Source organism: Callorhinchus milii, unplaced genomic scaffold, assembly GCF_018977255.1.
Source record: "Callorhinchus milii isolate IMCB2004 unplaced genomic scaffold, IMCB_Cmil_1.0 Scaffold22, whole genome shotgun sequence".
NCBI lineage: Eukaryota > Metazoa > Chordata > Chondrichthyes > Chimaeriformes > Callorhinchidae > Callorhinchus > Callorhinchus milii.
In genome coordinates this window covers 1,570,039-1,642,127 of record NW_024704763.1, presented here as the reverse complement: position 1 = coordinate 1,642,127, position 72,089 = coordinate 1,570,039, and the positions used below count along the sequence as shown (strand labels likewise).

General features: G+C 43.1%; 3 protein-coding genes across 7 annotated transcripts in view; all 3 read right to left on the bottom strand.

Annotated features, from left to right (window-relative positions):
• Positions 1 to 6,878, bottom strand: part of kif23 (kinesin family member 23) — a 26,709-nt gene extending 19,831 nt beyond the window's left edge. For 2 of the 3 annotated variants that reach the window (XM_042342973.1, XM_042342975.1), the window contains exons 1-3: positions 6,728 to 6,878; positions 662 to 725; positions 1 to 122 (exon numbers count right to left, since the gene is read on the bottom strand). The exon at positions 1 to 122 is cut by the window's left edge and continues 7 nt beyond it. In XM_042342973.1, the coding sequence (XP_042198907.1) occupies positions 1 to 122; positions 662 to 725; positions 6,728 to 6,741 (200 nt within the window). In that variant the 5' untranslated portion in view covers positions 6,742 to 6,878. The remainder of the gene's footprint in view (positions 123 to 661; positions 726 to 6,727) is intronic. The other variant, XM_042342974.1, reaches the window with a different exon arrangement.
• A 12,738-nt stretch (positions 6,879 to 19,616) lies between these two features.
• On the bottom strand, positions 19,617 to 26,524 carry LOC103190380 (membrane progestin receptor gamma-B). Of its 2 annotated transcripts, XM_007911133.2 has the most exons (8): positions 26,471 to 26,524; positions 25,217 to 25,344; positions 24,592 to 24,797; positions 23,692 to 23,818; positions 22,558 to 22,602; positions 21,650 to 21,746; positions 21,102 to 21,246; positions 19,617 to 20,634 (listed from the first exon to the last, which is right to left on the bottom strand). In XM_007911133.2, the coding sequence occupies exons 1-8, from the start codon at positions 26,519 to 26,521 to the stop codon at positions 20,369 to 20,371; spliced, it is 1,065 nt and encodes a 354-aa protein (XP_007909324.1). In that variant the 5' UTR covers positions 26,522 to 26,524; the 3' UTR covers positions 19,617 to 20,368. The 2 variants fall into 2 exon arrangements, with proteins under 2 accessions (XP_007909324.1, XP_007909325.1); XM_007911134.2 differs by lacking the exon at positions 22,558 to 22,602 and having other exon boundaries at positions 26,471 to 26,521.
• A 13,357-nt stretch (positions 26,525 to 39,881) lies between these two features.
• On the bottom strand, positions 39,882 to 69,926 carry LOC103190379 (D-glucuronyl C5-epimerase). Of its 2 annotated transcripts, XM_007911130.2 has the most exons (5): positions 69,851 to 69,926; positions 55,482 to 55,609; positions 46,801 to 47,432; positions 42,102 to 42,347; positions 39,882 to 41,506 (listed from the first exon to the last, which is right to left on the bottom strand). In XM_007911130.2, the coding sequence occupies exons 3-5, from the start codon at positions 47,417 to 47,419 to the stop codon at positions 40,482 to 40,484; spliced, it is 1,890 nt and encodes a 629-aa protein (XP_007909321.1). In that variant the 5' UTR covers positions 47,420 to 47,432; positions 55,482 to 55,609; positions 69,851 to 69,926; the 3' UTR covers positions 39,882 to 40,481. The 2 variants fall into 2 exon arrangements, with proteins under 2 accessions (XP_007909321.1, XP_007909322.1); XM_007911131.2 differs by lacking the exon at positions 55,482 to 55,609 and having other exon boundaries at positions 69,851 to 69,905.
• Positions 69,927 to 72,089: the final 2,163 nt, after the last annotated feature.

The following is a 72,089-nucleotide window of genomic DNA, read 5'->3' as shown; positions in this document are numbered from 1 at the left end:
AACTCCCCATTCCTATTGACTTTAATTCCATCAGGAGGATGAAGTTGTATTATGGCCCTGTTGATAACTTCAATACAGCATTCCTTATCACTTGGGTTCAGGGGTCTGACACGGCAATAAACCTGTGGAACCAACGAGAATGTCAAGAATGAATCTTACCATGAAAAACAAACTGCGGTACTACATGAACAAATTTCTATCGCTGCCATGCAAATGAAAGACCTGTGGTCAATGGCAGATTAAATAGCCTCCAAGCCAGGCTTGATCATGGTTAGAAATGATAGCGCTTTGGGATACGACCTGCGTGAGGGGCGCTATATAAATGCAAGTTGTTGATAACCTTCAGCGTTGTATCGATCTACCTTCAAACAACAACCTTAAATCAAATTAAGCTTTTTTCAGTGCCGAAAAATGCCAGGATCGGCATTGTAATTGTTTGAATCCCACTAATAGAAGACAGCGAATACACTATCTTCTGATCGCGGGATTCAAACTGAGTCAAAGTTGATCTCTCTGGTACCTGAAGACCAGCAAGGGCAGTGAGGCGGGGGAGCGCGATAAGAGTTTGTTGGGCCAGCAGGAGTCCACACGCAATTTTCAAAAAAGATTTAATGTGGTGCCAGAGATTTACTGTGAATTGTGTTGCTTTTCTGACACTTACACCAACTGGGTCTGTAAGATTGTTGTTTGATGGCTTCTTCAGTGGTCTCCTTGTTCTGTTACGCCTGTGTAAGAATTTAAAATTGATTAAATGGTCGTAACTATTTCTGGTTTAGGTACCAATTATTGTTATATCCAGATAGAGAAATAAGAACAAAGCATGTAGTCTGAAGTACATGTGCATTATTTTAGTCAAACATAAAATAGAACCTTAGCTTTCCACATTGAGTTTACTTTGCAAAAATATGAATCTTTAGGAAATATCACAAATAATTCCTAAATGCATAATAAAGAATACTCATAGAACCTCTCAGGTAACATCAGCCAAGAACAGAACTTAAACATTTTGTCATTGTAATTGGAAGACAATCATTTTATTTCACAATGGTTGAAGGCAATACCAGTTCTGAAGTTGTCTAAATCTAAACTAGACTAAAGTTTGACCAATTTAACAACACCATTCATAAATCCTAGAAATGCATCATATCCTTGAAAAAACACTCCAGCCAGCCTATTTCATATTAGACACAGAACTCAATTTGTGCTGAAAAACAAAACCATTTTTCATACTTTATATACTTCAAAACACCAGATCCATGGAAGCAACAGTTATTCTTAGGTCACAGCACAATCTGGCACAAACTACAGGACGACTCGACGTGCTGACTTTGCTAAGTCTTTTAAAATAAGACACCAATCTTATCTCACACTTCGAGGGAAAATAGATTATAACAACAGGCACCATCTGTCCTGTATCTTGGAATTTATGATGGTGTAAGAGAACATGCCAATCCACTCAACCCATTCCCTCCCGTTATTACATCAGCTAAACTTACATTCGATTTTGAACAGCTTTAAACAGCATGAGTTTAGCTGATGTATTATGGCACAATATGGCATCAGTAATATTTCTCGCACTACGCCAATCAACAAATCTAATTTTATAACCATCGTAGTGGGGGAAAATGGCAATCACCTTCACTAGTTATGATTAAAAAACACTTGAACTGATTTTCTGAAATGCTAATTCAAGGATCATAAATACAAGATGACACATTCATGCATGAAGGGATAAATGTCTCCGCTCGCCAGGCTGACTGTAATCCAATCACAAGTGGGTAGAGCAGTTACTGATTCTGACTGGAACACTTGCATGGCTGCATTAGAGAATTTTAAAATAATTTAGCACTCCAAAAATTGTGGATTAAAATCACTTATTTTAAAATCAATTGCATGAGAAAATTACATCTATCCTGTATTTCATCAGTTACAGCATTATATTTTATGCTTTTTTAAAAAACATAATGGTGAATTAGGAATGCTAGCTCTCGACAAGTTAAGTGGCTCGTTCATACTAGAATGTTTTGAGTTCGGCCAGAATACTTGTCCTTGAACCATCTTAACCCATCACTACTTCAGTTAAAATATGATAATATTCAGTCTATGTACAGCCTTTAAACTCAAATGAAGTGTGTAGATTAGGTATTCGTACTGTACATCAGAAAATGTTACATTATCTTTCTAGTGCAATATCCCCCCCACTCAGGACAAACGTGTCTCATGAATTAATTATATTAGGACTGTGACCATGATAGATTATATTAACACCTTTCTTACAAATTATAGTCAATTCACTTTGCAGTATATTCTGTGAAGCACTTTGAGATTTCTCGAAGACTGGGTAAGGTGCTATATCAAATGCAAGGATTATTATTATTAAGATACATATATAGTAATACTAATTCTAGGAAATGAAATCTGATTGGGCTTCATTAACTTCTCGATCACTGAAAGTTATGTTTAGCAAATAAAATTAAAACAACCACCCAATAGATTACAAGATCTTAGATACTTTTCTTCTGGATAAATTAATTGAGGGGTTTAGAGTGCATTGTCAATATTATCTAAAAAATGGTGCACAAGTGTCAATGATATTACAAATCAAATGTAAAAGTCCATCTTATGATTAATATTCTAGGAAACAAAAACTAACCAGAAACCTGAACAGACACCAGGATCCACCAACTTCAAAGTAAACATTAAAAAAATCACTTCTAATCAGTAGCCTAGAAAAGGAAACTGAATGAACAATGGAACAGACACCAATGGGCAAAAAATCCTCAGCAATGATTAGAACCATTCACAGTTTAGTTTCTACTTTAGTTTCTTGGATTGTTTGAGTTACAGAGGGGGGGGTGGGGGAAAAGAGAGCGAGAGACAAAACAAAAATCATCAGAATATTTTCAAATTGCTTAAACGTCAATTACAATTAAAATAATTTTGAAAGTAGCAGTGTAACAATTCTTCGCAGTTCACAACATCCCCTCCTTTTTAATTGCTTATTTACAGCATCTCAAATGTACGCAGGGAAAGGGGAGGTTAGAATGTGGAGCTCCTTTTACAGAGAGATTCTGGAATGTGGGAATGCGTTGCCGAAACCGGCTGTTAATGGCGAGTCCATATCAGCATTCAAAGGGCTATTGGATAAACACTTGAGGAATAATGCACAGGGTTATTGAGTAATACAAAGGAATGCGACTGGATAGCTCCAGTGGAGAAGCTGGACTCCTGTGGTGTGTCTTACTGTACATTTTCTATGAGTCAAGTACAGTATTCTCGTGGGATTGTAGCTGAGCTCCATGCGTTCAAGGTTTGCAATTCACCTACTGTTTATGCGACGTGATGGATATCATAAACCTGGAGAAGAATCAATCCACAAAAAAGCAACAGTTTATTAGCACAGATGCTAATCTGAAAATAAAAGGAAGTGTGGTCTTTTGGTCTGAAATATAAAACAATACAACGGAACTGACTGCTCAGGCACTCTAGAACACACTCATATTATGAAAATACACACATACCCATGAACAATGCTGTACAACACAAGTCCATGATGCAATTACAAGTAAAGCCACTCAAACACATGGTATTAAAACTGGAATGTAGCTTCTGTCAAGGCCAGGGTTTTAAAATGTAGACAAATTTCAGCTCTGCATGCATGCAACCTGATCCAGTGCTCAAGCACACATCAGAAAGATGAAACACAATAGTCCTTTCTGCCCATTTGGCCTTTCTGCTAATGATAAACGGCTTCTCCTCTAGCCCGTCTCGTGCAGTGTTCCTCAGGGCTCTGTCCTTGGTCCCCTCCTCTTCAATATCTATATGCTCCCTCTTGGTGACATCATCCACAGACACGAGGTCAACTTCCACATGTATGTGGATGATACCCAATCCTACCTCTCTGCGTCCACCCTTGACTCCAGGACCCACTGCTGTTCTGACAGATGAGAGCAAACTTTCTTCAGTTGAACGTCAACAAGATCGAAGCTCTCCTGATTGGCTCCCGTCAGCGCGTCCTCATCTCAGGCGCTGACAGCATCACCATCCATGGTTGCACACTCCTCTTTGCTAAGTCAGTCTGGAACATTGGGGTCTTGTTTGACTCTCAACTATAGTTTCTACCCCACATCTGTGCCATGACCCGCTTTGCATTCCCCACCTCTGCAACATTGCCCGGCTCTTTCTCACACCGCAGTTCACCGAAACCCTCATACATGCCTTCATTACATCAACAACAAGATTACATTTGTATAGCGCCTTTTACGTCGGGAGGACGTCCCAAGGCGTTGGACAGAGTACAGCATTTCAGACCTGAGCTGGGGTTCGGGGGAAAGGGAGGGGAGGGGGGGTGGTCGATGGCATGGTCGAAGAGGAGGATCTTGAGGTGGACTTGAAGGAGGCGGCGAGGCGGAGTGACTGGGGGGGTGGAATTCCAGAGGTTGGGGGCAGAATGGCTGAAGGCTCTTCCGCCAATGGTGGGGCAAGTAGGTCGGACGACATGGAGCAGGCCAGCTGAGAGGAGGGAATGGGCGGGTTGGTAGGGGGTTAAGAGGTCGCAGAGGTAAGGTGGGGCAAGGCCATGGAGGGCTTTGTATGTGAGGACCAGGATCTTGAACTGGATTCTCTGAAGGATAGGGAGCCAGTGGAGTCGGGCGAGAGTGGGGGAGATGGGGTCACAGAGTTTGGTGCGGGAGTGGGCATTTGCATAGTCGAGCCTGGAGGCGATGATGCCATGAACAAGAGTTTCAGCGGCCTGAGTGGCGAAGTCAAGCGATGTTACGGAGGTGAGGGAAGGCAGAGCAGGTCGTGGCTTGAATGTGGGGGAGAAAAGATAGTCGAGGATTGATCAAGACACCCAGGTTCCTGACTGGCTGGTGAGTTGTATTGTGCAACCATGGAGGTTGATGTTGCCAGAGCCTGAGGTGCTGAGGCGCTGGTGTGAGCCAATCAGGAGGGCCTCAGTCTTGTTCACATTCAACTGTAGGAAATTAGTCCTCATCCAGGATTTGATGTCAAGATTCCGACTATGCAAACTCACTGCTTGTCGGCCTCCCCAACTCCTCCCTCCATAGGCTGCAGATCATCCAGAACTGTGTCCTCTCCCGCACTAAGCTCAGTGACCCTATCACCCCCATCCTTGCCCAACTCCACTGGCTTCCCATCACACAAAGGATACAGTTCAAGATGCTGGTCCTCACCTTCAAAGCCCTCCACGGTCTTGCTCCCCCCGACCACCTAACCCCTACCATCTTGTTCGCTCCCTCCGCTCAGCAGGCTCTGGCCTGCTTCACATTCCCCGCCCTGCTCGCCCCACTATTGGCAGGCGGACCTTCTGCCACTCTGCACCCACCCTCTGGAACTCCATCCCACAGTCCCTCCATCTCACCCCCTCCCTCGCCACCTTGAAGACCCACCTCAAGACCCTCCTCTTCGACCATGCTTTCGATCTCCCTGCTTCCCCCCCCCCTTGCCCTCAACCCTCCCACACCCCGACCCCCAGCTCGGGTCCGAAACTCTGTTTGTCCAGCGCCTTGGGGGGTCCTGCCGACACGAAAGGCACTTTACAAATGTAATTTTGTGGTTGTTGTTGTTGATGATGACACTGCTTTCGTCAGAACAGGCCACCAAAACAGGTGGCGTAGCAGGCCTGTGGTTCTGGTAGCAATGCAAAACCAAAACAGCTCACCGGGGAGGGAGCTGCCACTCTGCGCTGGTTTATTGCTGCCTTTTTTTAATGGAACTCCTCCAGGATTTCAGAAAGCCAAGAGTGTCAGCAATTAATTGTTAGTAAAACACCTTTGGGCGCGAAAGCATCAAGCTGGAAACACGATTATGGTCAGATTATGCTCACAAGTTAAATACCACACCCCACCCCGAAAAAAATATGCTCAGTTTACATAATCACTTTCAAATAAACAAGCAGATGTGTACTGTTTATTCCATGGCCATATTCTTAAATGAAGGGTCTTTATTCACAAATGTCAAAAGGAACCACACATTCTCCAGCTCTTTGCTGCACTGTGTACTCTATCGCTGTGTATTATATATTTTAATCAGCTACAGGATACGATAAAATACCGCCCCCCCCCCTCCCCCTCCAAAAAAAACAATATTACGACACTTTCTTTTAAAAAGAAGGTACAGGTCCCACATGGAGTGGCGTTTCACTCATTGCTCTGGTTCAGAAAGCAAATGTGTGTGTGTGTGTATATATATATACGATTAAGAAACAAAAACCACACAAGGAAGGAAAGACGAGAGGAACCAGGTTCATTTCGATTGGATCGGAGAGAGCCGAGAGGGTGGGGTGGGGGGGGACCCGATCGAGAGGTCTCCGAAACAACGAGGGCTTTTGATGTTCGGGAAAAGAAGAGAACTATTTTTAAAAAAAATAATTTTTTTTTAAAAAAAGAAAGAAAATTGAGCCATAAAAACCCGAAGGAGGGAGTCAATACCCCTCAGCGACACCAGTGTGAAGGTACGGGCAGAGGAGATGCGAACGGTGGGGAGGGAGGGAAGGAGGGAGGGAGGGAGGGGGGGGGAGGGAATGAGGCATAAATCAGCGTCTGGGCCCTGGTTCCTTCACACCAGACGAGACGGTAGCCATGACACCCCAACCCCCCCCACCCCTCCCCCACTATACTCTGACGCCTGTCCCCGGCCCTGAGCGGCCCGAGGACAGCTGAAGACCGCACGAGATAAAAAGCGAGGACTGAACACAACTCACGGTGGCTTCATCATTGCGAGCCGACGAGCTTCTTTAAAGCATTCGTGAGAAGGGGGGGAAAAAAAAGGCAGTCGGTGCCGCGGCTTCTCCTGTCTCTGTCTCTCTCTCTCTCTCCTCGATTCAAATTTCGCGGGCGGGACGAGCCGCGCGTCACACCAACCGCCGTTTTTTTTCTAACCGTCAAATAAAAACCAAACAACCGCGCCCCGGCGCTGCTGATTGGTCGCCTCGCCTGTCACTCTCCCACCGCTCGGCTGCCCTCCGATCAGCTGCCTCCCGCTTGCCCCCGCCCTCCCCGCGCGCTCGACGCCTCTCATTGGTGGTCTCCTCTGTCACTCACTCCCTCCTTCCTCCTCCGCCCCCACCTCCGCCCCCACCTGCCCGCAGCGGCGAGCAGTCCCGCCCTACCAGCCTCCTGATAGGTCCGGCCTGCCCAGCCTGGCGCCCGCTGATTGGGCGAGCCGCCTGTCCATCACAAAAACGCCGTTGGCCATTGCTTTCGTTTAAAAAAAACGGTCAGGGCCGGGCTGGGAGTCTGGCGCATGCGCAGACCCGTCACCGAACCAGACCGCCTCCAAACCGAACCAGAGTCGCTGCTGTCCCGATTTATATCGTATAATTGTTGTTGTTGTTGTTGTTGTCGTATCCCACCCTAAACAAGGACCCTCCGGAGGTGGTTGTGGGGGGGGGAATGCGCGCGCTCCCCCTGGAGGTACGCAGCCGGTTCAGCTGATTCCAGATAGTGTTTGAGAACAGTAATAATAATAATAATAATCGTTGCATTTTACATAGCGCTTTTCACGTCGGAAGGACGTCCCAAAGCGCTTCACAGAACACACTGTAAAGTGAATTGACTGTATATTTGTGGGCGAACGCGGCAGCCAATTGCGCACAGCAATGTCCCACAAACAGTCGCAGATTGAAAATGACCAATTTATTATTGTTTTGGTTTTGGAGGGATTATTATTAGGCTCTGTGTGGAGTAAGGAAACTTGCCCAAGGTTTCGCCCTGACCTGCCTGGACCCCGGCGGGGCCTCGAGACGTCTCAAAGCGCTTCGCGGGATACACCGTAAAGCGTAGTGACTGTGCGCGTGTGCGTTTTGTTTTTGCACGCAGCGGCGAGGTCCCCACACGAGCGGACGGCCGTCAAACTGATGACCCGTGTTTTTATCCGGGGGGGGGGGGCTGTTGGCCAGAGGATCGAAGGCCAATTGTTGTCGCTGCCGCCTGCGCCTTATAGGGAGGGTTTTTTATTTTTAAAATCAGCTATTCAGGTTTCCATTGAATTTCAATCGGCGGGAAAAACGAACCTCAGAACTCCTGCCGAGAGGCTTCCTGCCAGGTACAGGCTGAGGGGAAAGGTGCCAAATCCTTGGAATCATAGAATTATACAGCACAGAAGGAGGCCATTCGGCCATCGTGTCTGTGCCGGGTCTTTGAAAAGAGCTTCCAATTCAACCCCACTCCCCCGCTCTGTCCCCATAGCCCTGCAAACTTGTCCTCTCCAAATAATTATCTACTCCCCAAATAATAATGGTGGAACCCAGCCTGCCTTGCTTATTTACCCCCCCCCCCCCCCCGGTTTTATTACACTTTCCTGATATATTTATCATATTGTTTAACACTGTTTATCGGATTGGCTCCTCCAATATTACACATGTTTGGGTTTAGTACTGTGTGTGAATACTTATCTTTGTTTCCCTCCGATCAACATTTTTTCACAGCTCTGTGTTATCATTTTGATCTTGTACCAGTCCAGAACTGCTTAGGATGGGACTTTCATCTGAGCTCCTGTTTGTGTGCTCTCCAGGTGAATGTTAAAGATCACACAAAACTATTCGAAAAGATAAGGGGATTACTCCCAAAGTCCTGGCCAACATTCCTCCTGGTTAATCAGTGATTCGTATCTTGGTTGAATGTAGGACCTTGGTGAGAGCCCATTGGATGCCGCATTTGTCGACAATTACACTTGTCAGTAATTACCTTTGAAATACTTTTGAGACATTATATGGTTGGAGTCACTATATAAAATATAAGGATGACCGAGGACCTATTTGCTTGTTCAGGGTGGTTGTTACAGATCTCATGGCGCTATTCGAAAAGATATTGTCTCTCCCGGTGCCCTAGCCAACAATCCCCAAAATAAAATTGGTCGCTCACTCCATGGACACTGATGCGCACAACTAGCTGCTGCATTTCGTCCACAAAATACACTTTACACGCGTCAATTCACATAAAATATGTTAATTCACTTGACATAAAAATTTGTCAATTCACTTTACAGTAAATCCTGTGAAGCACTTTGAGATGTCTTGATAACGTGATAAGGTAATATATCAGATGCCAGGATTATTATTATTATGATTGCAGTATATTATTAGTACCCTTAAATTACTGGAGAGTTCCACTTGGTGGCAGTACAATGCCAGAGAGATTTTTTTTGATTCACAAGTGAAACAGATGTAGAATATTTATTGCGTAACATGGGATCAGGCAACCCGATTAGATGGAAAGGTTATGTAAAGCCAGAAATAAATAGAAAATATTTGTTCCGAAAAAAATGGCCGATAAATATGTTAACGACTATCTATTTCATTTTAATGCTTGTTTTAGTGTAATCCAGATCAGGAACCTTTCATCCAAATTCAAATACATCCTCTGCAAAGTCAGTGAAAGTTAAAAGCAAAAATTCAGAGTGACCAACAATGCATTGTTACTGGGAGATTCATCAATTTTTAAAAAATGTAATTCAGTGTTTGCAATGCATTTGGAGTCTTGTAGCTCAGTGGTTAGAGCACTCGCCTCACAAACGAGAGAATCCAGGTTCGATTCCCAGGTGGGGCGAAACCTTGGGTAAGTTTCCTTACTCCACACGCCTCTGTTTACATACCAGTAAGTAGAAATCTGGTTGTTGGTCGATTGGCAAATTTCTTTCCGGGGGGGTCATAATGCCTCAAAAAAATGTGGTCACTCAATCCATGACAGTTTGTGGGACACTGCTGTGCGCAATTGGCTGCCGTGTTTCCACCACTAAATACACAGTCACTCCACTTTACAGTACATTCTGTGAAGCGCTTTGAGATGTCTCAATGACTGTATCAAATGCAAGGATTATTATTATTAATAATAATACCATCACAGAGTGCCACATTGTTCATTTAGACTAAAATCCTTGGGGAGTGCAGGGTGTTGATGAAAACCTGTATGTGCTGACTTTCACATGTGTATCATTTTTACATTCAGTGGTGCAGAATAACAGTGAATAGCAGTGTAAAAATAACAGCCAGTGGATTTATAGCCAAAATGACTGCGACACAGAATTTACATATTTTGCGAGACACGTAGCCTCCAATGCAGAATGATCTGCCATTTTAACACTCAGGAAGAAGACAAACTATGTAGATATCAAAATTAATTAAAATTCACGGATCCTGGTTTACAATCAACACTTGATTTCACTGGATTGCTTATTTTTATATAGAACTGAGCAGTGCACAGCAACACAATAAGAACTATTTACATTTATAAGATGACATTGATTCAAAAGTCCTTGAAGCACTGCATTATAAATATTGATTTGGATAACAATGTTTTTTTTACATCCACCTGAACCACAAGGCAGAGAGGAACATTGTCTTTATAATAGTCATTACATTTGATAATCGCGCCTTTCATATCAAGTGGATGTCTCAAAGCGCTTCACAGGATTTCCTGAAGTGACTGTGATAATTTGTAGGTAAATGCTGCAGCCAATTTGTGTACCCCAATATCTCACAAGCAGCTAATTAATAGCTTGTTCAAAAACAAAGCGATCATCTGGAATTACTATACAATTGTTGCATTTATATGGCATTTAGATATTCATAAGTCATTACACTTTATAGTATATTCTGTGAAGTGCTTTGAGACGTCTCGAAGATGTGACAAGGTGCTATATCAAATGCAAGGATTATTATTTTTATTATAATTTTATCCCATCAAAAATGACTCAAAGTGCTGAACAAAATAAGTCACTTTGAAATGTAGTGACTGGTAAAATCGGAATAAAAACAAATCTGCGGTTTGAAAGCTGCAGGAAAGTTCAGGATTTGAATACGTAGTTAGGTTTCATTGTCTGTGAATTGCTTTATTCATTTTTGCGGTGAGTATTGAGTTCTTTGGCTGAGGGACCGCATCAATTCTAAAAGTAGCATTGGGGTTTGATTGCCGCAAGATAAGACAGCCTTTTATTCACACCTGCTCATTGAACTATCATAGCAGATGTGGTCTGCTTGTATATCATGTATTATCAGAGGAGCTCAGTCCCAGAGGCCTTTTGCTGTCAAAGGACATCTTTGTTATATTCGCACAGCATTCCTGGGCCTCAATTCCATTCTGAAAACCTACACCATCAAAACAACACCAATTGTCACGTCCATACACGAGACACTCCCAAACCTACAGAGCTCCTGTATTTTACCTGGAAAACATATCCAGGATGTTCACTGGGGGCGAAAAAAACGAACTGGGTTTGGGGTTTCTTCTTATATAATGAATAATAATCCTTGCATTTGATGCAACACCTTATCACGTCGTCGAGACGTCTCAAAGCGCTTCACGGGATTTACTGTACAGTGTGGTGACTGTGGGCGAAACACAGCAGCCAGTTTGCACACAGCAGTGTCCCCAAAACAGCCGTGGAGTTAGTGACGAATGTTATCTGGGGGATTGTTGGCCAAAACACCCGGAGAGAGAGAAAAACTCCCCTCTCTTAGTGCCATAGGACCTCTAACGTCCACCTGAACAGGCAGACGGGACTTCAGTTTAACGTCCATTTGAGCGAAGGGAATGAGGGAAGAGTGGGGGGAGGAGGCAAAGCAATCAGCTTCACTGAAGAAAGGTGTGCGGGAGAGGAACTAACAGAATGTCGAAGTGACATGAACCACCATTGTTCTCCACATGTGTCAGTGCTGTTGTCAAGGGAGCAAGAAACAGACAGCCTTCGCTTTGACGTGCCGGGCAAACATAGACATACAGTATAACACAGCGAGGCTATCAACATCCGCCCAGAGACACGACCAAGGTCGTCCGTCAGTCACCTGCCTACCCGCAGGGGAAGGGGTGGTGGGGCGGAAGTAAAATAACTGGCCACAACCCTACTTGGTGGGTGTTTGTGGCAAACTGAGAACTAAAGGCCGTCTTTGTAAATTTAAAGATAATGATGATATTAAATTTAAAGATAGTCATCAAAAGCAAAAGAAAACAGAATGGGAGACGTTAGGGGAATTATTCACACACAGACACACAGGGTAGTGGGGATGTCGACTGGTCTACTAAAAGCAATAGCCGAGTCAGAACCTGTGTAATACGACCACTTACGTTTATGCAGCGACCTTCATGCTGGGCAGCGTCTCGGAGCACTTAACAGTACCTGACACCAAGCCGGAGGGAGGAGGTGCCCATAAGCACGGTCAAAGAGGAACGTGTTCAGTCATGATCTAATAGAGGGGAAGGAGGGGGGCAAGGCGGAGGGATTGGGGGAGAGAATTCCAAGGCTTCGGAGCATAGTGGCTGAAATCACGGCAGTCAATGATGGAGCGGAGGGGACGAGGGTTAAAGCAGGAGGCTAGAGCCAGCTTTTAATAGCTTTTAAGTGGGAATTTAGTCAGAAGATACTGAAGAATGTGGGGAAAAGTCAGGGGAATGGGACTGGAAGGAAGAGCTCTCTCGGAGATCCGTAATAGACACAAACAGGACTGAATGGGCTTTCTTCTGTGCCGTAAACCTCTTAAGGTTCGCTTAATGAACTCTAATGCAGTCTTCGAGGAATGTGTGGGACGGTGGTTTTCTGTGGATTGCAATCCGCAGTCAATCAATGTATTATTTATATGGGAATAGCTTGATGAATGTTTCATACACAGACACACAGATTTGGATTCCCCCATCGCTCGTTTTTTTCGTTTCCCATCGCTTGTCAGCACACCGGCCGATTCCTCACCTGTTATTTCCAGTTTGCATTAAACTCATCACTGCTGAAGTTTGAGACCAGGACGCACTCTTGGCTGAAAGTGAATTGTATCAAAACTATGTCGCCATTCATTATTAATGTCCCCCGCGGCTTCATATACTCTCTGCAACATCACGTCTTTTTAATAAAATAATAATAACCCTTGCATTTGATACAGCGCCTTATCATGTCTTCGAGACGTCTCAAAGCCCTGCACAGAATATACTGTAAAGTGAATTGACTGTATAGTTTCTGGGCGAATCGCAGCAGCCAATTGCACACAGCAGTGTCGCACACACAGTCGTGGATTGAGTGACCAAATTATTATTTTTTTGAAAGGATTATTACCCCCAGAAAAGCAATCTACCAATCGACTAACACCCGGGTTCCTACTTACTGCTGGTAAACAGAGGTGAGTGGAGTAAGGAAACCTGTTCAACGTTTCTCCCTGCCCGGGAATTGAACTCGGGTCCTCTCGCTTGCGAGAGGTGGGGGGGAGTTCTCTAACCACTAAGCTACAGACTCGAAAAAAAATGCCCTGCCACGTAGCAATATAAAAAAAAGTCAGCCATTCTCTGAAAGGCCTCGGCACCGAGAAAGTACTGTATCCAGTTCATATTCATGTCTTTTCAACCCCGCCTCAAGCAGCCCACCTACTGTACTTGTTTACAATGCGACCCTTTCTTCCTAAAACTTGGCACTGAGACGGGCATTTCATAGCGAATACTGGAACCAATTCATTTCCTGCTGTAGAAAATGCCCATTTGAGCAAGTCTCAATTAGTCTATTCAGTCGCAGTAACCATCAGTTAGCCACAGCTGATGTTGAACTGTTTGTATCAGAGGTTATACCCTCGTTTATATAATATATCCTGGTCATAATGGTCAACCACAACCGCAAGTCTCTATTTCAATGATACTAGTGGGCATCCACAAAGTCCTGTTACCCCATTACAAACAACAGTAGGAGACTATGGAGGAGCTGAAACAAGTTGTCAGGGATGCATTTAGCCTTCTCACTCTATCGATGTTACGGAAGATGTTGCATAGAACATGGTGACGGATTATTATCTGCCATGAAAATGATGGCACACACACACACCCTGATCATCTGGACATCGATGATGTGTTCTAGCCTCGGGATTCACACATGGATAGAAATGGCGCAGGGTTTATTCATACAGTTACATTGTTATTGGAATAATAATATTATAATAATGATCCTTGCATGATTATAGCTCATTATACATCGTAGAGCCATCTCAAAGCGATTGATAGGATATACTGTAAAGTGGATTGACTGTACATTTTGTGGGCATTATTGAATCACTTGATTTGGTCACTTACTTGCAGGTGTTGCTCGCTATCGGGTTAGTCTGCATTATTGTCTTACCCGGTTTATAAATAATAATAATAATCCTCAAATAATAATAAGCCTTGCATTTGGCATAAGTGCCTTTAACCTGGAAATGTTGAGACGTCTCAACGACGCAATAAGGCACTGTATCAAATGCAAGAATTATTATTACCATTATTAACATCTCCAAACTCTTCCCTGGGAATGGTTAACTGGTGCGGTAGCTGAGTGCTCGTAAACACAAACCGCGGCAACCATGGTTTGTGCACGTTGGCAAGGAGAGCAGTGAAGGACAAGCGATTCACACAGAATAATAAAGCCTTCAACGTGGATGAAAATTTACACGGTGTTTAAGACTCACGCAAAGTTCTGCACAATCTTAAATCTTAAGGTGATTTAAGGTCTTAAGGTGAATTATGTGGACAAGGTACAGAAGTACTTACTGGGTGTAAATCATAAAAAATAAATTTAAGTCTGTGCATTTGATGTAGCAACTTTCACGTCGAGAGGACATCTCAAAGAGCTTCGCTGGATTTTCCATTAATAATAATAATCCTTATCACTTCGTTGATACGTCTCAAAGCGATTCACAGGATATATTGTAAAGTGAAGCGATGATGTATTTAGTGGGCAAAACACGCAGCCAATTGTTATATAAATATATGAATGCAATTTTCCGTTGTTGTTTTCAACGTCGATGAGACCCGCCCGCTTCTCCATCACAAAGACCATTCCACAACTTCCTTCCATCATGTTAAATTTATTTATTTAAATTTATGTTAAATAGCATTTATTTATTATTTATTTTCCCCACAAACAATGTACATGTCTGTGCTGGTGTTAGTAGCGAACCGCGTAACAAAAATAGACAATCTCAAGCAAATCCCAAACCTATTCAGATCGGATCCAAGAGAGAGGGAGACAAGAGAGAAAAATCACAATCTTGCCCATGGGATTTTGAACTTCATTAATAAGATGCTTGAAGCAGCAAGGCAACCAATCCCAAAGGCAACCAATCCCAAAGGCGTTGCAATTTTTTGGTGCACTTTATCAGGTTACAGTAAATCGCTAGAACGCGTACAAATGATTCTCTTAACAAACCGTTACACAAATATCCCGTGTGATTCCTAAACCCGCAAAGTTCAAAGTATCAAAAAAACTATCAGCTGTTTTTTTTTTACCCGGATTGAAGAAGTGATTCCATATAAAGGTATGACTCAAACTCTCGCACAGCGCACAGCTTTATTTCGCTGTGTAGTAAAGAGGTTCTTTTACACAACGGCAATAAATCTCTCATGTTCGTGTGTTGCCTGTTGGTAATTAGCAAGCGGATCGCATTATGAAATCCCACCAACTTTTAACCCCACAAGTCAAGAAAACCGCTCACGACTGGGCCAGTTTTCCTGTAACTGTCCATTGTTGTGCATCTCGAACCATGTCTTTTCAGAAGGAACTTTCAGGACAACAACAAGACTATGGACAACAGTAATCAACAACACTGACAATTGGCAATCAGTCTCCGGTATCAACTGTCACGAGGCAGAGATATCGGAGAAATCCATGTTGGACGTCCCCCTTAAAATTCAAATACAAACAGGCATTGATTGACCTGATGTTCTGTCATATTTAGCAAAGACACATGTGCCAGAGCAATCACTGCAGCCACCCGTTTTCTGATTTATGATAATAATAAATAACAATAAATTAAAGCAAAAATCTGGTACAGCGCCTTTTGCGTCAGAAGGACATCTCTCTCAAAGCGTTTCATAGTGTTGACCGTAAAATGGCAGACTGGTTTGCTCACGGAAAGATTTATTCCCCCAAATCACAACCTTTTGACCCCTGAAAATTGAAGATGGGAATTGGAATGGACTCCACGAATCCTGGTCTGGTCATATTTGCTGCATTTAAAGAGTTTCTCCTGCCCTCCCCCACACGCAGTAACCTCATGAATAACTGAGCCAATTGTACTTGTCTAATTACATTTTAAGTTTCTAGTCTCATGTTATTTATAATTTAGCGCACAAGCAAAACAATTGTTCGACTCAGTAAGTGAAGCAAACCAGAGGCCACGATAACACTTGGTGCAACGTACAATACCCACCTCCGAGTTGAGAATTACTGAGATTAAGGCGAGAAGCGTGAACCTAAACCCGAAAATTCTCCAGTGACAAAATTACTTTCGTATGAGATTTAACAAGATCACAAGACGGGTTTCGATGATGAAAGCCCTTTTGGCCCATCTGATTTCATCCCAGTGTCCTGGCCTCAACCCCACTTCCCAGACCCGGTTCCACTTGTTAATTACCCTCGGAGTAAAAAAAAACAAGGCTGGCCGTAAGCCTTCATGATTACGTTTTTAAGGCATAATTGGCTAAACTTTTAAGGCATATTCGGTTCAAGTTTCATACAAATACCCCCCCGCCCACCTTGCTAAAAACATGGAGTTTGATATGTAGCCCAGTCTCTCATAATTCCCCACATTTAAGAATCTTGCAAAATTCTTTAAATTTTTCACAATCTTAGGGCAATGACATTGAGGCAAAAACAAGTCTCTTTTGCTCACTGTGTTGAGCTGAACGTACAGTTTCCTGTTTCAGAGTGGCGAGAGCGGCAGGTTAGAGAGGTGATCTCTAAATCAAGGCACTTTATGACGACCTAAAAGTCTCAGATAACACGGGGCAGTGCTACAAATGGGAAGAAAAGTGACGATTCCTCTGCCCAGTTTCACAGCAGCAGCAACAGCAGCAACGGAAACAATTCACAGATCCTTCTTTTTTGTACTTTGTGCAAAACACTCAACCAAGTTTCCTTCACTTTTTTGGGGGGTGGGAGGTGGGGAGGGTGATGGTGGGGTGGGTGGATGGGTGGTGTATTTTGCGGCATTTCATTTGCAGATTTCTTCATAAGAAATACCGTGAAGAGGTAATGCAAGTTTTCTTCAATTTATTTCTATTTTCATAAAATCCTTCCTAGTATAAATGTCGATTTTCAAACCCCGGGGGTTTAACCCTGAGATAAACCGCGGCCCCAGGACCCCACACAAGTCAGAAAAAAAAACGTTTAGCCCTTCATTTCCTGGTAATCTAAAAGAGCAACAAAATTATTCCCCAGATTTTAATTCACCACAAATGGGGTCGTTTTACCATTTGGATCAATTAACCTCCAGTGAATTATTTTTGCTCCTTATAAAGTAATGGCTGCAATAAATAGATTAAGGTGTTTTCTTTTTAACACTCGCGCACACACACACACGCAGACATATACAGAACTCACAGAGTTGTGCGTTGGAAAGCATAAGAAATTTGATTGATCCTGGAGCTCCCAACTTCCACATAAATCTGGGGACATCTGCCAACCCCTCCCTACCCCCCAAATATCAACCTGTCCGAGGAGACAATTAGGCCGTTTTATGCCATTTCAGTTGGAAATCTCACTTCAGCAAACATCAATAGTCATTGATGAAAGAGTTACACTCTGCCTGATTAATGTATAATGATTTTCGTATAATTACTTTAAATGTTCTTGTCAACTGCGTCCTGTCAGTTCTGCAACATAAACACACCATCAGAACTTGATTACCTGTGTAGGATAATTCTACATCTTAAAAGTCACATTTCCTCCTCTTTGGAAGAATGGGTATAACATACACTCTTATTGTTAATAATAATAATAATAATCATCCTTGCATTTAATGTAGAGCCTTTCACATTGGGAGGACATCTCAAAACGCTTCACAGGATATATTATAAAGTCTAGTGACTGCGTATTTTGTAGGTGAACGCGACAGGCAGTGGTGGATTGAGTGATCAAATGATTATTTTACCCTCGGAAAGCGATCCACCAATTGACCAGCAACCGGGTTCCTACTTACTGCTGGGTAAACAGAGTCGTGTGGAGTAGGGAAACTTCCCTAAGGTTTTTGCTCCGTCCGGGAATCGAACCCGGGTCCTCTTGCTTGTGAGGCGAGTGCGCAAACCACTAACCAGGACTCCACGTCTACAGAATAGCCACAAGCTGACCTCTAAACCACGGGGTCAGTTTCAGAAATGCGTTCACCATATCCGTGCTGCCAAATTCAAGACCCTCCCTACAAAATACCAAGGTCAATTAGAAGCATTAATACACACGTCAAGGATTCCAGCAGCCAATTGCAATAAGTGGCAACAACAGTGCATGATACAATAGCCAAAGGATGCAATCATTGGGTAGGACATTAATGAATGACAAATGCAAAGGGGGTGTGTGCTACCTTCCTCCACCCTCATCCCCACAGACTACAATCATCCCGGACCAGTGTCTACTTTGTTCAGCTCAAACCCATGACCTTAAAAATCAAATGGTTTGAAAGCAAAAATGACATTATTTGCACACAAGTCACAGTGCTGAAGCTCACAGGGACAGAACTTGTGGGCATTCTTTGACACGTTGCATTCCTTAGGTTAACACAAGGAATACGTTAAGAAATGCCGCAATCTTTGCCCGCAGTTTCTAACCCCAATAATATATTCCAGTCTGTTCTCTTCCTATCTGAATAATAATTAACAATAATGAATAATAATTAGCAATAATAAATACTAATGCTTGCATTTTAACGTAGCGCCTTTCACGTCCTGCAGGGCGTTTCAAAGTGCTTCATAGGATTTTACAGTAACGTGTAGTGACTGCATATTTTGGAGGCGAACCCAGCAGCGAATTTGATACAGCGACGTCCCTCCAACAGCCATGAAGTGAGAGTGACTTATAATAACTGGTAAGGAAGCTGACTGCTGCAGTCAAGGATTTGCATAGATTAAAATAGCTGTTGGGAGCAGCAGTGCTGACGTTAAAGACCCTGCAGTGATATTGGCAAAGAGCAAAGGGAGTATCTCCCTGTTCCCTCCAGATAAATTGGTCGTTCACATCCCGGCTGTTTGTGGACAACATTACGTTTAACAGTAATTACACGCGAGGCTTTGTAGGCGCTGTGTCAAACACAAGGGTTTTAATAATAATAACCATAATAATCCTTGCATTTGATATAGAGCCTTACCATAGCCTCTATAGCATCCTCAAGACGTCTCAAAGCACTTCACAGAATATAACGTAAAGTGAATTGACTGTACATCTTGTGGGAGAAAGACGGCAGCCAATTGCGCCCAGTGGTGCCCCACAAACAGTGGTGGTCTGTTGTTTGGGGGTTTTGTGACACTGTTGCCAGATCCGAGCACCACTTTCCTATAACCAACTCATCGTTCCTTTTCTTTTTAAAAATGGCCTTTGATTTTTTTTTAAATTTAATAAATAAACAAAAAAAATAAGATGTTTGGGTTCATTTAGAATCGTCGTTAACAGCATTTCTTAAACGAAGAGAAGGAAACAAGAGAGGCAGCGGCCAGGGAGGCAAGGGGAGCGGGGCAAGGCGAGGGGTGGGGGGGGGCAGGATGAGGCAGAGGGCGGGGCAGGGCGAAGCGAGGCAGGTCGGGGATAGGCGGGTGGGGATAGGTGGGTGGGGGGGGGCGCGAGCGAGGCAGCGGGGTCCTTGGCCAAATGAACCATCTCTCACCCGTTACCTTTCAGTTGAGAGGCCAACAGCGAGGGTCAGTGTGGATGGGTTGTGACTGGACTAACCAGGTAATGGGCCCAGTTTGTCTCAGACCCAGATGCTCACTGACCCACCCCCAACCAGAACATCTCCCCTGCCTTCCGCCCTGCTCTCCATTTGGGCCTCATGGAACTCGGGTCCACCTACTCCACTGACCCCCAACAGCTGGGTAGTGGACAGGCAGGCCGGAGCCTCTGTAGCCTGGATTATACTCGTGCCAGAGCACCAGAGGTGAGTGCTTTAACTGCTGGAAGTAACCTTCAGCTCACCCCCAATGGCACAGATATAACCACACTTAAATAAAAAAGGCGCACTACCCCTTTATGAGGCCAATACGACACCGCACCTCAATGAATTGGAGCCTAAGCTGCTTCACTGCCCAATGCATGGACTTGCCATACACCCCGGAAAGGGACAGAGCTTTCAATTTGGGAGATACATTCATTGCAAGAAAGAAAAGTTCTTGTGAAAAGGACCCGTTGGCTTATTTGATCTGATCCATCCACACCTGCCCAACCGTAGTCTCATTGAGGCATTGATCCCTTTCCTAGAAGGGTTCCAGTGTCCTGGCCTCAACCAGGAACCTTTTTCCAGTCATTAACTAATTCATTCATTAATTACCCTTCAAATGGAAGGTGCTGTGTGTCTTCAGAAATCGGGTTGCCTGGTGGGGAGAGGTGGTGTGGTTGGCTTGGTGGGCGTCCATCGCCCAAATCAGTCTTGATTCTCCCGTTCGAATGCCTGTTGTCTCTTCATCTTTGGGGAGTGGTTAGGCCAGTACAGAGCCAGGGAGAAGAGGGCAATGATGATGAGGTTGATGGACAGAGCCATGCTCACCGCCCCCAGCGTCCCCATGAAGGAGGGCAGCGTCGCCTGAGCCGTGAGCCAGGCGTGCCGGGACCTCATGTCGGCCAGGATAGCCTCCATCTGGAAATAGGTGCCGATGATGGCGCATATGTGGAACAGCTGGTGGCTGTGACCTGGAACAGACATGTTTGGGGAGGGGAAAGGTGGTCACAGAGTGTATGCGAGTCACACAGAGCGTGTGTTGCCTTTGGTCACCCTCCCACCTCCTACCCTCCCTACCCTCGGCGCCTCTCTTCACCCCAATCCCTGGAGCTCGGGCGCAAACCTTTGATTGTCCAGTGCCTTGGGACGTCTCCTGGCATGAAAGGTGCTGTGTAATTGGTATTTGTTGTTATAATAATTCTTGCATTCGGTATCGGGCTATAACAACAACAACTTGGATTTATATAGCGCCCTCCACGCTGGACACCATCTCAGAGCGCACTTAATTCACGTCAGGAGGACATCTCAAAGCATTTCACAGGGTTTGCTGGTGTTTGTAGGCAAATGCAGCAGCCAATTGCGCATCTTTAACAACTGGGGAAAGCGATAGAAGCCCCCCAGTTTCTCCACGCTCCCACCCCCCCACACCCACACTTACCGATGTAGTCGAAGCATCCTGGAGCCAGGCGCTCAGGTAAGTGTGTTGCGTAGAGGAAGCTGGTGAGGAACGCAAGGGTGACGTGCTGGTAGTGAAGTGAGAGGGTTTCATTGTGAGTACAGCCAGAACCCGAGCAAAGGAACAGCTACACAGAGAGGGAGAGAGAGAGAAATCAGAGAATCAGTCACTGCCTGTCACCGCGTGCGATAAGCTTTCTAAGTAATAATCCTTACGCACGGCGCCTCATCATGTCTTTGAAATACCTCAAGTGCCTCACAGGAATTACTGTAAGGTGTAGCGATTTGCGCAGAGCGGTGTTCCCACAAACAGCCCGGACTCTGAGGGGGATTGCGTGCGGACGATGGTGAAGTTTGGTCACTGTGCTGTGAGCGAGCAAACCCGCGAGGTAAGCACAGGACAAGGTGTGACTGGTCTTGGGACCACCCTCCCTTCCCCCCCCGTCCCCCGCCCCCCGCACACACACCTCTCCCTTGCCCCTTGCCCCATGGGACCACGTTTCTCGTAGGGGATTCTGACTGAAAACCCACCCTGTAAAAGAGAGGAATGTTGTCGAACAAGTAGGGATAAGCGAAGGCCAGCACTCGCAGCAGTTTGCACAGCTTGGGTTGATCCAGTTCAGGGAACCTGAAACAAGAGAAGGAGCGAAACGAAGGCATCAATCCGTGCAGAACCTCCATCCTCGTCCTGAGAGTTTGGAAACATTACCGGGAGAGAGAACAAATAAAACTTATTTTTTGTTGGAAGCGAACCGGAGAGAGAGAAGGGAAACGGCTCTTTCTCACTCGCTCATTCGCTCACGCGCCTTTGACGTGCCGGCATCTTCCGAGAGAACACGGGCTCGACAGGTCATGCAAAGCAGTGAGGCAAGCTGACAATGTTATATAATCCGTGCATTTGATGTAGCGCCTCATCACATCATTGAGACATCTCAAAGCGCTTCACAGAATATACTGTAGAGTGGATGGACTGTGTATTTTTGCTTTTTTGGAGGGATTTTTACCCCCGGAAAGCGACCCACCAGTTGAGTAAGAACCGGGTTCCTAATTACTACCAGGAAAGCAGAGGCGTGTGGAGTAAGGAAACTTGCCTAAAGTTTAACCCTAAGGTTTTCCGATGTGAAAAGCACCGGTAAACGTCATTTACTGTTGTTGCCGATCGACAAAGCCACTAACACACGCGTGTTATTCACTGTTGAGGACAGCGATCGATGGTTCAGCTCTTGCATGCCCAATGGGTTGAAGATCAAATGATTTTGTGATGAAATGGTGCTACAAAGCTCCAGCCTCAACCAGGGCTGTCGTGCGCGGTGAGCAAGAGCGGGAAGGAAGAGAGCGTTGGTGGCGTGAGGGGTTAACACGACTCAAGCATGGAAGCCGGAGGAAGGAGGTGGGAGCAAAGCAGGCGATGATTGACCCACAAACTGTTTCTCCTTTACCTTTCCATAACCTCGTGGTTATAGCGAACGAAAGGGAAGCCCAGTCTAGTGTTACCCACAGGAGGACAGCGGAGGGAAGGAAACATCAGGTTCACAATTAATAACACACCCACAAAGCAGAGAAAACACCAGCGTTCTGTACAAGCCACAGACGGGCAACGCCGTCTCTCCTCACCACTGTCCTGTACTAGAAAGCATCTCAGCCATCCTTCCAAAAAGATGCTCTCAGTCTCCCCCCCCACCACCCCCCCCACCCCTGACCTGACCCCTGCAGTACCACACGTGGCCACCAGAGGACGCATCCCAGCAGCGCGATGGGTCGGAAGCAGAGAATACAGGTTCTGGCGCAGATTGTGGAGGAAAATCAACATTAATAAATAAGCTTTACGTTTGATACAGCGTGTGATTACACCGCCGAGGCATCTCCCAGCGCCCCACGGGACATACTGTAAAGTGGCTTGTGACTGCGGGCGGGCGAACACAAGTACACGTTCACCCACCAAACGGTACCCTCCGTTTCTGTGTTGGTGCGGTCAGGGGGCAAGGCTGAGGCCGTAGCCGGTTGGCGATGGCTCGGTTGGAGTCTGTCTCTGTTTGTGGTGCTGTGACCGGCACCGCACGGAGTCTAACAATGAGCCTTCCAACCAACCAACACCAGGAGGTTCCCCGTGAAAGAATTGCGAAAAAAACACGGCTTCAAAAATTTAGACCAAATCCAAGAGTTTTCCTCAATCTCAAGTCTTAAGACAAAAAACAAGACCCTTTGGGTTGAGACGAGGCAGGTTCCAAGCCACTGTCTGGAGAAGCCAAGAGCTGAGCAGAGCTGTAAACGTGCCACTTACACAGGCCAAAAAAGAGGCACAAACGAGCTAATGGGTGGGTGGGACCGAGCGAGCAGAGACTGTAATCTAATCCAGGCCTCTCCTCTGACTGCTTTATGAGCTACAAAGACGGTTTTGTAATGGGAGCAACTGAGACCCTGAGATTCAGTTACTGCTTGTAATCACCCACCCTCCCTCCCTCCCGCCCGCCCGCCCGCCCGCCCGGCCATCTGCTTTCCTCCTTTTCAATACATGAAACTCAATGCAATGTTTCAGTGAAGTGAGGGGTTGGGGCTGGACCTGGGGTTCTTACCTGGAGTAGCAGGAGAGAGCAGTGCTCACCACGGTGTTGAAGACGGCCATGGGGACAAAGTAACCATGGAAACTGCCGTCAATCCATTTCTCGGGCATCACGTAGGCTCCATAGACAATGGCGGAACCTGAGAATGATGGGAAGATGTGGGGTCAGGCTGTGTCTAAACCTCTGCTTTCATACAAATGGTCAGTGGGAATCTGGAACTGTCTCTCTCTCCCCCTAAAGCCTGTGGATTATGGCTGATCCATTCACATTTTCAAGACTGAGGTGTAGAGATGTTTGTTAGGTCAGGGGACCAAGGGATATGGGGCAAAGGGCGGGTAATTGGAGTGGAGGTTCAGATCAGCCATGATCTAATAGAATGGCAGAACAAGCTCGAGGAGCTGAATGGCCTCTTCTTATTCCTATGTCTATCATGTTTCTTGTCTCACTCTGTACCTTAACTTTAGCTTCGACCTATAAGATGGCATTGTGATTAGTTTCCCCCCCACTTCACTTCGTAAGTAATAAATGGGATCCACTCTGTAGCCAAGAACAAGCACCTGCCTTCACCCAAGGCAATGACTCAGAATATTTCATAACGGTGGTGGGGGTGGGTGGTAGTTGGATGCCGAGCAGGAGGCTGGGGAACAGAGGAGAGGTCACCTTTGGAAATGGCAGAAACAATAACAAAGACTTGTATTTACATGGTGTGGGGTGGCGGAGTTTGACGCCGAGTTATGGAGAGAAAAGGGGAGGTGTCCCCCGGCACAGTCAAACAGGAAGGACTTCAGGTGCGATCTGAAAGAGTGGGGGTGGGGGGAGGGGGAAGGATTGAGGCAGGGAGCTCCAGAAAGCATGGCCGCCGATGGTGGAGCGAGGGGGTAGTGACAGTGAAAGGAAGGCAGAGACACTCACCCAGACTGTAGATGCTGAGAGCCCCATAGTCAAAGAAGAAGCAGATGTGCCGAGCGCGGGTGGACATGGAGCTGAAGGTGTGAGCACAGCTGGAGGTGAAGGGGTAGATACAGCTGGAGAGCATGAAGACCAGCAGCGGCCATGTGTAGGATTCGTTCCAGAAATCCAGGGTGTAGGACAGTGCCAGCAGGTTCCACAGGAAGTACCTGCGAGAAGATCACGGGTCAAAGCTACAGAGAGGAAACTCACCCAAGACGAGAGGCTTTAAATCAATTAAAAAAAAAATAATCATAATAATAATTTGGCCACTTCAATTCACGAGTGTCTGTGGGACACTGCTGTGTGCAATTGGGCCCCGTTTTTCGCCCACAAATACGCTCCACTTTGCAACAACATATCCTGTGTTGCGCTTTGAGACGTCTCAACGACATGATAAAGCGCTATATCAAATGCAAAGATTATTATCATCATTGTCATTATTATTATCATCAGCCCTTTCAGTCCTTTTACTTACCAACCCCTCTCCTTCCCAGCCTCAAACTCTGCCAACCTCGCCCCGCAAGCCCTCTCCCTCACCCTCCTCCCGCTCTGCCCGCTCCCCAGTCCGTGCCGGTTCTTTGCTCACCACGTGGGCAGGAAGTGAGTCCAGATGTTGACGGTCTCGTTGGTCATCTGGAAGAGGCTGAGAACACAGTCGGCGGCCGAGCTCCGGGGGTGCCTGTAGCCGAAGATGATGCTGTCTTCATGGAAAACCTTGTGCGGGATCACAGGGATGAGTGACCACCATCATCACACAATAACCATATAACAATAATCCTTACATTTGGTGCAGCTCCTTATCAGGTCTTCCAGACGCCTCAAAGCGCTTCACAGAATATACTGTAAAGTGCAGTGACTGTGCATTTTGTGGGTGCAACATGGCAGCCAATTGCGCACAGCAGCGTCCCACACAAACAGTCGTGGATTGAGTGACCACAATTGTTTTCAAGGGATTATTACCCCCAGAAAGCGATCTGCCAATCGACTAAGAACCGGGTTCCTGTTGACCGCTGGTTACACAAGGTGGAGTAAGGAAACTTCCCTAAGGTTTCACCCTGCTCGGGAATCGTACCCGGGTCCTCTCGCTTGCGAGGCGAGTGCTCCAACCACTACACTACGTGACCACACATCACGTGCTGTTAATATATATTCCACAGTCAGTAAAATGCTGGAAATCCTGATTACACCATATTCCTTATTACTGGAGTGTCTAATGTATGGGTTGGGCCAACTGCCCGTGTGCATAGTTTACGACATATGTTAACGATATGTAAACCCGCGCACAGAGGAAAATAACCAGTTGTCCCTCGGACTGAACCCCTTCTCCCCTCCCCCCCCCCCCCCCAGGCACAGACACAAAACATTAGTTGTGCATCAGTTAGCACATCTCGCAAATTTGCCCCCAGTGCAGTGTCTCAGGGAAGGAATGTTTTGACAGTGAAATTGCTCAGCTGTGACGGTGAGCGAGGCAGCGGGGCGGGGAGGAGTGAGAGGGGGCACCCAGGGGGCTTGTTACTAACAGTCAGGGCTCCTGGGATTTGGGAGGGATGCGGGTGGTGGGGGGGGGGGGGGGGGAGGAGGGTAAAGGTCAGATCTCAATGGTGTTAATATGCTGAGATCAGCCTTGTTTCCATCCCACTTCACAAACAGTCAGCAGCTCTGGTTCAAACCCTGAATACAAGTGGAGATCATAGGCAGAGAGAGGGACAGGCAGAGGGCACAACAACAACAACAACAAATGACATTTGTATAGCGCCTTTCACACGGGGTGGACGTCCCAAAGCGTTGATGTGACAGGCGAGAGAGGGTGGGGCAGGTGGGGGTTAGTGGCAGCACTTACTTTAGGCACTTGATTGATGCTGAACAGACGAGGTAGCTTTAAGCTCAGCATCCCGGAGGTCTGTGGGGCAGACGGTCAGTCACTGTGTCTCTGGTTCGGGCTCCGTTGCTCGCTCGCTCGCGCTCTCCCTCCCTCGTCGCCAGTTCCCACTCCCGCCGTTTGCTCTCGGACGCTCGTTGGGGACTGGAGGGAGGAGTGGTTGGGTGGGGAGGGGGGGGGGTGGTTCTGTACTGGGGAATCAACACATCACCCATAACAGCGTAAGTAATAATAATTATAATAATAATCCTCCCCTCCACCCCCTCCAGTTCTGACGAAAGTTCATCGACCTGAAACGTTAACCCACTTTCCTCTCTCTATAGATGCTGCCTGACCTGCTGAGTGTTCCCAGCCACTCGCGCTTTTATTTTGTAGCTGAGGCTGGCTGTTTACCGAGGCTGGATTTCCCTGGCATCGCTCAGTGCGAGGCGATGATTAACTTATTACTGCGCTCACTCAGGCTGACTCCGTGCTCCCTATACACACACACACACACGCAGTGTTTCCAGGCTGCCTGGACTTTAATGAGAATGGAGTGATAACCGGCAGAATTCTTTTTCTTTACAATACAAATGCCGCGCTCTGCCTCGCCCGCTCTCAACCTGACCTCCCAGCGCAGAACCCCGGCCAGTCCACGCACCACACATCGGAATTTCCGAGGAATGTTCCAGAATTTTCCACCCCAGATTAAACGTCGACTCGGGAAGCAAAAAGTTACCCCGAGCCAACGAGCTGCTGACCAGCCTGGCACTGGTTAATGTGACAGTCAGCGAGAGACAGAGAGAGAGTGTCGCTCGCCCCCTCGCTGGGGTCTGTCAGATCATCGAACCTCAAATTCGTTACAGCTCAGAAACTGTTTCTTCAGCCCAATACAGACCCCACAGCCCCCCAGAAGCTAATCCTTAGCCATTACACCCCAAAACTCTGCAACTTCCTCTCTCCGCCTTGCGCCTTCCTTCCCCATCTTCAAGCCACCCCTGAACACCATCTTCTTCGACCTGTGCCAACAGTCAACTGCACCCCCCCGGCTCAGCATCGTGCTCCATCACTGTGAAGTGCCCTGGGACGCCACCCTACACGAGGAAGCGCTATATAAATGCAGGTTGTTGTTATAATCACACTCTCCCTCCCCACACACACACACACACAGTCACTCCACACTTCCCCCTATTCCAGCAAAAAAGAAATCCTGTGAAGGGCTTTGAGACGTCCTTCCTAACGGTGAAAAGATTATTATCAATATTATTAGGATTATTATTACCTAATTCGCCTTTTCCGAAAGACTTAACATCGGTGGAGCGCCTTTCACAATGCAAATGTCAATACTTTGGGAAAAGGGGAATTAGGTAACAAACGGTTTAACAAACGGTTTGTGAAGCGGAGAATTGCAGCCCTCAGTGCACACCCACCCCCCCACCCCACAGACACACACACCACAACAAACACACCACACCCAGACCACAACAAACACACCACACACACACCCTGCAACACCCTATTTCTCTTACCTGCCCTTTAATCTGTTCCTTTAAACTTTGCAAATTTGTAAAAAAAAAGAAGCACACAAAACGCTCCTGTGCTTTATTTACCCGCAGCCCCCGGGGACATCCCCCCCACGGGAAAGGCGTTTCACAAATGTAATTTGTTGTTGTTGAGCCGCAAGGTGAGCGCACAGGTGTGTCAGACGGGTGACTGAGAGAGTGTGGCTTAGAAGCAGTGGCTGGGCTCGGCGCCCGGGACATTTCTACACTGGGTGGGGACAGCGAGGACTGGTAATACTGGTCGCACGGCTCAGTGATGGCACTGCACCTGTTGCCAAGGGGCTGACGGTTCATGTGACAATCAATGAGAGACTGAGAGAGAGCGCGAGAGAGACTAACGGACGGAGCTGGAATCACAATGGGACGCTGCTGTGCGCAACCGGCTGCCGCGTTTCGCCCACAAAACACACAGTCACTTCACTTTACAGTGTATCCTGTGAAGCGCTTTGAGGCGCATCTCAATGACGTGATTAAGCGCTGTATCAAATGCAAGGATTATAATGATTGTTATAATGACTTGCGTGTGCACACACTCACACGCGCATGCACACATGCGCGCACGCACGCACGCACACACACACACGCGCACGCACACACGCACACACACGCATGCATGCACTCTCTCACTCACACACACAGAAAAATCCTGTCTGACGAGCTGCCACCTCTCTGTTGCCAGCTCCGTTGCTGGGCCCTGCTCACCTCCCCACCCACCTGGCTTTGCCGGCTCTGGTGCAGGTGGAGAGCGAGCGGGAAGCAGGTGGAGAGAATATTCCAATTCTCCGGAGAGCGGGATTAACCCCGGCACCTCACGTGGAGAATAACACTTACTGTATTTTTATTTTCTCTCTCTCGGGTCTCACTCATGCGGAAACCCATCGAGAGCGAGAGAGAAGAGGGAAAGCACAGGGTTTGATGATAATATAATAATAATTCTTGCATTTGATACCGCGCCTTATCACGTGCTTGAGGCGTCTCAAAGCGCTTCACAGGATATACTGTCAACTGGATTGATGGTGTATTTTGTGGGTGAAACCTGGCAGCCAGTTACGCACAGCAGCGTCCCCACAAACAGACGTGGATGGAGTTGTGGATTTGAAGATGGGGAGGGAGGGGTGGGGTCCGTGGGGGAATATAGGACTGAATATCCTAGCAATAGGCAGGAAACTAACTGTGACTGAGTCTAACCACCACAGCGCTCGCTCCTTCAGGCAAAACACAGCCAAACAAATGCTGTCATTTTATCAGCTGGTAAAAGGCAAATCTAAGAACCTTAACAACAACAAGATTTCATTTATAGAGCGCCTTTCACGTCGGGAGGACATCCCAAGGCGTTTAACTCCAGCATCTGACCAACTCACAGTCCCAGCGAGGGTCAAGGTTGGAAGTTAAAGGGAGGCTTGGATTTAAATCAGTGTCATGGCTCACTGCAAACCCTCCGTCAGACACCGAGGGGGAAGGACAGCAGGAGAGAGGGAAGGAAGAGAGAAAATAAAGGCGACAACTTGTATTTATGCAGCGCCCTTCACCCGGGGCAGTGTCTCCGAGCGCTTAACAGAAAAGTGTGGTTCGACGCATAGCTGGAAAGTTGGGGTGGGGGGGGGGGGGCGGTGGTTGGGGAAGGTTACCAAAGGCACGGTCGAAGGGTATTTCAAAGAGAGAGAGAGCGAAAGAGAGAAAGAAAGAATGAAAGTGTTGGAGAGACAGCAGACGTTCGTGTTTTCCTCAGCAGTGAGTGACTTACTTACCTGCTCTCTCTCTCTCTCTCTCTCGTCAGGTAAACGCTCTCCTGCTTTCAGGGCGCTGCTGCCAGTGTTATTTAGAAGTGAGTGTGTTTGCGGGTGTCAGTGTGTGCGAGAGACAGAAAGTGTGTGAGTGTGAAGAGTGTGTGTGTGTCACAGAGAGTCTGCATGTGTGTGTGTGTGTGTGTGTGTGTTCGTATGTGAAAAAGCGAGTGTGCGAGAGTGTGTGTCTGTGTGTGTGAGACAGTGTGTGACCGTGAGGGTCTGTGTATCTGTGTGTGAGAGAGCCTGTGTGGGGGTGTGTGTGTGTGTGGGTGTGCAAAAGAATGTGTGTGAGGCTGAGTGTCACTGAGAGATTGGGAAAGAAGGAGTGAGTTGAGGGAGTGTGAGAGTTTGAAAGAGAGCGAGAGAGAGCAGATACAGTTGATTTACAAACTTCCTGCTCTGCCTGCAGTCAGCCTGACACTGCGAGCTGCTGGCGCGGTGCTGATGGGAGGGGAGCAGTCAGTGGGTATTAGTGCAAGAAAGAAAGGGCGAGTGAAAGAGGGTGTGTGTCTGTAAGTTGAGACAAGGCGGAGGGTGGGAATGGAGCGAGGGAGGGGGGAGAAAGAGGGAGGGAGGGAAGGAGAAAGGGGGAGGGAGGGAGGGAGCGCTTTTAATGATCACAGCACCATGAACATGGAGACGAGTTAACCACAAGATCCACTACTTTGAGATTGTGCAATTGTACGGTTGATTATTCTAACCTTCCCGGCTTCGGCCGCTACGAAATAAAATCACCAGCAACAATGGGTTAATAATTAAAACCGGGCCGGCGCTGATTGTCCACAAAGCCGTGTTTTGTTATATAATCGCCCTTGCCATTCAATACAATGTCGCCAAGTGCTTCACAGGGAATCACTGTCAGATTTACTGACTGTATTTTGTCGGGAGACAGTTTCGGGGCAGAAACCCACAAACAGCCCCACAGCCTGTGGGTGACTTTTATCTGGAGTCCCGTAGCTCAGTGGTTAAAGCCTCGCCTCGCGAGTGAGAGGACCCGAGTTAATCCCTGGACGGGGCAAAATGTTGGGCAAGTTTCTTTACTCCACACACACACACACACGCCTCTGGTTAAGCTCTGAGACGCTACCCTGTGTGGAGGGCGCTATACAAGTGCAAGTTGTTGTTGGTGTTGTTATTGGTTACCAAGCAGTAAGGAGGAACCCAGTTTTAGCCCAATTGGCGGATCACTTTTCCGGGGGTAATAATCGCTTACAAAAGATATTTGGTCCCTCCATCCACAGCTGGGCACCACCGGCTTCCGCGTTTCGCCCCCAAAACCAAACAGTCACTCCACTTTACGGTGTATCCTGTGAAGCGCTTTGAGACGTCTCGAGGACGCGATAAGGCGCTGTATCAAACGCAGGGGTTATTATTATTATTTTACTGTTATGTTTCAACGTAATAAAATGCTGAAATACTTTCTTCCCTCTTGGTCTCTTTTAAACTCTCCCTCCCTCCCTCCCTCTCTCTTTTGTAAAATATTCCCACAAGATCAATCAGATTTCTGATTAAAGAGTCGTGTTTTCTTCCTCACTGTAATGTCTGGCAGCCCCCGGCAGGCACACCGCCAGCCCTGATTTGTTTAATCATTGCTATTTTCCAACGATTCTCAGATGCGCGAATCACACGCTAACTGAGACTCGGCAAAAATAGAGACTGAGAGAAGCAGAGTTCAGAGATTTCACCATCGGTTTCATCTTTCTTTTTTTTCTTCCTGAAATTTTCTCGCAAATTTTCCAGAAAACTCTTTCCCAGTCTCCCAGATGCCACCGTCTCTCTTCCCCCTGACTCGGGAACCACCACCAGCAACAAGAACTATATTGATGCGGTGCCTTCAATATAAAGCGATAGATTGCAGGTGTGTGCAAATTAGCTGTCGCATACGCCTGCAGAATGCACAGTCACTACACTTGACAGGAGAACCATAGGCGTTCCCGACAACAACTTGCATTTATAGAACATCCTTCACACAGAGTAACATCTCGCACAGCACAGAAGGTGGACATTCAGGTCATCGTGTCTGTGCTGCTCTTGTAAAGAACGATCCCTTCAGTCCCATTTCCCTATCCTCCCCCTCCCTCCGTAAACCCGTATTTCACTCTTTTTTTTTATCATATGAAGCACTTTGAGACGTCCTCCCAACATGAATGACACTGTATCAAATGCAAGGATTATTATTATTATTATCTTCATCATCGTCCCCTCAACGCTTTGACAATAATCGTTTATTCATTTAAAAGAACTGGGATTAATTAACATCCTCGAGTCCTCCGCTTTCCAGACTTACATTCTGGATTTTAATTAAACCTTCGGTCAAAACAGACCATCAGTTGGGTGACAGGACATTAAAATAATAATAGTAATCCTCGCATTTGATATTAGCGCCTTAACACATCATTAAGACTCTCAAAGCGCTTCACAGAATATACTGTAAGGTGGAGTGACTGTAATTTGTGGGCGAAATGCGGCAGCCACATTGCGGACAGCAGCGTCGCACAAACAGTCATGGATTATGGTTTAGATTCTGCCCGTGTTGACTACATCGTACTGACCGGTGAGCGAGGAAGGAGAGGGCGCTGGGCAGGTCAGCGAGCGAACACTGCTGGAAAGGTTGATGATTCCTGCTCTGTTTCTCCCCGCAACCTGTGACCTATTTCTGTTTGTTGTTCTCTCTGAACAACAGACTCACCTGCAAACCCTTTCTGATGTCACAACGGGCTCTTTAATGACACCCTTTAGCAACGTCACTGCGCCTCACCTTTTTGTATCATAATAATAATAACAACGATAATCCTCGCAGGTGATCAGACTTCTCAGTGAAGTGAACAGATTGTGAATTTGTAGCCAACTACACTTTGAATTACATTAAAACTTTAAATTAAGGATCAAGGTGTCAGTCCGGCTCAGTTCCGTTGCATCCTGTGGTTTGGTTCCAGTGTCGGCCGGGCTCAGTGGCTCAAGCCCCACATCGGGACTTGGAATCACACAGTCTAAGCTGACAGTCCAATGTCACGCTGGGGGTTTGATGCAATGTGGGAGGTGCCGTTCTTCAGATGAGACGTTAAACCGAGGTCCCGTCTGCCTGTTCAGGTGAATGCTTCAGATCCCTCAGCGCTATTCGTAAAGAGAAGGGAGTTTCTCTCTCTCGGTGTCCTGGCCGTCAATCCTCCCAAATAAAATTGGTCACTCGATCCACGGCTGTTTGTGGGACGCTGCCGTGCGCAATTGGCTGTCATGCTTCGCCCACATAAACACACAGTCACTCCACTTTACAGCATATCCTGTGAAGTGCTTTGAGACGTCTCATTGACGTGATAAGGCTCTGTACCAAAAGGATTACTATTATTATTTTAATGCCCTGTCACCCTGAAGCTTTTCAATTGATGGTCTGTTTTGACCGAAGGTTTAATTAAAATCCAGAATGTAAGTCTGGAAAGCGGAGGACTCGAGGATGCTAATTAATCCCAGTTCTTTTAAATGAATAAACGATTATTGTCAAAGCGTTGAGGGGACGATGATGAAGATAATAATAATAATCCTTGTATTTGATACAGTGTCATTCAGGTTGGGAGGACGTCTCAAAGTGTTTCATATGTATGATCACATTTGGTGCGATGGTGTCCGGTGCCAGAATCTCTCACAGTCACTGCCACTGACCTGACATCTGCAAAACATTCAGTGACAACTTTAACTGGGTCCCAGTGTCTTTACGGCTGGAGAGAGAGTTGATGGAGGATTTGACGGACAGTTGTGCGTTTTGAGCGCAGGCGGCCTGTACGTATTCCTTTCTCTGCGGGTGGTGGGTGGGGTGAGGGGAGAGAACCCTCTGCTCTGTATATGTCAGTTTTATGGGGCTGTACGGGGAGGAAAATAGCAGCTTTACTGCTGTTTACAATCGTAATATAATTGTGGCGTTTGATCTGCCTTTGGAGCTTTATTGCCACATAAATTCCTGGTTGCTGCAAAGCAATAAGTGTAGATTTGTGTTTGGTGAGTGTGTTGTGCTTCGAATCACCGACAAAATAATCCGCCCGCACCCCCCACAAACAGCCCGGCCTATACACTGTACCTGCCAATATAGCACCCACGAGACACAGGGCACGTTCTCGCACCCCCCCCCACGGCTGTTTGCGGGACGCTGCCGTGCACAATTGGTTGCTGTGTTTCGCCCACAAAATATACAGTCACTCCATTTTACAGTGTATCCTATGAAGCACTTTGAGATGTTTCAACAACGTGATAAAGTGCTATATTGAATGCAGGACTTATTATTATTATGTCCCAACGCCCTGAAAAACACTTAGAGCCGTTTCCAGATTAAAATGTGCTATAAAGGAGCCAGTTTCATTCAACAAACAGGAATAACTCCTTCAGGTTGGCAGCTCAGCCGCTGGAGCCTCAGAGTCGCTCTGCCCTAAACCCTCTTGGATGTTTCACAATCTTGCTGAAGGCTGGGCACAGAAAAGCCTATTTGCAACCTATGCTGTGTCCACACCCAGTGATGTCAATTAGGTTTAAACGTCACCTTTCAGCTTATGGCCTTGGGACAGACAGCATTTTTCGCAGCTCTACATGTGCTGAGTTGGTTTCTCTTCACATACCTTGGTATGTCTCCCAACGAGATGCCTTCCTACATTCCAACACCCACATCACTGGCCTACCCAACCTCCAATCTCTCTCACTCTCAGCTTCCCTCCCCCACCCCCACTTTCCTTTCCCCTTTCCCCTCCCCCCCCGCTCCCCTATATCACCGGAGAACTCACAGTTCAACATTGACGTTGAACCCAGATCCAACCAAACTCCTCAACGCCATTGGGATTGAACACTGAGTGCTCTGCCCTGTGACCGCATGACTGAGGCGTGTGTGCATGTGCTGGAGCTTCGCCTCTCAAACACACACTCAACAACAACTTGCAATTATATAGCGCCCTTCACACGGTGGGTAGTGTCCTGGAGCGCTTAGGCTTTGTCTCTCAAACACAGGCTCAGGATTCGGCTACATCTGGAAGAGAGAAAAAGGGGACGTGCATCAGTGCGATCGGAATAACAGGCCCTGGTATCGGAAGTGCATTAAGCACAATTATATAAAAAGAACATACAGACACACACACAGAGTGGGTAGTGAGTGGTGTGTTGCTCCTAGACTGGGTCCTGGGTTGCATTAACTGGCTAATCAAGATCATTGTCTGGAGAGCTCATGCTCTGATAACAGCGGATTCAGTCTGATGGTGGTGCGGAGAGAGACAGAGCGAGAGAGAGAGGCAGTGAGTGGGGGAGCCTGTCGGCTGTTCCTGTTTTGAGAGGTTATTCATGTGCCCGACTCTCACACAAAATACACAGTCACTCCGCTTTATATCCCGTGAAGCGCTTTGTGACGTCTCAACAACATGATAAGGCGCTATATCAAATGCAAAGATTATTATATTTTTATAAATGGGATTCCTGCAAGATAACAAGTGCCCAGCAGGCAGCAGCACAGGGCCAGGGATAAAGGCAGCTCTCAGACACACACGTACTGTACGTTTAAAAGCATCGCGTCCCAGCCTGCAATATTCCAGAGCCAGGAATCCCGTCTTACTCCCTTACCCACCGGATAAAACTGGTCATTCATGGCTGTCTGTACACATTTCTATGTGTAAATCAGCTGCCGAGTTGTCCTACAAAACTACGCTCTCACTACACTGGGCAGTCTCTGCAGAGTAAATCCTGTGAAGCGCTACAGACATGAAAGGCACTTTAGCAAACGCACGGATTACAGCACACCCACTCGCTGAGGACCTGTGGTGTGTATCACGAGTATCAGCTGCACCTGAATTCAGCCCAAAGCGAGAGAATAAGCCAGGCTTACAGCGGTCGTTCTGGGTACATTGCTGTTTAGAAACGGAACATTATCCCCACCCGAGAAAGAAACTCCCTCTTTTCCAAATCATTGCATTGATTCTCTCATGCTCACCCCAACAGGCTGGCGGGTGGGTTGGGGGATGGGACAGTGTTGATTGGAACGAACTTCAACTAAAAATCCACATAATGAATTAAGGATTGTACTTTTTGGGAAGGAAGAGAGGGATTGTGCCCACGTGCTACCGAATATTGGAGCCAAACTGGCAAAAAAAAACTTTCATTTACACCACAACCACAAGGGGAACAGCAAGGCTGCCTCTCGGGATGCTGTCAGCGCTTCTAATTTGTACAAAATAGGTCTTGAAGGTTACTGCGTTATCTGGAGCGTTGCAGCTTCTCTTTGCAACAGTAATGTCACGAGCAACAGAAACCCAAGGCCGAAAGGGATGGCCACAATGCTTTCAAACTGATCAAGACCTGCCTTTCATTTAGGATCTTTATGCACTGAACACACACACACACTACAAATTCATAGCCCAAACGTGACATGAGAAGAGGATTTGCTTCCTCCCTAGAGCTGCCGTTTAAAGCCAATAAGTGAGCGGTCTCCAGCGAGAGTGCACACATCCTTCCCAGGAACACAAAAGTATTCAGCTGAAATATCAAATTTATCCCCATGGCAACATTTATAGATTTACATTTTTCTCTCGAGCCCAAATCAGGTGATTTAAACATTGCTGTGCCAGGGACAAAAAGTTATAAAACCTCTCTTTCTCTCCCCCACCCCCTCTCTCACACACACACAAATCCTTCTCCATTGCCAGGACATCTGCCGGCTGGAAACAATGCGAGCATTTTCCTGATGGTCAAAAGAGAGTGAGGAATGCAGACATACTGTCCACGTTTGTACAGACAACGTGTTTTGTTTTTGTGCAGCAACCAGAGTTCCAGCTGCATCCCACAACCCTTGCCCGTTTGTCCTCACCTGAGCCTCTCTCCCCGCACACCCAAGATGCACTCACTCACTATACAGTGTGTATCCTGCGAAGCGCTTTGTAACGTCTCGACGACGTGATAAGACGCTATATCAAATGCAAAGATTAATTATATCGACTGGCAGAATAAAAGCAGAGTACACCGGGCTCCCTTGTCAACCCCCTTTTCCTTGCTATCTTTTTTTTCTTCCACCTCTTTTTCTCCCAACAGAATTAAATCTGAATTCTGGTTCTCTCACCCCCTCTCCCAACACTTATATATATTTTGCTATCGATCAAACACTCAGCATATCCAGCCACGTGTACTGAAAGGCATTAAGTTTGATAACGCAACCTCTGCAATGTGTCAGGTACACACCTAACGTGTCAGATTCCACTTTAACACAGATTTAAAGGGCGAGTGCCTCCAAATGTCACAAGTGGTTCAAATGAAAAAGACTCGAAAGCTCATTTCCAGAAGCCCCCCATGCGCCAACTCACCATCCTCCTTATCATAGCGTCGAGCTAAGGGTTCAATGACCTTTCCAGCAACTTGTTCCAGCCAATAATTACCCTCCGGGTAAAATTATCCAGACTGTGAAAACAAAGCGGTAGCCATATCTATGGAGTTGAGAAAACCGCCGACAAAAATCCTTTGTAATCTCACTTTTAATGTGTGTGTGTGTGTTTGTGGGGGGGGGGAGGGGGGGAGAGAGAGACTGTACATACAAGTAACAGGATGTGAGACAAACAGGAAAAAATCCTTTTTTTATATAGGAAAAGCGTTTTATTGTACAACTTCAGTAAGCAAAGATACTTCAGCACAGCAAAGATTGATCCAATCGATAGTTTCATATAAACATAGTATATAGTCGCTTTATTTTGAAAAAATTCTGAATTCTTGCTGTGTATAAAATGGCAACGCTGTACTGCTGTGCGCACATTGTGCTTAACAGATGCCAAATCAGTACAGCTCCACAAACACTAGCTCGTCCCGTCAACAGGCCACAGTGTTCAGTAAACAGTTTATTGCATATCCAACATATGGTTCAAATCCACGTGTAAAAATACAAGTTAAAATGATAAAAAATACAGTGTAAATGAAAAAATAGCAGCTTTTAGTGGAAGTCTTGCACATTGTCCAGACAGGGTACATTGGCACAAGTCTCCTATTGTGCTTATGCATCATCAGTTTGCATATATACCCACCTGCATCTTACATTCTAACACTTTCGTTGACTAGAACAATCTGTTAGCAATACAGTAAATCAGACAGCTCTGCTCAAACATTGAGCAAGCTGAAGATTTGAATGCTTTGGTATTGACAACACGCAAGCTCAGAGGAGGAAAAAAAGATTTATAGCTACGACAGATTACCCTAAAACCAGGAGAGGAAAATAAAACCCCGAATACACTTCTTTTTTTTCAAAAAAAAACACGACACGGTCACTAGTTTCTCTACACACAAGGAATTGAACCGCGAAAAAGAAAAACAATGTGATTCTGCATAGCAAAGAACATTTAAGCAACAGAGAATTAAAAAAAATGGGATACCAAATATATGGCAAATTACAAAAAAACTCCATTAATATTTCTGACCCATCTAAGCATCAGAAAATGAGCACCTCTCAAATATACATATTGAAATATGTCAGACATCAGCTTTGAAGAAAAATCTATACATTGTTGGGACAATAGATTGGCCAACGTAACCTGCAGTTTGACTTACACATGATGACAGTTCTACAGACATCACAATTTGTTTTAAATAAGTGTTTGATTGAGAACAACCTACCTACGATGATTAGGCAAAATACTGCAGATGCTGGAAATCTGAAATAAAAACAGAAGTCACTGGTAAGACTCAACAAGTCAGGCAGCATCTATAGAGAGAGGTAAGTGGGTTAGCATTTCAGATCAATGACCTTTTGTCACAAGCAGAACTGACCCACACTCCTCTCTCCATAGATGCTGCCGACCTGCTGAATGTTCCCAGTGACTTCTGTTTTTATCTCTACCTACAAATATTCTCTGGTTGATTGTAGCTTAAACCAGCATTAGGATTTGTGGGCAGTGACCCTCACAAGGGCGGGCAGTTTAAAGACTGGGCAACTCTCAGCCAGCAAAGTTGGCGACCATACAGACAGATGATTAAAAAAAAGATTGTCTAGTTTCTTATAATTCTTTACACAGTAAACATTTCTCTCAGTGGTGAACAAACAAAGACAAACATTACTGAATGAACGAAAAGCAAAAAGGCCCAAACCCAGAGAATTAGGCAAAATGATAACAGACGACTTGGAAGTCATTTTATTTCCAAACGGACTCACCTGTGATTGAATCTCGTGGGCATCATTACTTTAGCAAAATGGCTGCTTCAGCTTAGGAGTCATAAGTTTTAAGCAAACATCAGTTTGGAGTGGGGGAGAGGGGCAAAGAGGGAGAAGAACACTTGTGCAAGTGGCTTTAAAGAAAATGCCAGCTGAACATCTTTTTTCCTCTCTGTAATCTTTTACTTCCTAACTTGACAAATGGCAAATAAAGGCAACACCTATAAATATATATATATTTAAAAATCAGGCTTTAATTAGGAGTCATTTGTAATGAACTGATCCCAGTTGATATTGGATGCACCATTTTTGTTGTATGCCAAGATGCTGCCCATGTGAAGGGCACTATATATAAATGCAAGTTTTTGTTATATATAAAACATCCACTATACATGTACTATACATTAAACTTGTGCAGTTACATTTTAGTTAATTTGTTGTTGTTGTTGTGCTTTGCCATGTGCATTAAAACCCAAATCAGCTACAAGCTTTAAAAGGACTCAATTATGGAAAAATATTCTGTGTTCAATGCAGATGACCAACATGAAATTTGATGCAATTCTCAGAACAACATCATTCTTACTTACACAAGAGAACACGTTTACAAACCACCTTGGGGGTCATTCACAATTTCCTTAAAAGTAGAATCTACCACTAATGGTGAGGCAGACAGGGCGGGGGACATGAGGCAGTTCACTGTCTACCTGCGCTCTATGTCCCCCATCGTGCCCGTCCCACCATTGGTGGTTGGGCATTCAGCTTTTCTGCCCTCACTATCTGGAACTAACATACCAGAATCCATCCACATTGTCCCCTCCCTTTCCGCCTCCTCTTCCACCCATCATAATTCCGATCACCAGCTCGGGTGCAAACCCTTGACTGTCCACAACCTTGGGATGTCCTTCCAGCGTGAAAGGTGCGGTAAAAATGCAATTTTGTTGTTGTTTTCATACATAATTACAGGTGCCAAGTTGGCCAGACACAAGGATACAGGCTCTCTGAACAGAAAACAAGTCCGGCTGGTGAAACACCAGGTGTATGGATATTTTTAAATTGTGTTTGAATAGAGAGATCTGATACAAAGATAACAGATATTGATAGCCCCCTCCGTTCACACACAAATAATAAAGGGCAGAAATGAGGAAAAGTATGTAAAATAGGGGGAAGGAATACAATCTTGAAAGAATTCATTTGCCAGTCAGTGTGAGAGAGCTCAATTAACGCGCACACACACTATTAGTCCTCAACACAAACATTAATGACTGTGTCCCCACTTCCATTAATTCAACAGAAAGTAAAAAGCATGTTAAATCAAGAGTAATTCTGTAAGATACCGGTAATACTCATTCCGTTTACAAAATGACATTCTACCTGTAAAATGACAGAGATTAAAGAAAAAAAAGGTACAACCTGCACTCCTTATAAAAGTGTTTAAATTAATGGACCTTCCCTTATATATTATATGTACGTTTCATAAGATTATAATTTGGCTTTCAGCTCTAGTTGTGCTTTGCCCTCCCTCCTTTTAAATACGTCTTCCATCTCTTCATAAACTCTTTAAAGATTGGTGCGTCCTCGATGGTGCTCAGCAGCTGGAGCTGGTTGATGTGGGTGGTGTGGTAATCCCAGCGGGCCAGGTTGGGAGCTGTACCCAGCATGAAATGGCGGAGATCATAGATTGAACCTGAGCCAGTGTCATACAGTGGAAGCATGGCTCTCAAAGACTCCATGCCTCGCTCGTACAGTTTATTTGCTTCTTGTCCCACTTTCTCGCTTGCAGTTTCTCTCAGATCGTACAGACCCAGCAGAGAATATATGAAACCATTTAAAACAAAAGAGCTGGGAGAAGTTGGGTACTCTTCATACCAATCGTATTTATTCATAAACACGGCCTTTACGCCATGGTCCTGTGACTTCAGGGTATAGGGTGCTATGGCCCGCAGGGCTGAATTGAGGTACACCTGCTCCTTTGTAAGCAGGTAGGCCCTTACAAGTGTAGACATAGCTTGACCTTGTGCCATGGCTGAATACCAGCCAGGGTCTAAAGACTTGAAACCTTCTCCTAGCTTCCGGGTCACCATAATTGGCCAGCCCCCCCTTTCATCCTGGTTTCTAACCAGCCAATCACTGGCAGCGAAGAAGGCTGGCATATGTGCTGTTGTTGCTATAATAATGTTGTCAATGTAGCCTTTCCCCTTAGCCACCAGCTTTACCACTTTCTTGGGCATGATTTTAGTCTGCTTTACCGCTTTGGTGTTGGACAAACCAACTCCTTTCTTCAGGTCAGTCACCAGGTCTCTAGTAACAGTGCTCCAGCTAGTCCGCGGGCCGATGCCGTAGTAAATGTCTCCATCTTTGAAGGCGATAAGTTGTGTGTTTGTCACATAGTGAATTGTAAACATCTGATTCTTCTCAGTTGTTTCCAGCATCACTGAAACACTCCCATTTGTCAAGAACTTAATATCAAAGGAAATTATAAAATCTTTCATGTTACCAAGCACCAAAGAAACTCCCTCTGAAGATTCTGAAAAGAAAGGACGAACTTGTAAAAACTTTTTAAGTTTTTTTAAATTTTAATTTGTTTAAACATGCAAGCAATGATGTGAAATAACACTAAAAAATAACGATAGTAAAATATTTACATTTTTCATGGCTATAACCATTTCCCAAACTCAGCAACAAATATTGTTGAAAGATTGGACAGTTTGGAAATTTGTTTGCCAAAAAATTGATTTTAAATTACATTTTTTTAAATTGTATTTGCTAACTTCCCCAATATGATTTTTAAAAATTCATTAGTTAAGACATTCCGCTATAAGATTTTCCTAAAGCTATGGGATCTGGAAATTATTTTTAAATATCGAGACTTCACGATCCAACTCGTTCTCGCTTTACAATATTAGAAGTCACATTGTCTTTCTTTAGTTAGACATCAGATCTAACAAGTAATAGAACACAAGAATTTACTGGGCGAAAGAAGACCAAGGTCCATCTAGTTTGCCTTCCACCATCCTGGCAGTCACTTGACAGGCCGTATCCCAAACTATATACTGTATCCCAAGATATTATTTTCTAACAGAAATCTATCCGATTTGTTCATGATCGGTGAAATAAAATACCTGAGGTGCTGAAATGCTTGACGTTGCTGGATCTGGCTTTGTCAAAGACTGTAGAAACAGTGCTACCCTTGGGCACAATCCAGTCACTTGCTCTGGAGCCTTTATCTTTTTTCTCTGCGGTTTCGTACACTTCAACGTGCGGTGGTTTCTCAGTGAGGTTTTTACTATAGTGACTTAACCCATATTGTGCTATCTGAATAGGGTAGAAATAACCTTGAGGACCCCACTGTGTAGACAAAGGCACACCTAAAGAGAAACACAAAACAAGTTAGACTTAAAGTGACCAAAACACCACCGAGGATAAAGACCTATAGAAAATAAACAAATTAATTAGTGTAGATTTGGGGCCCAAGGAAACTACAACTCATGCCAGAAAGCCAATGTCCTTTTGAAACAGTTTGATACTTTCCACAAGTCTTATATTACATGAGAAAAGTGCCATATTCAAAGAAAGTGTGCAGTTGCCTTCCTTTTAGATGCTATTAAATCAGACATTCAAATACATTTTTGTGAACATTTTCTTTCCATTTCAGTCTACCAGCTGCAATGGACATCTGTTGTTCATGAGAGGTGAACACATCCAGATCCACCTGCCCTCATAATAATAATCTTTGCATTTGATAGCACCTTATCACATCTTAAAGACATTTCAAAGAGCTTCATGTAAAGTAAATTGACTTTATTTTTGTGGGTATCACCTCAATGGAAACAAGTCTCCATTTACATGTGGTCAATACAAATTGGTTGCTCAAAATGAAGACTTGGAAAGTTTCCTCGCTGCATAAATCAACAGTAAACAACTTTACACTTCAACTGGAATTAGGTTTCAGATGGCTAATGAATCAAGTAATTATATTCTATTACATTAAGGAATCAGAGAATTAGGATAAAACGAGACATTAAAGTTAAAACAGCCAGTTACTGAAAGTGACCTAAAGGCCTAGTTTGACTGCACAGTACAGTATAAAGCATTGTGGCCAATTAGATTAAATGTTTTGCAAGTAAGTCCTCCCCCACTAGTATTACACACATTACAAGGAGAGCTAACAATCTCCTCAAACTAGTGAGATATTAAAGGTTATATATTCTACAATCGACGAGCTAGGTTGACACCACAAACACCCAATCAAGCATGAGCTGTATATATGACGGCTTGTTCTTTTTGGGGTTGATCCTGAGATCACAGTCAGACACTGAAGCTGCACATAGAAGCAAGCAACACAACTGGAGAGCCATTCAAATTATCCCAATGCTGACCTTAAACATTCTTCAGCATAGGATTGAGCATCAATAATGCTGCCACATTTACACTTGGAAACCCACATCACGATAATGCTTAAGTTGTCAAATATTTGAGACAGGCACCTTAAGCTTGTATATATTCCTGATGCAGTCATAAAATTTTAGTTACAGTTTATACAAGTGTTAAACGGGCCTATACGTTTGCATACTGCTCCTGGAGTGGAATTCTGCTGAAAATACTATTTTTATAACAGATGGCAATGAGGCAGAAAGTGTGGTGGGGGTGCTGGAAAACTCAGATTTAATGGCATTTTCATCCAGGTATTACTTTCCAAATGACAGTATTTAAACTGCCAAGATGAACTGAAACCACCTTAAATCAGTATTAGCATTTTACAAAATGCTCATTCCAAACATTTTATTGAAGTGTTGACAGTCTACAGGATTGTCAGGTTTGATCATTACCCACTGCACGCAGGACTCAATTTCCTGAATTAACAAGACTGTTATTTCATTACAAGAGGAAATTGCACCCATTACTGGATTGAGGGATTTGAAACCAGAACTTATACAGTGCCGTGTCCAAATAGAGTTTTTGCTGATTGCAAGACTTTTCTGCTCCTCGACATGGAGTGATATCAGCAGCCAGCACACAGCAGTCAGTTAATCTGCAGTGAAAGAGAAATCTATGACCCAAACACTGCGAGAATAGCAGAATTTTGATGTGCAGCATACGTCTAGGAAATAACTGTTCCACAATACACTTCTCCTTCAACCTTTGCATGATTCAGTCACTGAAACATTAAATTAGTTGATCCCAATCTGTCGTTATACAACAACATCCTGCTAATAGGGTCACAGCAATGTACAGGCCAGGTTAGAACGGTGGGGTTCAGCTTTTGTGGGGGCTCGTGTTTACAAAGATTTGTATTTCAGTCTCGAATTCAGAACTTGCAGCTGCAGGGCTCCGAACTATTCAATCAAACTACAAAATCAGTGTCTGGGTTCGAGATAATGGATGAGGTTCTTCTATTTCAATTCAACACATTAATAGATCAGTTCCTCTATTTAAAGACAGCTCTCTTAGCTCCCTGATGGCTCGGCAGTGTTGTTCTTTTGACCACCTCCCTGCCGAGCTAGGACTCCCAGTGTGATTGCTGTGTGAATCACATTAAGAAGTCTGCCCTGCCCATGCGGAAGGCACTACATAAATGCAAATTGTTGTTCTTGGCCTTTTAAAGGCCAAGTTCAAACCCCCCATTTGTGCTTGTAATTTAGCAAGATTAAATATTCAGCATCTTAAAAGAAATTGGAATTATGCAGCTACATTTCTTGCCAAATTCTGAAGTTATTTCTGAGTATTGAAGCAATATAGTTCTAAAAACATTATCAACATCCATTATGAATGACTGAAAAATATCACGTGTGTTGCATATCGCTGTAATCATTCAATCATAAATATGCCACTTCAAATGCACCAGTCATAAACTGTACTCAGCTCGAGTCACAAGGGCTTGAAGTCACTTTACATGCAACACATTTTGGTGAGACTAATTTGATGTCAAACAGCTCAAGACAATCAGGTCAGCACCATTAGCTCAAAAGGGATTTGGGATGTACATGTGGCAGAATTAAAACATCACCTGACGTGATAAGGCTTGATAACTATTAGTGTGACCAAGTGACACGGGTGTACCACATTTGTTTGTTAAACATTACAGTAGTTATTTATTAAAAGCTTCAATACTAACCAGTTCTAAAAAGCACATGGACGAATGTGGAGTTTGAAACTCAGGTTAGGGTCAAACAGAATGCCAGGAGACCCATTTCACATGGTCACTTGCTAAATTAATATTTATTTTCCAATTAAGGGAGGTATGTCATCATTACATCATAATAACCTGAAGATAAACCATAATTAAATTGATTTGGCAAATTTGGAATGTCAGAACCCACTAATTCTAATCACACTACCACTTCAGAAATAAATGGCACCTCAGGGAACTCTGTAAAGAACAAATGCTATCAAATCCTTTGAAAAATACAGCTTTACCCAAACAAATATATTTGGATGAGAGTCAACATATTCAATTGACACCATTACAAATTGCTTTTTGAAAGAAATTCTCCACTACTTAATATTCATAGTTTTCACCCAGTAAGAAAACTTTTGTGTGAAGCAAATCTCATTTCCATTTTCAGAATAAGTATTTCATTGTACTCCATCTGTTTATTACTATTCAGCGATTTGTTTGGAAAAATGTTGAATGACCATGAACAGTCCATTGACCATACCTTAGCCATTCCACAGCTTGCAATGTACTGCATCAAGCTCAATCAGGAATCAACAATTTCACCCACATATTAAAATAATGGATTCCAGACAACATAACAACTTGCATTTATGTAGCACCCTTCACGTGGGGTAGTGTCTCAAAGGGTTAACATTGGCAGAGCTTGAAACTGAGCTTGGGGGTGGGTGGGGGGTAGGGGAGGGAAAAAGAGGTAAATGTAGACACGGTCAAACAGGAAGGTCTTCAGGTTGTGATATGAAAAGACAAGCCAGTCTTGAAATTATAGTAACAATCCTTGCATTTGATATAGCGGCTCATCACCTCGGTCATGTTGAGTCGTCTCAAAACACTTCTCAGAATATACTGTGTATTTTGTGGGCAATTTTGCACCACTTAGCATTCCCTTTAGTGACGATAGGGGCAATAGGTGTATGATTGGTTGGTAAAATGCAAGTGCACATACCAAGCTAGAACAATGATCAACATCGTAACAAGGGATAAATGAGGAGGAAAGAGTAAATCTTCAATTAGTACGGTTTCAAATACACTATTTTTAAAGAATAATTCATTAATACCCAAACTAATGTAAAATCTTAAAAAGGAAAGGTTAGACTATTTAACATGTCAAGAATAACATTATACTCATGCAATCACATGAGTAAGATTGCAACCGAAAGCTGTGGTGAGAAAAATATACGTCTCACTTCTGTTGGAGGAAGACAAGCAGGGTTGGATGAGCCCAAGGCTTTAGGGACTCCAAACTGCTGGAACTGGCAGCTTACTAATTTGAAGCACTGGTAAGCTTCTGGCTGCTCATTCAGCTGGGACCACATTATCCATTGCAGTGCTGCCTTATAAACTGTGAGCCAATTTAGGCCTCAATTGTAACGGAACACACCCCAAGCCACCTACTGTTCTATATATTAATTCAATGATAAACTAGTTTGATTAAAACTAATATTTACTCCTTCTCCTAACTAGCCAGTTAGCTCAGTCATATCAATGTGCTAGGTACATTAACAAAACTACTCCTATCCCTAACCTAGTACCTTTAACAGACTAGAAACTGGACATGTAATGTTGGTAAATGATAACATTTGAGAAATTATTTTTGAAGGTTTTTTTTTAGAAAGCGTGGTAAAAAATGGTGTAAGAAAACCAACCTTCAATGCCACTGATGCACTTCACACGGTCTCGGACCTCTACATTGTAGCCTTCAAAGGACATGAATACTCCATCTGGGCGGTAAGGCGCTCGCTGAGTATATACTTTTGAGTAACTGTGGGAAAATTCAAAACGATCGTACCCATCATACTGGGCAATCTTTCCATAAACCTCAAAATACTTTTCAATCCAACTGAAAGGCAGGTAAACTTCATTGCCTTCTCTCCGCCCTTTTATGATGGTCTCATCATTTATTAAGCAATCCATCTCCTCATATTTAGGCCCTAATATTTTGTTGGCATTGTTATTTAGGAGGCCAAGACCAACTATAGGAGGGGCCTTCTGTTGTTCCTGTCGCAAAACATCTTCTGACAGCTGCTTCGGTGGAGGTTTCCCAACTTGCATGAGGCTGTTTACATCATCGTTGCTCTCAGAGTTAACCTCGCGCTTCTCCAGACCCTCTCCCCTGAATAGGTCCTCCAGATTGCTCAGATCTTTTGGAAATTGGATTGCTTTATCACTTGAGCATTTGTTCCACAGCAGAACTGTGACCAGTGTAAAGAGGGCACAGATGACAATGAGAGTCTTGTAGTTAACTCGAGCTGCCAAGCAACGCATATTCACACCATACCTAGGAACAAAAAAAAATATGCAGTCAATGGATTAAAAAAAATCACCTTTTTTTGGGAAAGTAACATTAGCATCACTACAAAATAAACCTTCCCATTCAAAACAAAGCCGTACTTGAGAAACTGCCTTACTCCAATAATCATAAAATACTTCGTCAAACATGCCCCCCGACACTTTTCTCATTTAAATAACATTATAACAATAATAAAAGTAGTGAAATATACACTCTCTTATTCTATGTAATTCTTTAGATACATCTACAAAACATAGCCTGAAGGCAAATTAGCTTGTGCTCGAGGGGGCTTTTTCGAGGGAGATTTTTCTTAACTTCATAATTGAAACTTTACATTCAAAGGGAATGCAACACATTTCCCCCCATTTTGGAGGCAACATAAATCATATCCATTGATTATTCCCTCCTGAAGTGAATGATGGATGCTAACTAACCATCAAGGTGCAGATACTGATGCACTTTCAAATATTTGATTGCAAAAATCTAAATTGCTAATTATGGATTGAACAATTTCTGCTAAATATATTTAGATAGAATGCCAGTTTTAAACAAATTCCAGTAAATATAAATTTCACAGGCTGTATGTAGAGTTTGTGACGGAGTAATCAAGCCTAGAGGTGATGAAGCATTGGATGAGATTCTCATCAGCCTAGGTGAGAGGTAGTGGTAGAGATGGGCAATGTTGTGGAGGTGAGGAGAAGTGGAGGTGAGGAGAAGCAGAGCTCATGAAAACCCAGATACAAACAGGTTAAAAGAACCATTGTTATTTTGTCAGTTTGTTGCAGGGGTCCATTAGGAAAAGCACACAACTTGAGAAGAATTGAAGACTTGATTTAATATGTTTGCGTGTGAAGTTGCACAAGATTCAGTGCAATCACCTTTGAAAACTAATGGAATTTTACATAGCACTTTGGTCTGAAAACTAGGTCACACCAAATAAGAAATTCTACACAATGGAAAGTTATTGGGCATTTTGGAAAAGCATACAAGAAACAAATTTATCATTTGCTTGCAGTCTGTTACGGCATCATTGAAAATGATCATATTAGTTTTAATACTTGTCCAGCAGTACGCTTATGAATTGGGTGTTATCATTTGGAGGTCATCACTGCTCTAATACAGCCTGTTCCACTTACCGCACACCCACGCAATGTGTCTGACCCAGGGATAGGGGAGATGAAAGATAAGAGGCTGGCCTTATCTTGACAAGGCTCCTGATGCACTGGGAGGAAGAATGCCTTTCCAAAATTTACAAATTTTAGGTTCGAGACAAGAGCCCCTTATTTTGCAACCAGTTTTTAAGCGCTCTGGGACGCTACCCTGCATAATGGGGGCTATGTAAATGCAAGCTGTAAAATTCTCTCAATTTACTGAAACATTCATTACCTCTTACTAGAGCAGAAAAATTAAAGTAATAATTTATGGCAGCCTTGTTTCAATGTAGATGCAATAATGTTCATGTCATAACCCAGTGGAAGTGGATTTACATCCCTGGGTTTACAATACAAATCCATTGCCAAAACAGTAATCGGATGTGTCAGATTGGAGAAGACGTGTATGGTTTGGGTTGGGAGGGGAAAATAGAAGGAGAAGTTTTATTCGAGTACTACACTTCACTACAACAACAAAACTTTACTCAGTAAGTTTTAGCTGACGGTAACTTACATTATGTTCACAAAATACAGGTCAGAATTTGAAAATTCAACATGGTTCTGTATCCCTTGTTTTGATGATGTTGTGGACGATGCACAATAGGATTATTAACCTGAAAACAAAAGTCGCTGGGAACACTCGGCAGGTCAGGCAGCATCTATGGAGAAAGGAAAGTGAGTCAACGTTTCGGGTCCACGACCCTTCATCAGAACAGAAGGGTCATGGGCCCGAAATGTTGCCAAGCTTTCCTTTCTCTACAGAGGCTGCCTGACCTGCTGAGTGTTCCCAGCGACTTTTTTGCTTTGTTTTCAGATTTCCAGCATCTACAGTATTTAACGTTTTGTTAGGATTATTAACCTATTCTATCAACAATTGATAGAATCAATTGTTTTTCTATAAAATATACCTTCTTCAAACAATGGAAACAAGATAGAACAAGTCCAAGAGAACAAGCACAACGACAAACATGCATGTTACAAACAGATATATTGAATTTAAGACAGTAATTTTCTAATAGTGTCAAAAAAATCTTAAAACGCTCAGAAGCTCAATTTAGCTTCCCTAGTACTGCACTACTTTCCACCAACCCTCTGGCTTGGCCTGTCAGTCAACTGTGTGAAGCAACTTAAAAGGATCTGTATAAATAATTGTGTTGAGCTGAAAGCCTTGTACAGGGTGGTCCAACCTTTTGGCTGCTGAGGGTCAGATGCCCTACTTGAGAAACATCTGTGGGCCACATAAGCAATAATTTTGTGTTTGCTTTCCAGAAACATAACATATATGAGTTATGGAGGAAGTGGGTGGGCCAGATGGAAATGACAAGGGCAGGGCTAATATCCCCTTGAGGGCCAGATGCATCCCATGGGCCGCCAGTTGGACCACCCTGGCCTAGACTATCATGAACTCAAGTCTAGACTTGAGACTTGAATCAACCCCTTCTGACCCACAGACAAGAGTACAACTACCGAAATCAACCTGGCTACAGTACAGGTCGCTCTATGCCTAAAGGTCATTAGTCAAGTGTTTGTGGACAAGTATTACATGTAGGCCTCAACCAATCAACCAATTCCTATAATTATTTGTAAATGCTGAAGCAAAGCTGCACAGGTCTGCCACTGTAGGCTTCTGTTAACATCTGATGTTCTAACAGCGAATGAATTTCATGGGACCCAGTCTGTTTCCCATAGCTAGTTACTTGGCACATCACTTGAACAATGAACAGCCTCTGTGAAAATTACTGTCATAATTACAAGTCCATTTAAGGTACGGACGAATAAATCTAATCACCAGATGGGCACGGTTATTAAAATCTTTGCTAATGGCACAAATAATAACTCCAAACTGTGGCAGCTGCCGACAAGTGAGCAATAACATTTTCTAACCAGTGCTCTGCAATTGAGTGATTGTTATTGTAAAAGCTTATTGGAGCATAATTTCATGCTAAACTGTGGCCGCCTGACAAAATTAAAACGGTTATTTCTGGACATTGTATTAAGTTTCAACCTACAAATATTAGCAAACATACACATTAACTGATTTTCCTTTATGCTTGATAAATTGAATCTGCTACGGTGACAAGAGGTTCACTTACAGGCAAAAAAGTGCTGCTGCAGAAAGAACCATAGAAAGGAATTTGAGATTTCAGCTGCAAGGGCTGATTTTAAATCTCAAATATTACAACTATTACTGCTGTCTCTTTTCTACGACAATTTAAGCTTTGTAATTGTGCCAATTCTAACAATCTTTCCACAATTCAAGGAATGTGGCACTTATAAATGAGATGTATAAAACAAAAGCTGGTTTGAAGATATTAAAATGCTGATGGTTTTGATAATTTTGCACATGTTAGAACAATTCAATTAAAGAATTTTTGGTTAGTAGTAGGAGTAGAATTCACCCTGGAATAATACATGCTCAACCCTGGCCTTGAGTATTTCTTAAGAGCATTCGGTTGATGTTTTTTAATATAATATTTATAATTTGATAAGAAAATGCAGCTTTGAAATAAAACTAATTGAGGAACTATTTCCCAATGGAAAAAGTGGAACTATACCAAAACTCCTTGGAGCTATGAAAGCCTTTGCAAGATGAGAATGCTACAGAATGTGTGGTCTAAATTGGGAGATGGAGTCGGCACAAATCACTCCTTGTGTTACAAATGGCCCCAATACAACGTGGAGTGGGAAACAGAAAGATCAATCCCGCCATTCTACATTGCTTTCAGCAACAGAACTGCAGATGAATTAGAGATGCATGATCCAATACTAGAGGACCATAATGACCTCAGATAAAACAAAAATGGGCAGAAGCTTTCAGTATAAAGTACCTCTCTCATCCATATATTTAGTATCTACGATTTTGCTTCCCTTCCCCTTAGAGACAAACCATTATCAGGCTTCCTCACATACTAACGTACTCTGAGGCAAACTAAAAATAGTTCTATACTAGAATGCACTAGTTAAGTGCTACATGCTTTAAAAAAATGTATAGGAAGGAGGGTGGAGTGAGTGATAAAGAGAGGTAAAGGGAGTATTTTTATCCGACAAATAGTTCTCAATTTTTTTTTTAAAAGTTTGGATCTATTTTCAAATGCATAAATAAATGGGGCCGGGATATTGACAGCATGATGACTTAAGTGGTAGTGACAAATTAACCCAGGGTGGAGTTAACAGGAGTTTACTGTACATTTTTCATATAACACAAGTCATGTTTAGAGTCCTCAACTAGGTAGCATCTTGACAGCTATTGACAATACTCTAACAATTAAATTCTATTGAAAGTCAACAATATCCCTTGGGAATTCATTCTTTCTCAATGAAATCTGCATTTTCTTTAACCAAAAACAATTTGCCAACCCTAATGTGTAGTAAAGCTCAATCAAATTCAACTGTAATACATCAAAAACTTCAATTTACTCAGTGTAGAACCCCAAAATAAATATACCTAGCAATTGCAAGAATAAAAAAGCACTATTTTTACATTATCCAATTTTTAATCTGCAAAACTCCCATCACTATTCCACCACTTACGTATTGTTCAGTGAAGGAATGAGATCACGAATTCTAGTCAATAGACAGTCAATTATACTACAGAACTGGAATGCTCCCAATCTCTTCGCATCACATTTCCTGTTTCCTTACTTATATAAGAGAAGATATTTCAGGTGTAGAAAATGATGGTGCATCATCAACAAAATATGAAAAATTTTAATTTAAAATCTTGGCATTTGCATTGTACCTGAAATTCACACAACTGAAAGAAATCATGAGTGTCACGGCAAAGGAAGTGGGAATGGATGCCAATATAAACATAGCTGGGTTATAAGCACAACTCATAACATCATCTTTCAACCCATGAGTTAGCAGCATTCTAATAATTGCCAAACTAAGTTGTAGGATGTTCTTGGATCTGATGCTCCGTGCTGTTTTAGAATACTTTTATATATCATTCAAACAGGTTTTTTCCAATCAATCCTATATTCATTTCCCGAGCAGGTATCCCACATTCCTACATTGTAGAAAAAAACAACCCTTGAGTGGGTTTGACCAACAGTTGAGACAGTTTGAAGCATCAAAGGATATTTTGGTTTCAGAGAGGTTTTTTTCATGATGCAATATCAATACTGGTTGAGAGGCAATTAAATTATTTACCTGTAGTGTCAAGAATTCACACATCAATGATTCAACCTCCATCTGTTCTGACTGCTAAATATCAGGAGACCAGTCAGACACGGTAAAATAAATCTGCACACAATACAACTTGCAGTTTGTACATTATCCTCACCTTTCTGTATGTAAAGTTTGTTTTACACCCAAAATCTATTAGACATAAATGCTTTGGAAATAGAGAAGATCAAACATGTCTTTCAACCCCCAGCTCGGGTGCAAGCCCCTCATTGTCCAACGCCTTGGGACAACCTCCTGACATAAAAGGCGCTGTATAAATGCAATTTGTCGTTGATGTTGTCTATTGAATGGTGCTTTTACAAAGGAATGATGCAAGATAAACTTGCAAATCAAGCTTTTTTTTACACACACAGTCAAAGTTCATAACATAGAATTCAAAGGTTGAAACAAGCAATTTCTTTCAAAGATGACAAGGACATAATTCAGAACCATGATGGGTTACAAACCTCTGCCCTCAAAGCAATCTGAATGCCTGTTATTGTTACATTGAGCAAATCTGTACTCTCAAAAACTGGCAGTACCCTATGTTCCTACAGATTAATAGGCCACAGGCAAATGGTTTTGTTTCAGTAATCTTTCAAATTATACAACTCAGCTATTTTCACACTCCCAATGTTCTTAAGTGTGCAACAAACAATGAAAGGAAACTGTTGAAAAAAAATTCTGAAATTAGATTTGCAACAATTTATATTATGGCATTACTAGTGAAATTATATTATGGAACATAACTAGTGAAAGTTTAACAGCAGTGGGAATTCAACCCTTAAGCACGTTGAGTTACTGATCCAGACTGAGTACTTTTCAATCTAATTTCCATAAACCACCATCAGTGTTGCAACTGATGCAATATTTCTGCAATTGTCCATTCCTGCATTCGGTGATTCCCTACGTGCTCAGATATTTACAGATTGTGCTGAAAAGAAAGCTAAATATTAGCTAGAAATGACAAAATGAATTTGATTCTATTTTACATTATAGCACTGCCACCAATAGCAACCATCATTGTCAGCAGTTTTCAACATTCCTGTAACTGTTCTGAAACACCCATATTTAAAACTAAATTGTGAATTCTTCTAAACTCATTCTCCCGTCAAATACAAAATGCATGGATTCAGGATCCATCTAGAGAATATATGAACTGGTTGAACATGCTGGTTGTCCAAGTGCTGTCACCGTTAGGGAAAGCCACAGAAGACGTAGGCCAAGTTATCAAGAGACTGAATTTTGTCTGAAGCACTTTATAAACAGATCTATTCTAAAGAGACTTAAATCCCCAAAGCAACACAAATCCATGTATTCCGTCTTGCAACAGTACCACAAAAAAACACAAGGGACACCAAGAAGGATTGCAATACACTTTGGGGCCAGCTGTTTAGGAACTGAGCAAACCCAGGGTTTGCCAAAAGGACTTTGGACTGTACATGAGATGGCAAAGGATAGGTGATATAAAAGCTACAGCTCAATTTGCCCCTGAGGCCTAGCCACATGAAAGGTTCAGGTTGTTGTGGAGAAGACAATGCAGCTGCTGAGCCTGACACTGGGAAACCAGGTCGTTTAGCACCACAATAGAAATTGTAAGTGAGATGCGAGGCATAGTGGCGGTGCAGGGCACAGACCATCAAACCCAGATGCAGTTAGAGGCAGAAAGCTGCTTAATTCATGAACCAAGTCTGTCTCCGTTTTCAGTATCTGTTTGGTTCATGTTGTCCACGTCAGTATTAAGTTGGTAGATACTCATTAGTGAACCAAACCCTTCCAATCTTCTTGCCTACTTAATTAAATTATTCCAGATATGCTGCGGTAACTAATTTAATATTTTCTCCCCTTTTCTTCACAACAATTAGTTTTCTTCTAACTAGTGTATTCTAACTACGGTTATTCATGTTTTGTCTTTTAAAACGCCTCATAGTTTATCTTCCATTCAGTTTATCTCGCTTTTTTAAAAACAAGTATTGTATTCAAAAACCTCATTCCCCTCAAGGAGAGAAAAACACAGAACCAACAGCAGGGAAACCATGCCGTTCAATTAATGGTAGCCATGTCTTCACCACCACAGGAGATTGATTGGCTTCACACAGGTAGAACTGATCACTGCAAACAATGTACAGAAAAAAATAAAGATTTCAAGCTCCAATTCTGTTAAAACAGTTCATAATTTGGTATTTGGAAAGTTTGTACAAGGAGGAAAAAGGCTCAGACTGGAATGGGTTTTCCCTAAGAAGCCCCTTATTTATGCCTCTGTCGCCTCCGGACTCAACTTTTCCAAAACCATGCTTCTCCACAGCATCCAGAACTTTGCAATCTGTATTCTTTTCCCCAAGTTCCATAATTGGCTAACAAGCTTTCAGTCCCACCATAATTTTAGAGGGAATTCAATCAAAGGTTTGAGTCTATGAAATAATCCTGTTCTGATGTACGACATTTAAATAGCAAGTCACACTGTAGCATGTTAATACCTGTGGTTAAAATTTGTGCAAAAACAGGTAACAAAATTCTGTGTTGCAGCAAACACCCTTAAAACTAAACAGAAAAAATGTAGATTTTCCTGAACAGTTATATTACCCTTTTTGAAATTAATATTTAATGTGAAGAATTGAGTTGCAAATCATGAAAGGCAAATGCTGGGTGTAAATCGAAAGACACCTTATTTCCTATTCGTGTTTTTCACGCTTAACTTGCAAACCTAAAAAAAACTTACCTTTTCCACTTCAGTAATAGACCATCTCTAGTACCGTCATTAAGCTACAGAGGCAATGGCCAAAGAAACATTCATCCTTTCAATTACTGGAAAAGGGAAATCTGAATTTGCTTTTTCATCCCGAAAACCTGCAGTTGAAAACACAAAAAATTATCAAATTCAAAAAATTTACTTCTCAATTTATCTTATTTTTCTTATGACTTATTTTCAATTTCTCTACCCAAACTGCCCAATTCAAAAATGTGTAAACCGGCCACAAGTTGACTGTTTTCTGCACACTAATTTAAGATGGAAACCCATCACAGAGCAGTTATTCACCAGCACCCAATGATGTGGGTAAACAGTTTTAGGGCATGGCAATGGTTCAAGTCCAATCATATTCAATGACAGCTTGCAAAGGCTAGAGGCCATATTCATAAATCGGAGGAAAAGGTTCCACTGTACATATTTCATTTTTCTAAACTGATAATTAGTGTTATACATATAACGTTATTAATGGCATAAACAAGTTTGTGCACATAAATTCACACATGCCCATTACAAAGAGTAATTATGTCACACGTGCAAATCTGCAGTCAATTTGTTGGATGTATAATCCCAGCATTATTTTAATTAACCATGATTTGCAAACAGCTATTTGATCACTGTGTCCACCACAAAAGCGTAGTCAGATTTCAAATCATTACAGTTACGTGCATGTGCCTTGATAAGACAGTAAAAGAATGGGGTAGATAACAGACAACAGTCAACCTAGCAATGCTATAAATTTGCAATTCAAAAAGTCTAAAAAATGTTCATTGATTTACATAAATCAATCAAACTTTTTTTTAAGATTACAAAATTGGCAACAACTTGGACTTACACAGCACCTTTCATGTTGGGAGGACATCCCAAGGTGCTGGACAGTTCAGGGTTTGCACCCGAGCTAGGGTTGGAATCAAGAGGGATGGAGGGTACGAGGTGGGGATGGGAAGATAACTGAAGGCATGGTCAAGATGAAGGTCTTCAGATGGTCCTTGAAGAAGGCAAGGGATGGGGCAAGGCGAAGAGATTCTACGATGGGAGTTCCATAGGCTAGGGGCAGAAAAGCTGAAGGTGGGGTGAGCAGGGCAGGAGACATGGAGCAGGCTAGTGCCCGCTGAGGGGAGGGAGCAGGCAGGTTGATAAAGTTTTTGTAGGTTGCATTAGCAGGTGGAAGACCAAATGCATATTTAACATTTTCAACACACAATTGCATCTATTCAGAAATATTATTCTCATTAATCCTGCAAAAATTTAAGAAACTTGAATACCCAATCCAGTCTTCAGCAATATTTCTCCCATTCCATACAAAGAACTGCAGGCAATGACAAAAGGGGTCATTAAGATAGAGGGTGCTAAATCAAAGTACAAATGGAACACATTGGTCACTTACACAATGGTTTATTGACTATGGAATAACTAATTGAAACTTTACATTTCATCAAAAACTTACTTGATCTCAGAGTTTGAGATACATTGGGTTTCAGATATACTGGAACAAGGATTATGAGCAGTCAGAAATCACTCGAGACATCAAGCACACTAACATCATAGCAAAGTCTCACATAATTTAAAACTGTTGCCAGTCTCAAACCTCTGCCAGAATCATTTTTTTAATTTAAAATGAACCAAAGATGTGAAGTTACAATACAGTACAAGTATAAATTGGCACATAATGCCTCACCACCCCACACAGAATAAATCTCATAGTGTGGAGATAGAGTGAAAGTAGTAAAATGAAACTTCTACCACTTAGTTAAGATTTTTATGAAACAAGGTAGGACTCCCCTTTTGAAAGATTAAGAGAAAAAAAATCATTAGGCAACCAGTGGAATCTAGTCATGCATTGCAACCAGCAAAGGTAATCATAATAATAGTACTTGTATTACCTTATCAAGTCTTCCAGATGTCTCAAAGAGCTTCACAGAATATACTGTAAAGTGAATTGACTGCATTTTGTGGGGAAACGTGGCAGCCAAACACGCACAGCAGTATCCTACAAACTGTTGTGGATTGAGTGACCACATTTTATTTTATTTTTAAATTCAGCATCTCAAAAATCTCTTTCTAGTATTTTATATTTCCAGGATTGGTTATTGGACACAGCTGTATCCACTATTGACCTTTTTCCCCCCATTTGGTGTTCAATAATGACAACAGCAATAACCTCAATTGCCTTCTGTGGCCCCTAAATCTGCTCCCGATTCCACCCTGTACTTACTCTATTTCTTTTCCTTCAGGGAGATTAAACATATTTAGTTTCATGCTTCATAGAGCGCAATTTATTCCTGGCGACCAAATGCCCTTCTGCACTACAGTATATCCTATAATCATACTGGCTTGCTTTCCAATCATAGAAAGAATTCTGTAGTCCTATAGTTAACTCCCCTAGGCATAAAGTATTCTTGTTATCAACAGGTTATACCTGTCACACAAAAATGTTTCAAGAGTCATAGGTTCCCAGGAGAGAGAAAAGGAAAAGAGCGGCGAAGACAGAAAGAAAAATACTAGGTCAGTGTTTCATTCCCAGAAAATATTTCCTCTTCATGTTTAACACTGATAATTCTTCAACTGTAGAACCCTCACAGTGGTGGTGGTGGGGGGGGGGTGACAGGAAGATGGTAGCAGTGCTTTAAGGCATTTCATGCTGAGCTGTATTATTCACTAGGAAGCTCGTAGGGTGTTCTTGTTGGATGTCAAATGACCAACCATTGACTATTCTCGGTGGGGGAGAAAAAGGAAAGCAGGATCTCCAAGGTGACATGAATAGCAATGGAATAAAGTTAATCCTCTGTGGCAATGTTAGTAGTCTCGTTCCTGAGCCAGAATACACAAATTGCCCACAATTAATCCTAAAGTGATCTTGGCAATAGGACTCGTAGGACAGGCCTCCACCCAATCTTTGCGACCTCCTGCAACGCCTAGGCACTTGATCTGCTCAGCTAACACAAACCAAGTTAGTGTCCCCACCCAATTAAGCCCAGCCATTCTGCCTTCAAAGTCTTAAGATTTAACGTTTTTCGCTGCACTTTTTTTCCCACTCCCCACCCTCCTCAGCTTCACCCTCGTCTCTCTCTCTCTCCCCAACCCCCACTTCGAAACTCAGGTGCCCAGACAGCTGTGAAAAGTGCTTTCAGACGTTCCCCAGATGTAAATGGCACTGTTTACCAAATGTAAACAGTGCCTTTAACATCTGGGGAAATGTTACCAAATGTAAACAGTTAGAAGATTTACACTAGCAATATTCTGTAGTCTGAGTCACTGAAAATGTCTACTCCTCTGCCTCCTCTCAAAAAGTGTGCTATACATCAACTGTTAAATATGTTTTCTTCTACTCCAACCACGAATCTACAACAAGTGTCCTTGTATGAATCCGATACTGCCATTCAGAGCTGTCATATTACATGGGGTCATAAAAATTCTGTGCACTGGATTTCCCTAGACATATAGCCAACGAGTCTTGAAACTCAATCATTGACAAACACGCTGCAGCAGGTTGATGCACACAAAGGCCACTACATTCCAGCATTTATCCAAACAGAATTAATCTTCTGCTTCCTTTCAGAAGGCAGACAAAAGCAAAGACAGAGAGAAAATCAGTCTCAACAAAACAGACGCAGTTAACTTTAGAATTGTATCACAACCACTTTTACACCATTTCCATCACTCTATTAATGAAACATTAAATGTCCATTTGTGTATTTAATTGAACTTCTTGCAAACATCTTTGTCTAGTCTTACTGGCGTCAATCGTCTGTGGAGAGCTCTTTCAACTCAGTGGTTTAGAATTCTTGTGAAGTGCCCTCCCCAAAATAATAGGCAGCCTATCATTCAGTTTCAAATGCTGAATGTCTGCTGTGGCTGTGTTTCATTTCACTTTGATTTGTATCTTCAAACATTTCTTTAAGCAAATTTTGCTGCATCTACAGTTACAACACAAGAACAGGAGAAGCCCATCAAGTGTAAAACATTAAGCATATTACAGCTGGGTATGGACCCACGCTAGCTTGAAGTTATACTGTTTGTCCTGCAATACCTATAGACATACGTAGCAACCAACGCATCATCCAACTGTTTTTTTAAAAAAAGTAACACTGCAGCTGATGGGCTTTTAATTTTCTTCCCTCATTTTAAGTCAAATTGTATGCATTCATTGCAGGACTGGTAGCAAGGAATCTTTTGTACATTTTTTCCAGCTCCGCACAATATAATTAAATCTCTCCTACCCCACCATTCAAATTTGTGTAATCAGCTCAGAGGCTCAATTTAAAACGAACAAAGCAGCTTTAATAATTCAGATCTTACTGGGGAGAGAGACAGCGATATGGCTGTCAAAAGCTTTCAACTATGTAGGCTGTAAATGCTACAGCCTCACTTAGGCTTTGCATACATTTAAGCTCTGCAGATCTTCTTCTGAACATAGTTCTCTGCAGCATTCCCAAGGTGCTTAAAAGGGTTTTATCATACACTTATACCACAATCATACTCCCCCTCCTTTTTAAAAAACATACTAAGAACGTGGTAAAGGCCGTCAAATAAAGAAAATTGCAGGGATTTGAAAATCTTTCTTCCTCTTCAACCAACCAAAACAAATACAATGTGTGACCTTCTGCAATATTCAAGACCCCCTATTTGACCACTCATTCTGCTATCCACGTGCCCTCCACCCCTCCTGATCACAACCCCCTGCTCGGGCCTTCACACGTCGGGAGGTCATCCCAAGGCGCTGGACAGTCGGTGTTTCATACCCGAGCTGGGATTCGGGATTGGATTGAAGTAATGTATGCTTCAAATAATGTTTAAACAATGTCTCTAAGTACTTATAGACTTTCTACGTTTCTACAAGTAGTTATACTTTTAGCAAACTACTAGTCAACTTTCTGAACCTTCTTTGCTAAATGAATTGTGTTAAGTGTTTAGCTTTGTGACACTTTTTTTTACAGTTAAGCTCTCTGGGACGCTACCCTGCATGAGGGGCGCTATATGAATACAAGTTGTTGTTACTGTTGTTCGTTGAATAAAATGTCAATGCAATGTTGACAGAAGCAATTGCTCAATATAGAGTGTAGGGTCTACATCAACAGAATATATAATTTATTAACAATAGCATGGAATCCAGTTCAAATGCATTTTTGTTTCAATTCGTATCTAATGAAACAGAAGAAAATAATGAAGTGAATCAAATGAGCCATCGAGCCTAATGGCTTCAATCATTCTATTGATTAGGAGAAAAACAATGTCTGTGTTATGCTGCAAGCATGGCTAGTGACTAAAACCAAACTAGTAGTTCTCCAACAACTTTGTCAAAATACGAGCTTGTGACGCAGCACTTCCTTGCTTTTTTTAAAAAAAGTTTTCTGAAAAGACCTTGCAAACATCACAAGAGAAATGCTCTTCTCAATAGCTATAACCCATCTGAAAATAAATTTGACTGTACCACCGGGTACAATTCCACTGGTGCCAGTTACTTTGCACAAGTGTGCATTATTTATGCATATGCATTAGTGTGCATTATTTATCTCCCTGGCTCAGCGGCAAACTCCGCCATTGTTTAACGATCCAAGATCCATAGCTTTTTCCTACGTGAAGTTTGGTAGAGTATATAAATACAAGTTGTTATTGTAAGAATCCTGACAGTGCAGCGACAAACATAGCTAAGTGCAATTTTTTCCTCATATAGAGACCACATTGTTGCACCTTGAACAGGAGTTGCTGATTAGCAATCTTGAGCGGAAGTGTGGATGATTTCCCCTTGAGGCACAGATGCCAATTATAGTACCTCCTAATGTCATCTTGGCTAACTTAAAATAGATGTAAGATTCATGCCCAGCCAAACATTGATCTTGGGGATCTTTCTCATTATCCGGCTCAGCTTCTTACTGAATACTTTCAGCCAATGGGTAAACTTTCATCTCGACAATTCATCAACACTATAAATTAGACAGTTTATTTTAATGTGAAAGAACAGTTAAAAAAAAAGGCAGTGTCATGGAGCTACCTTATTAACAGTGATAAGCAGACTCAAATGGACCAATTTTCTTACTAAGAATGGTTGATCTCAGGTAAGTGATGGGAGGAAGCCATGCACTCTTCTACAAGTGTGTGTGTTGGTGTTCCGGGGGGGTGGGGAGTGGGGAGACAAAGAAAGTGGAAAAAGAAGAGGGGTTTAAACAAAACAGGGTACAAACAGAAGCAGAACTAAAATTCCACCTGACATTTTTGCCTTATATTGTTTAACTATTTAAACACACCAGTGCATTCAAAAATTAGAAATTCTATGGCAATACCACAATAGCATTTACGTTGCAGCACTGCTGGATTCCATCGTCTCTCGGGAAGTGTGCATTGTTCTACTGACATTCACCCAGAATCCTACACAATGCAGTAACATTTACATAACTTCCAATTATGTTCTAGTTGGGTTTCAGAGGGAATTGTTTTTAAAAAGCCCTTTTTTCACAAAAAAATGTCAGCAGTAACAGCCTGACGATAGATGGGGTGGGCACACAGAACTGTTGAACTCAAATTATAAGTGCAAATTCACACAAGGTATTTAAATGAAGACACTGGTCTACCAAAAGATTCACATGAAGCAAGCACCATTGTTAAGACTAATTTTACAAATACTTAGCACTGTGAATAATCATGTTAGTTGGCAGAAAAGTCAGATACGAATCACACGTACTGGATGTATATTTAAATCTGATATGGCTAAATATACTGAAATTAAAGCAGTTTCTTCACAATATTTTGGCAAGTTCTCTGAACCATAAAACTATGTTATAGAAAAAAATCCAACTTGCAGTCATTTTTTCACCATGGGGATTCCACCGTTCTTAATGCAATACATTATGGAAGATTAATCTCATTGGAGCCAGCTTTTGAGCTTTAACCAGATCAGCAGTAGATTTTTCTAAAAAAAAATCAGAGACCGTTTTACAGACAAGATTTTATTGAAAATGTCAGAAGTATCATATATTATAAAATATAACACACATACACACTCAATTATTGCCATCAAGATTACCACTGAATGAACAACTAACATTGGTCTCCTTTGATGATGAAACAATTTCAATGATCAGTTGGATTTCTTCATGACAAACCAAAATCGGCGTATATGACATGGTAGGAAATTGAGTTTACAAACTATTTCTTTGGGATAGAGTTCCCGTTAAAGTGGAGGGGAAAATTATTAGCACTCTTCTGACCATAACCTTGGAACCAAATATGCTCCAATTTTCCAAAGTGATAACAGGGAAAAGAGATTTTAACATTTTCAGCCAACTTCATATTTGATGAGCAAGATCACTTGGCTCAAACCAAATATTTGGAATCAATGACAATTCACTCATCCATACAAATTCTGATTTCTAAAATATTTTTCCCACCCTCTTGCTGTGCACCTCTGGGAATCCTGCCTGTATCTCTGCTCACGTTCTTGGAAACTCACTGTGTGGAAATTGCACAAATAATCTTGTAAACGACCACTCTGCAGCAAAGCACGTCTCTGACTATTCAGCGTACTCCCAGAACTGCATCGGGGTGTCGGCATAAACCATGAGCTCAAAATGCCGACAGCACTTAAACCCACATCTTGCTCACTCAGAGCCTGGCACATCAATTGTACCATCAATGCACACTGCACCACAACATACATTTTAATTTGCTCTACTTCTATTACTTTTAATTTGGTTGACATGAAAGGATCTAAATTACAGACTGTAACAAAGCTTCAAGCGACATAAGCTTCAAACATCAATTAATTTTTCCCTGGCCTTTCAGTTTGAAGTATCAAAGCATTTTTAAAACATGAAATCCACAAAAAAAGAGAACTGACATTCCAAATTATAACCCTAGCAGATTCAGTAAAAGGTCCATAACAGCCATTTCTACATCTGGAACTCATGCTACTGGTAAAAAATAACACGGACAAGCTGCTTCCGACAACATCTTATGCACATGTCTAAAGAAATTCTGAAATTAGAAACCATTATTTTCACTCTAGTTTACAATAGCAGTTAAAACAATTAAGATATGATGCTGCAATTTATTTTTAAAAACTCTACAAATTACCTTTTAGATTAATATTATATATGCACCTCTTTCCCTTGCATGCACCTCAGCATTCTTTTTAGTAATTCAACTCTTAAAGAAAATGCCAGAGAAAATGAGTGCCCAAGAGAATCTATGTCTGCAGCAAGAATATGTACAAGGCAAATCATTGGTACAGCACACTGCTGTGCAGCAAATCATCACTCAACAGCAGGTTTCCAGGTTCTTACGTACACTTCCTACTTTGCAACTTCCCAGAAATGTTTCCCCAGTTCCCAGCAATGTTTTCTTTTAAATCATTAATTTAGAAAGAAAACAATAAAGCACAAATCCCTAGGGTATGCCACTAATGCAACTAGTCAATCAAAGATTCATTAATTTAACCATACTCTCCGCCTTTTCTCTTCCAACCTTCCCCCTATCCACACCACAAATTTACAATAATTTCCCCCAACATGCCTCTTATACCTCATTAGACGGCTTCTAAAAATTTGTATTTGTGGTGTATGAAACTAAGACATATCAAATCACAAGCATTACATTTTAAAAAACAATTGTACAGAGTAAATAAAAATGCTTTGATCCAATTCATTCAATTCTACATAATCCGGATAAAATCCAACCATCAATGTCAAAAGAGTTTACTGGATCTGACTCTAGTCCCATGGTTCTTTGCTGAGAGAAATTGGCACTGATGTTACAAAAGCAGTCTATAAAGACATAAATACACTGTATTTTAACGTCCAATTAATGAAAGTGCAAAATTTAGCTTGCAAAATGAGGTATTATTGCTGAGCTACTGCTCTTGAGCCAAAAGCAATTAACTATCAGACTCCCCTGAATTTCAGACCTCATAAATCAGAAATCTCCTATTATGCCATAAATCATAGATGCTACTAAATGTTCCCCGCTTCAAAATATTTTTGACGTCCCTCTCCTCTACGCAAGACCACAAGGTTTAACAGTTACCGTTTAGTATTACACATCGATGACTAGTTATTAAATCCACCTTTGCAAACCTTTCTTTCACCACCTCAAATTATACATCATATAAAATCAATTTTCTGAGATACAATATACTACATATGCCAAGAATCCATTGATGTTGGCTTCCAAATTTATTTAAAGATATAAATAGTTGTATTACCTGTCAATGATGACAAAGATAAATGCCTAATCTGACCGCAGCTGAATGTTTGATCCTGTGTTTGTTTGTGCGCCCGTGTGAATGTGAGTGGGGAGAGAAAAACAGTTAACAGATAGGTGGGGCTGCCCTTAATAACAAAGCGGTAACAGGATGAATCACTTGATCCAGAATACTTTGATGTAGATCATAATAATAATCCTTGCACTTGAAATAGCGCTGTTTACGTCTTCTCGACGTCTAAAGCGCTTCACAGAATAGACTGTAAAGTGAATTGACTGTATCTTTGTGGGCGAAATGCGGCAGCCAATTGCGCACAGCAGTGTCCCACAAACAGTCGTGGATTGAAAGTGACCAATTTATTATTGTTTTTGGAGGGATTATTATTAGGCTCTGTGTGGAGTAAGGATACTTGCCCAAGGTTTCACTCTACCTGGATCCTAAATCTTTTAAAGAGCCAACAACTAAAGATGTTGATGTAGAAGAGCAATTTTGTGCTGTAGTTAGTCAGACTTATTGTCCTAGACCAAAACTTTCCTAAACTGTCAAATTTTCCTCATCTTTCCCTCAACAATGTCTTTATGTCTTAACTATATATGTCTTCCCCCACTTTCTCACAGTTTCCAAAACCTGTTTAAAAACCTTCCTCCCTGCTCTATCAGCACTTCCTCCCTACTCATCCTAGCTCAGGGTTCCCCGCAGTCTATGTAAAACATTTTAAGATATTCTCCCCACCTGTAAGCGAACTGTTGTTGTACAGAAAATCCCTTTGCATTAAAATATTAGTTAAAAATACAGGTTTTGGACAGCTCTCTGAAAACCCACTTTTGTAAAATGTTCATTTTAAATCATCCAGATTGATAATTTACCTCACGGCTGACTGTGTGTCCTTATTGGCACAAATGGTTGCATTTTTGCCTACAGAAACAGTGCCTTCACTTGACAGTAATTACGTGAAATGTTTTGAGATGTTTCGACATTATAAAAATACAAGTCCTTTCTCACAAAGAGGTGAACTAAAATTGCAATATGTATTTGAAACTTGTGAGAGAAGCAATAAAGCTTTTCTTACACACCAATACATCAATCAAAGCCACTAAAGTTTTACAAAGGCAGACCCACTGGGAACAAGTGATCTTTAAGAGAATGGTTCATCATTTTTACTTCACTGCTGCAAAACAACCACTTTGCTTCCAGCTGTATTACTTTCCACTATAGTTAATGATTTGATATATTGAATGTACCCACATACACAGGTCAGTGCTTTTTTGTTCAAATTTCAAGTCTCATTACAGAATTGAAATTAACAGTGCCTTCCTAGACCAAAGCCAATATATTTAACAATTTGTATACAATACACTCACTACAGAGCTTCCCCAAAGCGAATGTTTAAAAAAACATATTATTCAAAATAGCTCATGGCACCTGTATGCAAACTGGATAAGATACAAGTACAATCTGAGTTTCTGTAATCCTGACAAACCTATAGCTTGTCAGCTACTCATCCTGTTTATCCATGATCTCTTAAGTCTCAGTTCTGAGTCTTGAATTGCTTTGGAATACTGCAATTCTTTCCTCCATTACACTGTACTGAATTTTTAACTCAAATAATATTTCTAAGACAATTTGTGTACACTGAAATTGGTTAGCTATGCATAATACGTGCCTTCAAGCCAGTGCAACTTGGTAAAATTGTAATACAACCACACCCCTCCCTTGGCATACAGAAAGGGGCAGCTAAGAAAGGTTAAGCCACATCATCATTACCACAGTAATGGCGTCCCTACAGCGCAACACACTAAGATAATGAGCATTGCAGGTGAGGTTCCGTACATCCTGGATTTAAGTGCATAAACTAATTAAAGAATGTGATGGAAAGAAAAGGGAAAACATACACAGGTGTACTTTAGGATTTACAGAATCAACAATTTATCAGTTTAAAAATGTAATACAAACATTAAGACTGGAGTTAAAAAAATCCTAAAATATTTATCCACTTACCCATCATCCCAACTGACATTTTTGTGGAAAGGAAACGTATTTCTGCAAAATGCATGTAACAAAGATCTGTTATGACAAGAAACAGACTATAGTGCTGCCCTCCACAGCCAAATACTAACTTTCTGGGCTCATGGAAATATAAAAACAAAAGGCTGTCAGCAATTATAGCCAGACAAGATACAGTGCCTTTAAAGGTATAGGGGGTGAAAACTGAAAAAGGAACCATATCAGTTAACATGAAGTATGCCTGAAAGGGTTTGAAAAAAGGGACACACACGCACACACACGTGTGGTCATGTGTGTAGTTTGGTTCTCCCCTCATTCTAGAAGTTCTTTAAGGTCTTTAAAGACGTCCTCCCAACATGAAAGGCACTATACAAATGTAATCTTGTTTGTTGTTTAAAAGGAAGAGTGCTGCATGCAACATCCAACCTGAGAAACAGCTTCAACTGCAAGCTTTTTTGTTGTTGCAGCATCTCAGAAAACTAGAAATATTACTGTATACACCATAATATTTATTGTTTGTATAGTTGACTGAATAACTCACTCAAGGCTTGGTCACTACAGATCCTATAGTCAGATAAACCACAATGAAGTTTAAACACGTTTAATGGTGATTTTAAACAAATGAATTGTCTATATGCAAAACATTGCACCAATAATACAGATAAAAGAAAAAACATTCAAATTCACGTGGCAAATGCTGCTTCAATTTCAAATAACCATAATGACTACTGTTTTCAGATTATTTGAACACAAAGTACTATCACATCCTGTTATTCCAGCATTTGGAGGTTGATAAAAGCAGATTATGCTTTACTATGCAATCCGGTAATTAAACTTCATATTCAAGTAAAAGTCTTGTGTGTTTCACAGGTATTAGGCATAATAACGTGAGCAGATGAAACCAACTTTCTCCATATGGATATAGCTGACCGCCAATTGCATTCAATACAACTCATAAAAATATTTCCTTTCCTGCTCTCTTTTTCCTGCTTCTTATTGAAGCAGGCCACATAAAAATTAGGAATAGACAAAAAAAGGCAGGCCTAATTTCATTTGCAACCTGTTAGCAATAGAACATTGTTCACAAAAAGATTTATTAATCACACTTTGTGATTAATGAAACTTAGTTACAAATGTCAGCCTAAGACTTATCCAGCTCGTCATCAGCCTAGGTGTGGTGGCAAAGAAAAAGACCCAATGGGTAGAATGTATTTAACGAAGATTGGAAAGGGGGATAAACCAACACTGATTAAGTAGCTGCTCCTTATGCATGTTAAAATAAGAAAGGCTCTTAATGCAGATTTCTGACCGCAGGCAGAAACTCGGATGCAGCAGACTACTTCTGCCAGCGGAGCTAAATAAATGATTCGAACACATTATACAAACAATCTAGTCAACAATTCACTGGCATAAAGTAGATATCTCTGAAAGGTATTTTTTCTCTTGTCAAATGCCTCCTCACCTATGGTGTGCTTTAGCAACCTTCAGACAAAATGATCATCAAAACTATACATTGCTTTTCAGGTAAACAAGGTACGAAAAACACAACCTGCTATCAACCCACATCATCAATTCACAAATTTTATGAGTTCATCCAAACACTTGAAGTCCATGTTTTCTCCACAAACCTATTACTCTATCCTCACCAAGTTCTATTGGTGAAATGAAAATTGTCATACTGTTTCATGATATTCAGTTAATCTGGGCAAACTGAACAGGATTAAGGCAAATAATGGTTAAAAGAACCTGATGTGACTGAAACAGTTGGCAAGTATGAAAAATTGAGGCAATTTTTAAATTGTGTGGATTTGTATAGATTGTATAAAATAAACATTTTATGCTGGAATATCACTGCCAGCAGCCAACATGAAATTAATCTTTTCAAAGCAATATTTAGCTGTACACAGGTTCAGCAATTTATCCGATAACAAGATAACATCAATGAATTTTAAAGGCAATACGTGGCAGACGAAGTGGCAACAACTTCTCAAAATAAGCAGCAAAGTGACATTCGCCTTTGAATAAGATATAGAAGCTCCCATTAATGAAACAAATAAGTCTTCTTATTCTACCTCCTGTTCTTCCATACTGAAAGTCAAAGGAACTGGGGCACAGATATTTGTGATTTTGCCATTTCTCCCAACATAAAAACCACCGCCACTGACCGTTTGCACCTTACAAATAGCAACTTTAAAAAGCTAAAAACAAGGCATTATTTGCATTATTTGCTGAAAGCCAAAGTGGGGGGGGGGGGAGGGGGGAGAGAATCACAGGGACACAGAATTATGTCAGAGTTTTTGATATTAAAGTAAATTCATATCCCGTGGGAATATCTCGACATAAAAACAGTGGAAGCTTTTCAAAATAAAAAAAACAAACGTTAGCCTTTTTTTAAAAATAAAGGACAGGCATCAATCGGGGCTTAGGGTGGAAGGAGAGAGGCACAGTCACACACACACACACACACGTACACTGGTCAACCTCTTCGGGAGAGACACTTCGCCGGAACACGGAGGGAGGAGGAGGCTCGGGAAGAGCAGCTGTTTTTCCCACAGAATTCGAGTTCTTTATAGCGAGAGAGGGCGGACGACAGAGAGTGAGAGAGAGAGTGAGAGCAAAGAGCTGGTTTATAGCGAGGAATGGGGGGCAGATGAGGACAGGACAAAACCCCAATCGCCCCCCACCACAAAAAACACATTACACACAACACACCGACCGGACCCCCGGGGACACGGGGAGAGCGGGGCGCCGACTCCAGCTCCCGGCGCAGCCTAACCCGCTGGGACCCCCCCCCCCCACCTCTCCGCCGCCGCCGCCCGCCGGCTTGACTGACAGCACCGGCCCGCCAATCGGCAGACAGAGCGACGGCAGGTCGACCAATCGCACCCGCGCCGGAAGCTCCCGCCCTCCCTCCCTCCCTGCGCTCCGGCTCCAACCAAGCTCGGTTGACTCGCAGGTGGCTGCACCGTCCTCTGGGCGGCCGCACTACCGCAGACACACCGGGTAGTGACACACACACACCAGTCAAACAGACGCACACACACACACACACAGGCCAGTGCCCATCTGAGGAGAATAACGAACAACTCGGTTTAAAAAAAAACACCACCACCACCACCACTCCCTGTCGCTCGCGCCTTACCTTTAAAACGTGAAGGCAACTGTGAACCCGTAGAAATCAACCTCCCTCCCTCCCTCCCTCCCGCTCGGCTCGGTCCCCCCTCTCGGTGATATCCTCATGCGCCCGCCCCCGACGGGGTTTTTTTTTCTCTCTGTTCCCGTTTTGTTCCTCAAAAATAATAACATTGACGATGATCCGCACCGCCGCGGTCGCGGTGAAGCCGGTGTCTTCCCTCACGGTGGGAGAGCGCGCGCCTCTGCCCCGCGCCCCTCCAAGGCGGCCGTTGGAGTCGGAGTTCGCATGGACACTGCCGTTACACCGACCGACCGACCAACCCACCGGCCCGAACGGAAACGCCGCGCGCGACGTGGCTCCCCTGAGTGACGGGAGGGCGGGGCGCGCGGCTTCAGCCAATCGGGTGGAGGGGGAGGAGTGCAGACGCGAACCAAAGCCCACGTGGGGCGCGCTGGACCTCGCCGATTGGTCGACCGGCCGCCCGTATGGTCTGGCATTGGCCAATGAGGAGTGAGCGGGGCGAGGACCGCGAGAGTGGGGGGGGGGGGTGGAGGCAGAGTCCGTCGCCCTGGTAACCAGCTGAGTGGCAGTCACCTTGGTGACGGGTCCCCCTCATCCCGTGGCGCAGTCAGGAGCGCTCTCGCCTCCAAGTCTGAGGATCGCGAGTTCGAGACCACACTCCACTCCCCAATGTTTTGGGGATTTTGAGATCAATACAGTCCAGGCTGATGCTCCTCCACTGCAATGGGGGGGAAGCGCCGCATTGTCGCAGGGGCCAAGATCCCCATCTGATTGTGGGGTTGACCATATTTTGTAAACCAAATCCTGGGACACATCCCACACGCAAAACAATTCAACTCAACACAATAATAATAATCCTTGAATTTGATATAGCGCTTTTCACGTCGGGAGGACGTGCCAAAGCGCTTCACAGAACACACTGTAAAGTGAATTGACTGTATATTTGTGGGCGAACGCGGCAGCCAATTGCGCACAGCAATGTCCCACAAACAGTCGTAGATTGAAAATGACCAATTTATTATTGTTTTTGGTTTTGGAGGGATTATTATTAGGCTCTGTGTGGAGTAAGGAAACTTGCCCAAGGTTTCGCCCTCTGCCTGGAATTGAACTCAGGTCTCTCATTTGCAAAGCGAGTGCTCTAACTCGCGAGTCCTGAGCTACAGGACTCCAATTCCTGATGCTGGCATTTACTGGAGAAGCTTGTCGGAGAGAGGGTTAATGGCTGTGTGGCTCTGATGTGTAACCATTCTGGAATGTTATTCTCGCTCAGTTTGTTGCTGAGCTCGAGGCGGGGCAAATTTGGCCCCAGGAACTCAATAGCTCGTCCGGAGCCTGTGCCCGGAAATCGAGGGCGTGTGGTCACCCTACGTTAGTGCCCGGTTCAGGGGGAATGACAAAGGTCTCCGCGGCAGAAAGAGAAGGGAGTTTCTCTCTCTTTGTGTCTTGGCTGACGTTTACTTCTTGTGGGAACTTGCTGTGCGCAAATTGGCTGCCGTGTTCATCCACAAAGCAAAACCACAGTGTGAATGAAGCGCTACGAGACGTCTTCCTGATGCCCTAAGGCATTGTTTCAAATCGAAAGATTGCTATATACTCTATGCATATATATATGTCTAAGACTCTTTCTGCCAGTGATCTTGTGTCGGAGTACAGCGAACAACAACAACAAAATTACATTTGTGAAGCGCCTTTCACGTTAGGAGCACGTCCCAAGGCGTTGGACAGTCAGAGTTACGGACCCGAGCTGGGGGTCGGGATCAGGGAGGGTGGAGGTTCAGTGGGGGAAGCAGGGAGATCAAAAGCACAGTCGGAGAGGAGGGTCTTGAGATGGGTCTTGAAGGTGGCAAGGGAGAGGGCGAACAAAAAAGGTTATAACACGGTTGCCATGTGGACACTGTCGGAAAATTGATCGTCTCTCTCCCCCAAGTTTGGGTGGTGTTCTTGACGTCATGATATTGTGTTTGGGGAAATGAAAAATAAAGAGTTTTAACAAAAAAAGGCCATATTTTCCAATGGAGGCTGGAGACATTGGCTCAGCTAGAGTTACAAAAAATCGGTTGAACGTTAAATTAATTATTCCCTATTTTATTATATATGAAATGGCGGGGAGGAGGGGAATTATTCCTTAACTACAATCACCAAGCAACAGCATTCCAGGACAGGGTGAAAATGATTGCCTATATGGGCTAATGGAAGAAAAAATGCTTGTATACCCTATGGAAAA

What these genes read in the sequence shown, in the direction of transcription:
- LOC103190380 (XM_007911133.2), bottom strand. Translation starts at nt 26,521, where the DNA reads ATGCTGAGCTTAAAGCTACCTCGTCTGTTCAGCATCAATCAAGTGCCT. An exon ending in AACCACGAGGTTATGGAAAG is followed by an intron (nt 21,747 to 22,557) that starts GTAAAGGAGAAA and finishes CTCTTGTTTCAG; the next exon opens with GTTCCCTGAACTGGATCAAC. An exon ending in ACATTCCTCTCTTTTACAGG is followed by an intron (nt 21,247 to 21,649) that starts GTGGGTTTTCAG and finishes CTCTCTGTGTAG; the next exon opens with CTGTTCCTTTGCTCGGGTTC.
- LOC103190379 (XM_007911130.2), bottom strand. Translation starts at nt 47,419, where the DNA reads ATGCGTTGCTTGGCAGCTCGAGTTAACTACAAGACTCTCATTGTCATC. An exon ending in GTGCATCAGTGGCATTGAAG is followed by an intron (nt 42,348 to 46,800) that starts GTTGGTTTTCTT and finishes GTTTCTCTTTAG; the next exon opens with GTGTGCCTTTGTCTACACAG. An exon ending in CAAGCATTTCAGCACCTCAG is followed by an intron (nt 41,507 to 42,101) that starts GTATTTTATTTC and finishes CTTTCTTTTCAG; the next exon opens with AATCTTCAGAGGGAGTTTCT.